This window comes from Cetorhinus maximus, chromosome 2 (genome assembly GCF_964194155.1).
Source record: "Cetorhinus maximus chromosome 2, sCetMax3.hap1.1, whole genome shotgun sequence".
NCBI lineage: Eukaryota > Metazoa > Chordata > Chondrichthyes > Lamniformes > Cetorhinidae > Cetorhinus > Cetorhinus maximus.
Window position 1 is genome coordinate 168,998,078 of NC_135880.1, and position 72,089 is coordinate 169,070,166.

Sequence of the window (72,089 nt, forward strand, 5' to 3'; positions counted from 1 at the left end):
AGAAGGCATTAACTGACTTTGAGATATTGTTCATGGAATGCTGGTAGCCCCCACAAGTTTCAGCCAGGAGCCACTTGAGGAAGTACTGCAAAATATTCAACCTCACGGACATCTCGGCCGAATGAAATACTAACTAAAAGTCCCTACTTGGTGACCTGTCAGCAAGTTATCATTGAACACTAGTCAGAATAGCATCCCCCTCCTTCCAATAAACCCGGAGAACCTGGCCAGAATTTTCCCAGGCCCATGGAGGTAGCTTTGAAGGCAGGGGCCAGTGGGTGTGGGGAGCGCTGTCTGGTGGTGGGGTCTATGGGAGAGAAACATGTCGGTTTGGCTGTCCGGCATGTTCCTGCCTCTGAGCGCCTTTCCCGGAGGTGGGAACCCATTGGCAATAGCTTCCTGTCATTAGATCACAACAGAAGAAACACTGCTGATGCAAGCAGTGTCAGGACCTGGAAATGGCCCCCGAAACATAGAAGTATGGAAAAGCCCAGCCCTTGTCAGCAGCGTCCTCACCCCCCATCCCAACTGAAATCATCTGAATGGACAAAAACAGAACCTGCAATCGTTCCTGGCTGGGACAGTTTTGCAGCACATCAGGTAGTAAACATGTTTCATAGAATTTACAGGATCAGGCTATTTGGCTCAACTGGTATGTTCTAATTTTTATGCTGTACATAAGCCTCTTTGCACCCCTTCATTTCACCCTATCAGCATGTCATTCTATTCCTTTCTCCCTCATGTGCTGTCACCCCTATAATGCATCATTTTGTATCAGTATTTTACTTCTGGTGTCCTTATACTGTTGCAGGTCCAATTCCTCAGCTGTGTGCTCCCCTCACGATTCAAACTCCCTGTACATCAGCTTCTCCTCACTGTTTTTTGCCCCCTTATTTACTATCTGTGAGCTCTGTATGTCTCTGTGCCTGTGTGATCTCCTGCTTGTTTGAATTTGTGTCTACAACACTGGGCATGTGTAACTTGTTTTCATTTCTTACAGGATTAATGAAATGTTTAATTATCTATCATTCCTACAGTGCTGTCGTATAGGTGGTAAATGTTTTAAAACACTGTTGTAATTTTAATAAAACTGAAAAGGTGTATGGTTGGTTACAACAGATGCTGCTGGACCTGCTGAGCTTTTCCAGCATTTTCTGTTTTTGTTTCAGATTTGCAACATCTGCAGTATTTTGCTTTTAGTCTAGAAATTGGTTCTGGTGGTATTAATGGATGCGTATTAATGCCATACGCCTCACCTTCCCAGCAGAACTACATTCACAATGGTCCTCCAGTATTGGCCACACTGGAGTTTGTAGGGTCAATGGGAATTGAAGAGATATCATGGTGAAGTGACATTGATGTAGATGATCAGCCATGATCTAATTAAATGGTGGAGCAGGCTCGATGGGCTGAATGGCCTACTCCTGTTCCTATGTGCCTATGAAATGAGCCCCTGGTTCCCCTTGCCAATGCAAGTGCATGTCTGATGCCCACCATAGCAAGAAAATTCAGCACCAGTTTACATTTGGCAGGAATATGCCCAGGTTGTTGTTGTAATGTGGGTTCTTTCAGAGCGGGAGGAGAGCGGCGGAGACACAGGATAAAAGAGCGCAAGGAGAGCGGCAGAGACACAGGATAAAAGAGCGCAAGGAGAGTGGAGACACAGGATAAAAGAAAGCGAGGAGAGCGGCAGAGACACAGGATAAAAGAGCACAAAGAGAGTGGAGACACAGGATAAAACAGCACGAGGAGAGAGACGGAGACACAGGATAAAAGAGCGCGAGGAGAGCGGAGACACAGGATAAAACAGCGCGAGGGGAGCGGAGATACAGGATAAAAGAGCGCAAGGAGACACAGGATAAAAGAGCATGAGGGGAGCGGCGGAGACACAGGATAAAAGAGCGCGAGGAGAGCGTAGGAGACACAGGATAAAAGAGCGCGAGGAGAGCGGAGACACAGGATAAAAGAGCACGAGGAGAGCGGAGACACAGGATAAAAGAGCGCGAGGGGAGCGGAGACACAGGATAAAAGAGCGCGAGGAGAGCGGAGACACAGGATAAAAGAGCGCGAGGAGACACAGGATAAAAGAGCGCGAGGAGAGCGGTGGAGACACAGGATAAAAGAGCGCGAGGAGAGCGGTGGAGACACAGGATAAAAGAGCGCGAGGAGAGCGGAGACACAGGATAAAAGAGCGCGAGGAGAGCGGAGACACAGGATAAAAGAGCGCGAGGAGAGCGGAGACACAGGATAAAGGAAAGCGAGGAGACACAGGATAAAAGAGCGCGAGGGGAGCGGAGACACAGGATAAAACAGCGCGAGGGGAGCGGAGATACAGGATAAAAGAGCGCAAGGAGACACAGGATAAAAGAGCGCGAGGAGAGCGTAGGAGACACAGGATAAAAGAGCGCGAGGGGAGTGGTGGAGACACAGGATAAAAGAGCGCGAGGGGAGCGGAGACACAGGATAAAAGAGCGCGAGGAGAGCGTAGGAGACACAGGATAAAAGAGCGCGAGGGGAGTGGTGGAGACACAGGATAAAAGAGCGCGAGGGGAGCGGAGACACAGGATAAAAGAGCGCGAGGGGAGCGGAGACACAGGATAAAAGAGCGCGAGGGGAGCGGAGACACAGGATAAAAGAGCGCGAGGAGAGCAGAGACACAGGATAAAAGATCACGAGGGGAGCGGAGACACAGGATAAAAGAGCGCGAGGAGACACAGGATAAAAGAGCGCGAGGAGACACAGGATAAAAGAGCGCGAGGAGAGCGGAGACACAGGATAAAAGAGCGCGAGGGGAGCGGAGACACAGGATAAAAGAGCGCGAGGAGAGTGGCGGAGACACAGGATAAAAGAGCACGAGGAGACACAGGATAAAAGAGCGCGAGGAGAGCGGTGGAGACACAGGATAAAAGAGCGCGAGGAGAGCGGAGACACAGGATAAAAGAGCGCGAGGAGAGCGGAGACACAGGATAAAAGAGCGCGAGGAGAGCGGAGACACAGGATAAAAGAGCGCGAGGGGAGCGGAGACACAGGATAAAAGAGCGCGAGGAGAGCGGAGACACAGGATAAAAGAGCGCGAGGGGAGCGGAGACACAGGATAAAAGAGCGCGAGGAGAGCGGAGACACAGGATAAAGGAAAGCGAGGAGACACAGGATAAAAGAGCGCGAGGACAGCGGCGGAGACACAGGATAAAAGAGCGCGAGGACAGCGGCGGAGACACAGGATAAAAGAGCGCGAGGACAGCGGCGGAGACACAGGATAAAAGAGCGCGAGGGGAGCGGAGACACAGGATAAAAGAGCGCGAGGACAGCGGCGGAGACACAGGATAAAAGAGCGCGAGGACAGCGGCGGAGACACAGGATAAAAGAGCGCGAGGACAGCGGCGGAGACACAGGATAAAAGAGCGCGAGGACAGCGGCGGAGACACAGGATAAAAGAGCGCGAGGAGAGCGGAGACACAGGATAAAAGAGCGCGAGGAGAGCGGCGGAGACACAGGATAAAAGAGCGCGAGGAGAGCGGCGGAGACACAGGATAAAAGAGCGCGAGGAGAGCGGAGACACAGGATAAAACTGAAAAAGTGACATCACAGGAAAGCTGTGACATGATTGGTTAGTAGGAAATCTGTACCAAATTTGAAAAAAAAATGCAAAGCTAATTAATAAATTAATTATCTAAGTGGAGATGGCTGGGCAGGTGATGTACTGTAGGTGTTTGATGTGGGAGCTGGCAGATCCCATTGCGAGCCGCAGTGACCACATCTGCAGCAAGTGTTGGTTGCTGGAGGAACTCCGGCTCAGAATTGATGAGCTGGAGTCCGAGCTCCGGACACTGCGGCACATCCGGGAGGGGGAGAGTTACCTGGACGCTTTGTATCAGGAGGCGGTTACACCCGGTTGATTAAGTACCTCAAGTCCGGACAGTGGTCAGGGTCAGCAGGGTGTGACTGCAAGTGAAGCAGGTAGCGGGATCCTGTGTTCAGGAACAGAGGAGCCTCAGCTCTTGACCTTGTCCAACAGGTACGAGGTACTTGCTCCCTGTCTGGATGAGGAACAGGGCTGTAGGGAGAATGAGCCAGCTGACCACGACAACGTGGCACAGGAGGCCATTAAAGATAGGGGAGCAAAAAGACAAGTAGTAGTTGTAGGGGATTCCATAATTAGGGGAATTGATAACATCCTTTGTAAGCAGGATTGAGAGTCCCGCATGGTATGTTGCTTGCCCGGTGCCAGGGTGAGGGACATCTCTGACCGGCTTGAAAGGATATTGGAGAGGGCGGGGGAGGATCCAGTTGTTGTGGTCCACGTCGGGACAAATAACATAAGTAAGACTAGGAAAGAGGACCTGTTTGGGGATTATCAGGAACTAGGAACTAAATGAAAGAACAGGTCCTCAAGGGTTATAATCTCCGGATTACTACCCGAGCCACGTGCAAATTGGCGTAGGGACGCGAGAATAAAGGAAGTAAACATGTGGCTAAAGGAGTGCTGCGGGAAAGAGGGGTTCCATATCATGGGGCACTGGCATCAGTATTGGAACAGGAGGGATCTGTACCGTTGGGACGGTCTCCACCTGAACCGATCTGGGGCCAATGTTCTAGCGAAAAGGGTAAATAGGGTGGTCAACAGGACTTTAAACTAGAAAGTGGGGGGAAGATAGGGGTAAAACTCCAAGAAGTATGATTAATGTGAAACAAAGCAGCAGGTTAGCATGTGGGGGGTTGGATGCAACTTCATGGAAAATTATGAAAAAACTGAAAAGAAAGGAGAGCCCAGGAGAGGCTATTAAAGTGCCCAGAACACAAAATAGGACAGAGTGTTTGAAAAGGGCTAGGAATCTAACTTCAAGCACATCAGATAAAGGGACGACAATGAGAAGGGGGACGGGAAATACAGGACTGAAGGTGTTGTATCTGAATGCACGCAGTATACGAAATAAGGTAAAGAGCTTGTAGCGCAGATTAAAATTGGCAGGTATGATGTGGTGGGCATTGCAGAGACTGCAAGGGGATCAGGACTGGAAGCTAAATATCCAAAGATATACATCCAATCGAAAAGATAGGCAGGTTGGCAGAGGGGTTGGGGTTGCTTTGTTAGTAAGAAATGAAATTAAATCGATAGCAAGAAACGAGGTAGGGTCAGATCATGTAGAATCTGTGTGGGTAGACTTGAGGAACCGCAAAGGTAAAAAAAAACAGAATGGGAGTTATGTACAGGCCTCCGAACAGTAGTCAGGATGTGGGGCACAAGATACACCAGGAGATAGAAAAGGCATGTAAGAAAGGCAAGGTTACAGTGATTATGGGGGATTTCAATATGCAGGTCGCCTGGGAAAATCAGATTGGTAGTGGATCCCAAGGAAAGGAATTTGTGGAATGTCTACGAGATGGCTTTTTGGAGCAGCTTGTGGTGGAGCCCACTAGGGAACAGGCAATTCTAAATTTAGTGATGTGTAACGAGGCAGATTTGATAAGGGAGCTTAAGGTGAAGGAACCCTTAGGAGGAAGTGACCATAATATGATAGAATTTACCCTGCAATTTGAGAGGAAAAAGCTGGAATCAGATGTAACTGTATTACAGTTGAATAAAGGTAACTACAGAGGCATGAGGGAGGAGCTGGCCAGAATTGACTGGGAGATGAGCCTAGCAGGAAAGACAGTGAAACAGCAATGGCAGGAATTTCTGGAGTAATTTGGGAGAAACAGCAAAAATTCATCCCTAGGAAGAAGAAGCATTCTAAAGGCAGGACGAGTCAACCATGGCTGACAAGGGAAGTCAGGGACAGCATAAAAGCTAAAGAGAAAGCATACAATGCGGCGAAGAGCAGTGGGAATCCAGGGGATTGGGAAGCCTACAAAGACTAACAGAGGACAACTAAAAAAGAAATAAGGAGGGAGAAGTTTAAATATGAGGGCAAACTAGCCAGTAATACAAAAGAAGATTGCAAGAGATTTTTTAGATATATAAAGGTAAGAGAGAGGCAAAAGTGGACATTGGGCCGTTGGAAAATGACGCTGGAGAAGTAATAATGGGGAACAAAGAAATGGTGGAGGAACTGAATAGGTACTTTGCATCAGTCTTCACGGAGGAAGACACAAGTAACATCCCCATAATTCAAGAGAGTTGGGGAGCAGAGGTGAGTATGGTGGCCATTACCAAGGAGAAGGTGCTAGGAAAACTGAAAAGTCTGAAGGTGGATAAATCACCTGGACCAGATGGATTACACCCCAGAGTTCTGAAGGAGATAGCTGAAGAGATAATGGAGGCGTTAATGGTGATTTTTCAGGAATCACTGGAGTCAGGGAGGGTCCCAGAGGACTGGAAAATCGCTAATGTAACCCCCCTGTTTAAGAAGGGAGTGAGGCAAAAGATGGAAAATTACAGGCTGATTAGCCTGACCTCAGTCGTTGGTAAGATTTTAGAGTCCATTATTAAGGATGAGATTTCAGAATACTTGGAAGTGCATGGTAAAATAGGGCAAAGTCAGCATGGTTTCATCAAGGGGAGGTCATGCCTGACAAATCTGTTAGAATTCTTTGAGGAGGTAACAAGCAGGTTAGACAAAGGAGAGCCAATGGATGTTATCTATTTGGACTCCCATAAGGCCTTTGACACAGGAGGCTGCTCAGTAAGATAAGAGCCCATGGTTTTAGAGGCAAGGTACTAGCATGGATAGAAGATTGGCTGACTGGCAGGAGGCAGAGCAGGGATAAGGGGGTCCTTCTCAGGATGGTGGCCGGTGACTAGTGGAGTTCCGCAAGGATCAGTGTTGGGACCACAAATTTTCACTTTATAAATTAATGATCTCGATGAAGGAACTGGGGGCATTCTGGCTAAGCTTGCAGATGGTACAAAGATAGGTGGAGGGACAGGTAGTATTGAGGAGGTGGGGAGGCTGCAGAAGGATTTAGACAGGTTAGGAGAATAGGCAAAGAAGTGGCAGATGGAATACAACGTGGGCAAGTGTGAGGTCATGCACGTTGGTAGGAAGAATAGAGGCATATACTATTTTCTAAATGGGGAGAGAATTCAGAAATCTGGAGTGCAAAGGGACTTGGGAGTCCTAGTCCAGGAATCTCTTAAGGTTAACTTGCAGGTTGAGTCGGTAGTTAGGAAGGCAAATGCAATGTTGGCATTTATTTCGAGAGGTCTAGAATATAAAAGCAGGGATGTGCTGCTGAGGCTTTATAAGGCTCTGGTCAGACCACATTTAGAATATTGTGAGCAATTTTGGCCCCTGAATCTCTGGAAGGATTTGCTGGCCCTGGAGAGGCTGCAGAGGAGGTTCATGAGAACGATCCCAGGAATGAAAGGCTTAACATATGAGGAACGTTTGAGGACTCTGGGTCTATACTCGATGGAGTTTAGAAGGATGAGGGGTGATCTGATTGAAACTTACAGAATACTGAAGGGCCTGGATAGAGTGGACGTGGAGAAGATGTTTCCATTAGTAGGAGAGACTAGGACCCGAGGGCACTTCCCCAGAGTAAAGGGAAGACCTTTTAGAACAGAGATGAAGAGAAACTTCTTTAGCCAGAGAGTGGTGAACCTATGGAATTCATTGCCACAGAGGGCTGTGGAGGCCATGTCATTGAGTGTATTTAATACTGAGATAGATAGGCTCTTGATTGGTAATTGGAACCAAGGTTACGGGGAGAAGGCGGGAGAATGGGGTTGAGAAACTTATCAGCCATGATTGAATGGCAGAGCAGATTCGATGGGCTGAATGGCCTAATTTCTGCTCCTATGTCTTATGGTCTTATGGTCTCGATGGTGTGATCTTAAGAATTCTATAGTTAAACATAAACTATTAATTGTTAGTTTTTAACTATTTACAGATCCCTGGTTACTGTCATGAATGGTGCTGCTCACCTTGCAGGTAGGCTGCTTCCAAAGTGTTTTCTCTAGGCTGTTTTCTCTAGGCTGTTCTCTCTAGACTGTTCTTTCAGTCTATTACCATGCGACTGCATACATTTTACCATGGGTGGTGCTATTCTCCACTTCCACATTAACCCTTGCTCTTCTGAGAACCTTTCCATTACATTGGCATGCTGGCACATATATCATGCATCATCCCCCTTTCTTCTCCAAAGAAAACTTTCCTTTCCAACAGATCATAATTATTTGTAATACAACCTTTACTTGCTATCCCTGCTCCTCCGCCTCAAACCTCTGACTTTAGAAACATAGAGAAACTTAGAAAATAGGAGCAGGAGTAGGTCATTTTGCCCTTTGAGCCTGCTCTGCCACTCAATATGATCATGGCTGATCCTCTGTCTCAACGCCATACTCCTGCTTCCTCCCCACACCCCTTGACACCTTTAGAATCTAGAAATCTATCTATTTCCTTCTTATATATATTTATTGACTTGGCATCCAGAGCCTTCTGTGGTAGAGAATTCGATTGGCTCACCACCATTTAAGTGAAGAAATTTTTCCTTATCTCAGTCCTAAATGACCTACCCCGTATCCTGAGACTGTGGCCCCTTGACCTAGATTTCCCAGTCAGAGAAGACATCCAATTTGTACAGCTGTGTCAGAATTTTATATTTTTCAATGAGATCCCCTCTCATTATTCTAAACTCCTGTGAATACAGAGATAAAAACAAAAAACTACTGCGGATGCTGGAAATCCAAAACAAAAACAAAATTACCTGGAAAAACTCAGCAGGTCTGGCAGCATCGCCAGAGGAGAAAAGAGTTGCCGTTTCGAGTCCTCATGACCCTTCAGCAGAACTGAGTAAAGTTAGGAGAGGGGTGAAATATAAGCTGGTTTAAGGTGGGGGGTGGGGTGGGGGGAGAGAAGTTGGGGGTCGGGGGGGTGGTAGTAGGGACAAGCAAGCAGTGGTAGGAGCAGATAATCAAAAGATGTCACAGACAAAGGAACAAAGACGTGTTAAAGGTGGTGATATTATCTAAGAGAATGTGCTAATTAAGAATGGATGGCAGGACACTCAAGGTACAGCTCTAGTGGGGGTGGGGTGGAAAAACTGACAGGGCATTACAGGTATAGATTTAAAAATAATGGAAATAGGTAGGAAAAGAAAAATCCAGATAAATTATTGGAAAAAAGCAAAAGGGAGGGGGAAGAAACAGAAAGGGGGTGGGGATGGGTGAAGGAGTTCAAGATCTAAAGTTGTTGAATTCAATATTCATGCTGGAAGGCTGTACAGTGCCTAGTCAGAAGATGAGGTGCTGTTCCTCCAGTTTGCGTTGGGCTTCACTGGAACAATATAGCAAGCTAAGGACAGACAAGTGGGCAAGAGAGCAGGGTGGTGTGTTAAAATGGCAAGCGACAGGGACCTTTGGGCTTTTCTTGCGGCCAGACCGCAGGTGTTCTGCAAAGCGGTCGCCCAGTGTACGTTTGGTCTCTCCAGTGTAGAGGAGACCGCATTGGGAGCAACGAATGCAGTAGACTAAGTTAGGGGAAGTGCAAGTGAAATGCTGCTTCACTTGAAAGGAGTGTTTGGGCCCTTGGACGGTGAGGAGAGAGGAAGTGAAGGGGCAGGTGTTGCATCTTCTGCGTGGGCATGGGGTGGTGCCATAGGTGGGGGTTGAGGAGTAAGGGGTGATGGAGGAGTGGACCAGGGTGTCCTGGAGGGAACGATCCCTATGGAATGCCGCCAGGGGGGTGAAGGGAAGATGTGTTTGGTGGTGGCATCATGCTGGAGTTGGCAGAAAAAGTTGGTTTTCCGCCAACTCCAGCATGATGCCACCACCAAACACATCTTCCCTTCACCCCGCTTGGCGGCATTCCATAGGGATCGTTCCCTCCGGGACACCCTGGTCCACTCCTCCATCACCCCTTACTCCTCAACCCCCACCTATGGCACCTCCCCATGCCCACGCAGAAGATGCAACACCTGCCCCTTCACTTCCTTTCTCCTCACCGTCCAAGGGCCCAAACACTCCTTTCAAGTGAAGCAGCATTTCACTTGCATTTCCCCTAACTTAGTCTACTGCATTCGTTGCTCCCAATGCGGTCTCCTCTACACTGGAGAGACCAAACGTACACTGGGCGACCGCTTTGCAGAACACCTGCGGTCTGGCTGCAAGAAAAGCCCAAAGGTCCCTGTCGCTTGCCATTTTAACACACCACCCTGCTCTCTTGCCCACTTGTCTGTCCTTAGCTTGCTATATTGTTCCAGTGAAGCCCAACGCAAACTGGAGGAACAGCACCTCATCTTCCGACTAGGCACTTTACAGCCTTCCGGCATGAATATTGAATTCAACAACTTTAGATCTTGAACTCCTTCACCCATCCCCACCCCCTTTCTGTTTCTTCCCCCTCCCTTTTGTTTTTTCCAATAATTTATCTGGATTTTTCTTTTCCTACCTATTTCCATTATTTTTAAATCTATACCTGTAATGCCCTGTCAGTTTTTCCACCCCACCCCCACTAGAGCTGTACCTTGAGTGTCCTGCCATCCATTCTTAATTAGCACATTCTCTTAGATAATATCACCACCTTTAACACGTCTTTGTTCCTTTGTCTGTGACATCTTTTGATTATCTGCTCCTATCACTGCTTGCTTGTCCCTACTACCACTCCCCCCACAACTTCTCTCCCCCCACCCCACCCCTCCACCTTAAACCAGCTTATATTTCACCCCTCTCCTAACTTTACTCAGTTCTGCTGAAGGGTCATGAGGACTCGAAACGTCAACTCTTTTCTTCTCTGCTGATGCTGCCAGACCTGCTGAGTTTTTCCAGGTAATTTTGTTTTTGTCCTGTGAATACAGGCCTAGCTGATCCAATCTCTCCTTATACGACAATCCTGCCATCCCAGTAACAGTCTAGAGAAAATTCGCTGCACTCCCTCTATGGCAAATATATCCTTTCTTCGGTAAGGAGACACAATACTCTAGGTGTGGTCTCACCAAGGCCCTGTACAGCTGCAGTATGACATCCTTGTCCCTGTACTCAAATCCTCTTGCAATGAAGGCCAACATTCCATTTGCCTTCCCAACTGCTTGCTGAACCTGCATGCTTGCTTTCAGTGACTGGTGTACAAGGACACCCAGGTCCCTTTGTACACTAACATTTTCCAATCTATCACCATTTAAATAATACTCTGCCATTCTGTTTTTCCTACCAAAGTGGATAACTTCACACTTATCCACGTTATACTGTATCTGCCATGTATTTGCCCACTCACTCAACTTGTCCAAATCGTCTTGAAGCCCCTTAACATCCTCCTCACCACTCACATTCCCACTTAGTTCTGTGTCGTCAGCAAACTTGGAAATATTATATTTGGCTTCCTCATCCAAATCATTGATATATATTGTGAATAGCTGGGCCTCAGTACTGATCCCTGCGGAACCCCACTAATCACTGCCTGCCACTCCGAAAAAGACCCATTTATTCCTAATCTTGGTTTCCTGTCTGTTAATTAATTCTCAATCCATGCCAATATATTAGCCCCAATCCCATGTACTTTAATTTTGCACACTAACCTCTTATGTGGGATTTTATCAAAAACTATCTGAAATTCCAAATATGCCACATCCACTGGTTCTCCCTTATCTATTCTGCTAGTTACACCCTCAAAAAACTCCAGTAAGTTTGTCAAACATGATTCCCCTTTCATAAATCCATGTTGACTTTGTCTAATCCCATTGATATTTTCTAAGTGTCCTGTCATCACACCCTTTATAATAGACTCTAGCATTTTCTCTACTACTGGCATTAGGCTAACGGTTTGTAATTCCCTGTTTTCTCCCTCCTTTTTTAAAAAATAGTTGGGTTGCATTTGCCACCCTCCAATCTGCCAAGACTGTTCCAGAATCTATAGAATTTTGGAAGATGACAACCAACGCATCCACTATTTCCATGGCCACCTCCTTTATTACCCTGGGATGTAGATTATCAGGCCCTGGGGATTTATTAGCTTTCAGTCCCATTAATTTCTCCAGCACTATTTTTTAATAATACTAATTTTCTTCAATTCCTCCTTCTCACTAGACCCTTGGTTTCCTAGCATTTCTGGGAAGTTATTAGTGTCTTCCTTTGTGAAGACATAACTAAAGTAGTTGCTTAATTGCTGTGCCATTTCCTTGTTCTCTATTATAAATTCTCCCGTTTCAGACTGTAAGGGACCTATGTTTGTATTCACTAATCTTTTTTTTTACATACTTATGGAAGCTTTTACAGTCTGCTTTTATGTTCCTTGCAAGTTTACTCTCATACTTTATTTTTCCCCTCTTAATCAATCTCTTGATCCTTCTTTGCTGAGTTCTAAACTGCTCCCAATCCTCAGGCTTGCTACTTTTTCTTGCAACTTTATATGACCCCTCTTTAAATCTAATACTAGCCTTAATTTCTTTTGTTAGTCATGGCTGGGCCGTTTTTTGTTCCTTAAATATTAGCCATTGCTTATCCACCATCATGCCTTTTAATGAAGTTCCCCAATCTATCTTAGCCACTCACCCCTCATACCTTCATAGATTTAGGACCCCAGTCTCAGGTTGAACTACTTCGCTTTCCATCCTAATAAAGAATTCTACCATATTATGATCACTGTTCCCTAAAGGACCCCACACAACAAGATTATTAATTTACCCCTTCTCTTTCCACAATACCAAATCAAGGATAACCTGTGCCCTATTTGGTTCCTCGATGTACAGGTCTAAAAAACCATCTCGTACACACACCAGGAATTCATCCACCACAGTATTATTGTTAATTTGGTCTGTCCAGTCTATATGTAGATTAAAGTTACCCATGATTACTGTAGCACCCTTATTACATGCATCTCTAATTTCCTGTTTAATGCCATCCCTTACCTTACTATTGCTATTTGGAGGCCTATGGACAACCCCCACTAATGTTTTCCATCCCATGTTGCTTCTCAGCTCCACCCAGACTGATTCTACATCAAGATTTTCTGAGCCAATATCCTTTCTCACTATTGCACTGATTTCATTCTCCATTTCCTTTGTGCCTGCCCTTCCTAAATATTGAATATCCTTGGATATTCTGTTCCCAACCTGCAGCCATGTGTCGGAATCATACTGTACCCGTCAACATCTATTTGAGCTGTTAATTCATCTACCTTATTGTGAATGCTCCCTCCATTCAGATACAGTGCCTTTAGACTTGTCTTTTTAACATGTTTTGCATTTTTTAATACTATGGCCCTATTTGCTGCTAACCTTTGTTTCCTCTGCCTTCCACGCTTGTTTTCAACTTCTCTGTCTTTCATTTCTATCTTTGTTTCCCTCTCTTGCGTCTCCCCAATCAGGTTCCAATCCCCCTGCCACTCTAGTTTAAACCCTCCCCCACAGTACTAGCCAATACCCCTGCGAGGATATTGGTCCCGGTCCTGCTGGGTTGCAACCCGTCCAGCTTGTGCAGGCCCTATCTTCTCCAGAATTGGTCCCAATTCCTCAGGAATCTAAATCCCTCCCTCCTACACCATCTCTCCAGCCATGCATTCATCTGGTCTATTCTCATATTCCTGACCTCGTTTTATAAGTTCAGCTGGGCTTGAGGCTTGACAGTCCTTCCGCATCTCAGTCTGTCATGCTTGGAGGACTGGTAGCCATACTCTGTGTTTCTGGTACTTGGCTAGCTCTATTTGATTCACCTTTTTTGTTCCTTCAAGTTGCGTTTCTCTTTGTTAACAACACATCTGCTTTTTCCGGACACTGTGGATTTGTCCCGTTCCTTCCGGGGGGGAATACACACTCCATTCGTCCCTAGAGTGGACTCAAATTTTCTTTTTCTGTGATGTCCGCCATGTTCTTGCTGGATGTATACGTTTCACAAATGGAAACTTCATGCCCGCTTGTTTCACAATCTCAGCCAAACATTTGTTTGCTGTTTTATTTTCAAATAGTTTTGAAAACTTATGAATCTTTTCGTTCAGCTCAATGGTCCTCAGTACACCTGAGGCATCCAGTGCTTTTCCTTCTCCTGGTTCCTTGCGCTTCAGTGTTGGATTTACAGTTTACGATCCTATTCCTGTATTTTCTTTCTCTGCCTGTGACAGAACTTTGTCCTCAAGTTTCATTTTGGTTTCACTGTTGGCCAGGTCTGCCTCCGGCGAAGTGTTAACCTGTTTCAGGTCTGCAATTGTGCCACTCATGGCTTCATTATCTGCTCGTAGCTTAGAAAGTTCTACAGCTTTTTTTCTTTCAGTGCCTCCTCTTTTCCATTCAACTGCTTCTTCAGCTCTTCAGTTTGATTCTTGTAGCTTTTGGCTTCCTCCTGGAATATGGAACATTGCTGTGTCTTCTCTGCCAACTAGCTATTCAGTTTGTTCAGAGCGACATTAAATTCATTTTGCTTCTCTTCATAATTTTCCAGAGGTGCAAACTTTGACCTAAGGTGTCCTTGTAGCCTGTGAAGATCCTTCAACATGTTTTCCTTTTCATCGTGAAGCTCGCTTGCTTCATCTTGAGCTTTCAAGTAATTCAGCATAATCCCCTTGTGTTTCTTCTGCTGTTCTTCCATTCTGCTGTCTAAGACAGTCTTTATTACTTCATGTTGCTGGATGGTTATGTATTCCTTTTGCATTTGATCTTGAAGGACAATCAACTGTTCTTTCAACTGTTAATTTTCTTGTTGCCTCTTGCCAACCCCTCTAGGCTTCAGTGAATTGCTTTGTTGCTACTGTTAGTTCCAATGCAACTTTTTCTGAAGTAATATTCAAGTTTTATTTTAGCTCCTTATGCTTTTCCATGGCTACATATTGGTTCTTCAAGGACTCTTTTAGGATCACAGCTTCTTTGTGTGACTTTTCTACCTGCTTTTTTGGTTGGCTGCATATCTGGTTGAGCCTTCCCAACTCCTGATTTGATTTGCCAACTGTAGAATTGAGGGTCGTTATTTCCTCCTGATACCTTTGTGTCTTCTCTGAAACTTGTTTGTTCAGATCTTGAAAAGTTTGGCTGATTGCAGACTTCAGTTTACCGTGCATTTTCAGAGGCATATACTCAGCATGAATCTTGTGCTTCAAATCTTCCAGCTCATTTCTGATGAGAACATTTTCCTGGAGAACAGCTTCATTTACTTTTTGCATTTTTTGCGTCTTTTGAGTTAGCTCAGATAGCTTTCCTTCATTCAAAGTGATCTGCGCACTCAGCACTGCCATCTGCTGTGCATTTTGGGTACTGTGTCAGCATTTTCAAGAAACTCAATTTTTGAGCCTTTTGGCTGCTTCTCAGCCAATTCTTTCTTCTGCGCTAAATTCGTTGAATCGTGCATTTCATTGCACTGGCATGGGCAGCAACCATCTTGTGGTTTACTTGAATATTGTCTCCCTCGCTCTGGGGCCTTCTGTCTCCCTTGCTCTGGAGTCTTTTGTTGCCTTCTCTCTGGGGTCTTTTGCTGCCTTTATGGAGGTGTGCCAGATCACACCTGTGTCTGGTGTAGCCATTTCCTTAACCAAAATGTGTGTGTTATTCCGATTTTCTGCCCATAGTAACTTTTTTCTGGTAATTACAGCTTCAAATGTTATTGCCCCTTTAAGACTGTTAGAACAGTAACTTTTTATTTTATTTCAGGCTGCCTGCAGCTATTGGTTTTCTTTGTTGTGAGTTTCCCACACTTTTTCAATTTTAGTGGGCTCCCCAGCAATCATGGCCGCTTTACTTTTCTTTGAACTTTTGAAACTGCAGCAATTTCTTCTCTTTTTGTATTAACTCTGCAGGTTTTCTTTTTTTTTGAATGTCCCGCATGCTGGGAGATTTCTCAATGTTACAGCGATTGGCCTTTTTAAAAATTTAAAGCTATAGCATTTCTTACTGTTAGCCCTCCTCGCTGGAAAGGATTTTTTTTTTGTTATACTCCCAGAGCCTTGTTTTTTTAATCTTCAGAACAACTCTGCCAGTGAATTTGCATTTAAATTTCTATGGTTTTTTCCTTTAAGTTCAGTATAGCATGGGCACCACTGCTGCAACCTGCTGAGCCTCTGGGACCACCACCTATTCTTTAATTTAAGTACAGCTTCTGCTTTTGTAACTTTTGCTCACTGTTTTGTGAATGAACCATGCCCTTTGACTCTGCGTCACTCAGGGTCTTGCAATTTTTGTAGTTTTGCTCACCATTTTGTGATCTAACTGTCTTAACTCAGCATCACTTAGGGTCTTGCAAGTTTTTTGCAGTGTTGCTCACCTGTCTTGCAATCTGAGTAGGCTTTTGTTCTGCGTTACTAAGGGTCTTGCAATTTTTTGTGGTTGTGCTCACCTGTCTTTGCAATCTGATCACGTTTTGTTCCATTTTTACTCTGCGTCACTTGGCACTCTTGCAATGGACTTCCACTCACTCTGGTGGGTTCTTCGACTTCTAAGTCTGTAGCAGAGCTTTTAAAGCTGTTTCTTCAACTGTTCTTCTTAGCTGCATGTCTCTCTCTAGTCTGGCTTCAACTGCTTTTATTTTTTCATAACCTTGGGATACTGTCCTGGATTCATCGTTTAAAATGTTACCTCATATTACCGCTGATATGATATCTTTGAGAAGCAACCACCACTGCCAACCATGTTGTAATATGATGCAATCTGTGGTGGCTCAACAATGAGATCTTGAGACTTGCATATTTAAACATGAAACACTTATCGGTAGTCGTTGATATTTACAGGTCCCAGGTTACTGTCATGCATCGTGCTGCTCACCATGCAGGTAGGCTACTTCCAGATTGTTCTCTCTAAACTGTTGCCTCAGCCTATCATCATGTGACTGTATACATCATACCATGTGTGGTGCTGTTCTCTAGCCCCACATTAACCCTTGCTCTGCCAAGCACCTTTACATTACAATGGCACACAGGCACATACAACATCATACAACAGTAGTCCCAGGTCCTGTGCAGCCTCCCACAAACCTCTGTCCAACTGGATTCAATCACAAATTGTTTTCCAAACTGTTTAGCAATCTAGGTGGTTTCCATCATGGAGTCCACTTCTGCCCCTTTGGAGGTGAGTTTGCCCTATCTCTTTTGGTTTACTAGCCTCTGGTCCCATTTTGGATCACACCTAAGCCAGTGAAAGCGGCATCTTCTGGCGTTGTGTGTTCCCACTCCTAACTCTCCCCTGGGGCTGCCTGCATTGCCATTTCCCTTGTATAGGGGCAGATGGAGCTTATGTCACTTAAAAGGTTGCATGGCAAAAGCCAGAAATGATGAGAGTCTGGTGCAGCTGGAGCTCTGCTTTTTTTTTCCCCCGAGGGCTTTCATCCAACTTGAGGAGAGAGTTCAGCAGAACATACCCCCAACCAAAAGGAAATTTGGTGCCTTGCCATGTCGCTGTAATATTCTTCTGTCTACATTAATGGGTTAACATCTGCACCCCAATTAAAGAAATGCCCTGTACATATTATTAGTGTGCTAATAGCTCTTTGATTCATTATTATAAGCTGTTCCATTTTATGTTTTGTAGCATGTAATTTCATGTGAATTAAAGAATTGTGTAATTTGTAAAAATCTCCACCTCTAGACTACCTCCACCTTCAAGAATCTCCTTTAAAATACATGTCTTTGATCAAACTTTTTATTACCCTTCCCTTATATATCCTTCAGCTAAATATTGATTGTTTTATCTGCTTATGTGCCTTTGAACTGCCTTGGTTAATTATTCTACATTAAAGGTACAATATAAATTCAAATCAACGTTGTATTGTATCAAAGTTGACAAGAATTGGATATATTATAATGAGATTTCCAACTTTTTGTTGTAAAATTATTATATTTTATAGATAAATTTAGATTTCAGTACCAAATTTTGTTTTCCAATATAAAGTATTAACATTATTTTTATTGATCATCATCACATTGTTTATTTTCCGATTTTATTATTGAAATTGTTGATCCTTTGATATGAACTGAATTCTATCAACCAGGGTTATTGTCAAGCTTAAACAGAAATACCTGGAAAAACTCAGCAGGTCTGGCAGCATCGGCGGAGAAGAGCAGTTGACGTTTCGAGTCCTCATGACCCTTTAACAGAACTAAGTAAAATAAAAATAGGAAAGGGTTGAAATATAAGCTGGTTTAAGGGGGTAGGGGGGTGGGGGGGAAGGGGGGGGGTTGTTGGGACAAGCAGCCAGTGATAGGAGGAGATAACCAAAATATGTTACAGACAAAAGAACAAAGAGGTATTGAAGGTGGTGATATTATCTATAGATCTTGAACTCTCTCCTCCATCCCCACCCCCTTTCCGTTTCTTCCCCCTCCTTTTTGTTTTTTCCAATAATTTTTATAGATTTTTCTTTTCCCTCCTATTTCCATTTAAATAATATCACCACCTTCAACACCTCTTTGTTCTTTTGTCTGTGACATCTTTTGGTTATCTCCACCTATCACTGGCTGCTTGTCCCAACAACCCCCCCCTTTCCCCCCCACCACCCCCCAAAACCAGCTTATATTTCACTCCTTTCCTATTTTTACTTAGTTCTGTTAAAGGATCTTGAGGATTCGAAATGTCAACTGTGCTCTTCTCCGCCGATGCTGCCAGACCTGCTGAGATTTTCCAGGTATTTCTGTTTCTGTTTTTGTTTTGGATTTCCAGCATCCGCAGTTTTTTGTTTTTATTATTATCAAGCTTGTTGAATTTGGAAATTATTTTATATGTATATACTGTATCAGTACAACGTTCTGGAAATAATAACACATTTACTTATTTTACTTCCGCAGTATGTTTAATAATGATGGTTTCTTAAGTATCTGTTTTAGATAAACAATTTATTTTCAAGATACATGTTTAACTTCGGTCTCATTGCGCAGCTGGCGTATGATAGAGATGATGGGTTGGATTTTCCTGGCTCCATGGATACAGGGTTGGAGGCAGGTGGGGGAGGGGGTTGTTGTGTTGCCAGGAAATGGGGCGTGGGGTGGGGGCCAGGGGCAGCGCCAGGTCCTGATGATGGGGGTCCTGAAGCCTGGGGAATATCCAGCCCGTAAATTCTGTTGTACAATTCTAATTATTGTCGGCACGTTAATTATGGTTTCAATTAAAACTGATAAAATGTTAATGAAATGTTGAGACACTGCCCATATTTTGATCCCTGAAGCCCATGCTTCACATGCCCTGTGCCACTCCTTGTTTCTCTCACTACCCACTGCTGATCTCAATCTGCCCACCCAGGAATTGCCAGCTACCAACCCAGATGCCCTGCTAGTTGAATGTGAACAAAGTGCAGAGTTAGCATGGAGAAAAGAATTGAGGTAAGATAGAATGTTGCTTGGTAGCACATAACTTGGATATGGATGAAAAGAGAGACATGTTGTGGGAACTTTTCACCTTGCACTCATCAGGTCAAACCCAAGAATGCCAAGTTTCAAATAATCACAACAATTTATACTACAGGAGAAAAGGGGTGCTGATTGGATGACAAGTCAAACCTGATTGGTCGAGGAATTGCCATGAAAAAAGCTGCAGGGAACTATAGGTTCCCCAAGCCTCCAGGTATTTCAAAAACCAAAAGGCTTTGGCAACATGTCTCTCTTCTTAGCAAGATAGAATGTGTGAAGGCAGGAAGGACAAGATACTCCTGGAGTGCTCTATAAATAATAGGTAATTAAGCATAAGCCAATCAGAATGCTTAGGCTAGGAATTGCCTCAGTATTGACCCTGCCCTCCCTCACCCTATCATAACTGTACTAGAATTGGGGCAAAAAACCCCATCAACAGAATAGCCAATACTGCATTCACATTTTAAGTACTATGCCTCTACTTTAAAATGATAAAACAAGCCTCCAAACTCTGCAAAATAGAGTTTTGTAGCATGCCAGCATGCAAAGTTGTTAATTCAACTTAGCCAAAAAGATTGTTGCATTCTTACAAATGTTGCGGCTTGTTACCTTATTATACAATGTATGGGAGCCATTTAAACTCAGCTGTCACATATACGACATAAATTGTTTGATTCACCCATAAAACCTGATCTTCGATATTAGCTATTCATTAAATTCTTAAAGCATATATTCGGTTCTCAGTGTTATCGTCATGTTGAGGAGTGAATAGAAAATTATATCAGGTCGGAGTTGAGTCAACAGTAAACTGTGTGTGCTGAATGACAAAGGATTTTAATCAACAGGGAACTCAGAAGTACATTTGAAGGTTCAAGTGACAGTGGGCAGTGCTATTATTTGAGAGCCAACTCCAATCAGCGATCTCAGGTCTGTGGAAAAGGACTTCCTTTCCAATAGATCTTCCTAACTGTCATGGGTTAGTTTTCTGCATGGTCCTGTGCCTTTCTCTATGTAAACTTACATTGGATTGATGGAACAGGTTGAGATAGGCTGAGAATCATTCTGTCACCTTTTGACTGGAGGACATGCAATTCACTATTAGCTTCAACAAGACTCAAAGTGAAGCAGAAATATTATTTTCTTTGCTGAACTTGCTCCAGGTTATCCTGTGCACAGAATATATTAATCTTTGCTTTTTGGATATTACAGTATTTAATTTTCAGGCAAGCATAACTTGGGGCTTGGAATCACTAGATACAATTCTCACTATATCTCTAGCACTTGTGGTTATTGTGTTAAGTTAGTTGAAGTTTTAATTGGCCATTGTTTTGCACAATACACCTCAGTTAATGGACATAATATGACTATTGTATTTAAGTGATCGTATAAGTGACAAATATATTCCAGAAACCTAATTGAAATAACATTGAAGTACAATACTGGAATATCAAAAATGTTGTCTCTTCTCTTCGAGTTTAAGATTGTCCCTTTCTCCAAAATTCTGTATGGCTTCAGATCTACAGGTCCAAACCCACAACCTCCACCACCTAGAAGGACAAAGGCAGCAGCTGCACAGGAATACCCCTACCTGGAAATTTCCTTACAAATCGCACACCATCCTGACTTGGAATTATATCGCCGTTCCTTCACTCTTGCTGGCTCAAAATCCCGGAACTTCCTCCCTGTCACCAATGTGGCTATTCCTACACCACAAGGACTACAGTGGCCCAAGAAGGCAGCTCGCTACTACTTCTTTAAGGGCAATTAGGAATGGGCAATAAATTCTGGCCTAGCCAGCAACACCTGCATCCCATGAATGAATAAAAAAACTCCTACTCTATCCTTTTGCCAAAAAAAAGGGCCTAAACAAATTGTCTTGGCCAATAGCCAATAAAATCAAATGATATGATGGATCTCCAAGATATTTAATTTTCCTTTAATCCTGCAATTCTCTTAATCTGTACAATTTACTCCAAGGCTAAATTTGGGATACAATGGGCTGCATTCTTTTCCAACACCATGGGCAGAATTTTCCTGTTGGCGTGCGGGGCGGGCCTCGCAAGTCCGTGCGTAAAATGATGTGCGGTGACGTCAGGCGAGAGTCCCAACGTCACCGTGAGCCATTGTGATATTTCATTGGGCGGGTGTGCAATGATGTCCGATGCGCGCCCGCCATTAATTGATGGGCCACTTAAGGCCCTTGACTCACCAATCGACGGCGATTTTTCGGCGCTCGTGCAATCTTCGGGTCAGCGCACAGGCGCAATGTGCAGGCGAGTAGGGCACATTTGTATAAACCTCATGCACCGGCAGGATAAGAGGGCTCAGTGGGGTCGCGAGTGTGCTCTCTAAAATATTGACTTTTCAAAGTTACTGATACTTGCCTGTGTGATCTGCAATACTTCAAAACCCACACCAGCTGCTTGGTCTGGACTCACAACCTTCAGGTCAGCACTCTGCAGTGAAGAATCTTTTTTGGGCCTGCAGGTTTCAGAAAGCCTTCCCTTAGCCTGGGAATGGGAGCTCAGCTCTCCACCGGAGGCACCTGCTCTGATGAGGCAGGGAGGGCCAGAAAGGGGAGGAGGCCAGAAGTTCACATTCAGCCTCCAGGGGAGCCACCTTTGGAAGGACAGGCGCAGACACAAGGAGTGCAGGGCCAAAAGGAAGTCTAAGGTTGAAGGGGCCATAGAAGATGCCAAAATGCTGCTGCCAGAGTATAAAGGTGGCAAAGCAACTACCTCAATGTGTCTGAGGTGCAGTGCCAAAGAAGGGTCCATCTCTCAAGGGAGACAGTCACCTCCTTCTGTCAGATAATAGGCCCTGAGATCGCCGCAAACTGTGTGGGTGGGCACCCCATACCAGTGGCGCTAAAGTTCACAGTTGCCCTCAACTTCTATGCCTCTGTTCCTTTCCAGAGGTCGGTGGGTAATCGTTGCGGTGTCTCCCAATCAGCTGTCCACACTTCTGTCAAGCAGGTCACAGACGCTCTGATCAGCCATGCTTGACCTTCATCCACTTCCATTGGGACCAGGCAAGCCAGACACAGCAGGTCAGAGGCTTCGCGGCCATTGCTGGCTTCCCCCGCGTCCAGGGTGCAATAGACTGTACACATGTGGCCATCAAGGTGCCAGCAGGTGAGCCCGGTGCCTTCGTCAACAGGAAGGGCTTCCACTCCATGAACGTGCAGATAGCGTGTGACCATAGGATGCAGATTCTGCAAGTCTGTGCAAGGTACCCAGGCAGCTCCCAAGCCGCCTACATCCTCAGACACTCCCAGGTGCCGGGGCTCTTCAGTGCTCCGGCCCAGCGGGATGGATGGCTGCTGGGTGACAAGGGCTATCTCCTTAGAAGGTGGCTCATGACGCCTCTCCGCCATCCAAGAACAGAAGCTGAGCAGCGGTACAATAGGAGCCACGGTTCCACAAGGGTGTGGTGGAGAGAGCCATTGGTCTTCTCAAGATGCGCTTCCAATGACTGGACCGCTCAGGGGATGCACTCCAGCACCCCCCAGATCGAGTGTCGGTGATAGTGGTTGCATACTGCGCTCTGCACTATCTCACGCTGGAAAGGGGGGACGCAGTGGATGATGAAGACGTCGACACAGTGTCTGCGGCTGCACACGATGAGTCCAGCAGTGAGTCCGAGGATGAGCATGCACAGGGAAATGCTGAGGGGGTAGACGCTGACCTGGGCATACTCCAGGGAGGCAAGGACACCCAGGAGGCTTTAATCTAACGAACCTTCAGCTAGCACGCCACAGATGGACCTCCCAGACAAGTCTGGGCTGTAGGCTCGATACTCGACACCTAAGTGCAAAATCTGCCAGGTTAGGAATAGTAACAAAGAGCCTTGTTAATAAAGCTGAATGTCCCACAAAGCACTCATAAAATTATTGGAAACCATCCACATGCAGAAGAAAAGAGGAACCCTCAGCCATGGTCACATGTCTGAATTTTAATATCACAAGCAAAAAAACTTAAGTCAAAAAAATGACAATGGTGTTCCAATTCAAAGCAAATCATAAAGACCTCATCTTGGGCCAACACAAAAACACCAATGATCAACCCGTGGAATGCCTAAAGTGCCTTATGTTTATGTTTCTGGGTGCTACGTCTTGGTGCTGCCCCATCGCTGGGAGTGGCATCTGAGACAGCCTGCTGACTCTGCTGTTCTGTTGGCCTCGATGACCTTGGCGGTCGTCCTCTGGCCCATGGAGCCAGTGTTGGCCCCACCTGGGAGGGAGCTGTCAGTTCCACAGCTGGCATCTCCCCAGTCGTCGCAGCCTCACCGGATGCTCCAGATACTGGGAGAGGGGCAGAGGAGCTGACGGCCTCATCCGGAGCACCCTGAGCGGAGCCCGCAGAGACAACAGGCAGCTTCTGCGCCGATGTGAGGTCACTTTGGACCTCCCTGCTCACCGTGGGTGGATGGGCGCCGAGCTGGGTAGCTTGGTGCCCACACCATCTCCCACCAGCTGAGGTCAATGCCAATGTGAGGGCTTGCTGGTCCGAGCGCATCCCCAGGAAGCCCTGAAGTGTGCCCTGGAGGAGGCTCTCCATGAGAGTCGCTACTCTCTCCATGGAGGACGCATGGCGCTTGGCCATGTGGCTCATTGCTTAGGCAATTGTCCACGTAGACTCCCCCACCACGGACACCAAGCCAAGCATAGCCTCATGTATCTCCCCCAGATGCTCCCGCACACCAGGCCGCATTTCTTGCACCTGCTGCATCGCAGATGACTCCAGAGGCACATCATCAGGCACTGACTGAGCATGTTCCTGGTCTCCTTTGCAGTCCTCCGACTGCTGGCGCAATGGGCACTCTGTCTCTGCCAGCTCCTCCAGTGACTGTAAAGTGCCCTCACTGCTGTGTCCTAGGATGCTAGCCGACATTCTAATTCCCACTGACGTGCTAGTATCTGCTCTGATGCCTGCCTGGCAGAGATGGTGTGACGCTGGTGAGACTTCAGGCCCCTCAGGTGTGAGAGGGGGCCTCTGCTGCTCCTCTTCCTGGCCCTGCTCCACTGATGCTGAAAGGAAGAACAAGGACATTGGATCAGTTAATGTGGAGACAATGGCAAAGTGCATCCCTGTCCCCCGGAGCACTATGTGCTCATCCTTCCATAAGCAATTGTCAAGCCATGTTGCAAAATTAAATCACTGAACATTCAGCACTGCCATGGTTGTTGGCAGAACAATGATGACCTCACTGCTGAGCATACATACCTGCCCATGGCACCCCAGCCTCACCAACACCAGTGGACCTGGGCATGTGCCACCTCTCCAAATCCAGGACCTCCTGCTCAAACTGGCTGAGAATGGCAATCTGCGCCTAGCCACCGCCAGTCCTCACACACTTTGCAGCGTTATGTGCATTCTTCTCCTGAAAATGAGGGAAGAGCATTGATTTGTACAAATTGTACCTGGATTCTCTTCGCGGACGGCCCACCCCAACCAGAGTGGGACATTGCAGGTCTCCAGTGCCTCCTCCCCCCGCTGCTGCCGAACACTCACACAAAGATGCTCGGCCTGTTCCCCACCCCCCAACCCCCCCTTGGCCACGTCCTGCCTACATCACATTAGGCACCACACGGTATATCCTCCCATAGCAAGAAGGCACAAGCATGTTGTGCACGGAAGGCAGCAGATGGTTCATTACCATGTCACCTTGAAGCTCCCTTCCCAGCATGTCATCACCCTGACCTGGACATCTCCTGCAGTTCAAGCATTGCGCCTAAGTACAGCTCCTCCAGGTTGCCTCCAAAACAAGTCATGTGGGTCTCAGTGTACCACATGCTGTGGGCGCAGAACCCATCTCTTCTCCACCCTCTCAGGCTGACCTCGGCATGGGCAATATCTGCTGGCCCACCTCGCGAAGGACACATGATGTCAATGTTTCAATGCAGTCACTACACTCAGACTTGGGGGGGGGCATCGGGGGGAAAGCCGACCTGCTGGGTTAAGTGACCTTACCCTTCCAGAGCGCAACAAGTTGTTGAAGCGCTTGTGGCACTGGGGAGCTCACCACCTCCGCCACCTCCTCCCAGGCACGTTTCGTCATGTGGGGAGGGGGCCTCCTCCTCCCATCCTGGGGAACCAGCACCTCCCGCCATGCTGCCACCTCCTCGAGGAGGGCAGTAAAGCAGTCATTGGATAAACGAAGGGCACAATTGCCCCCCGCCCTACCCTCTGGCATGGCCTGCCCCGATGACCTACCCTCCAACCTGGCCTGCCCCGATGACCTACCCTCCGGCCTGGCCTGCCCCGATGGCCTACGCCCTGGCCTGGCCTGCCCCAATGACCTACCCTCCGGCCTGGCCTGCCCCGATGACCTACCCTCTGGCCTGGCCTGCCCCAATGGCCTACCCTCTGGCCTGGCCTGCCCCGATGACCTACCCTCTGGCCTGGCTTGCCCCAATGACCTACCCTCTGGCCTGGCCTGCCCCAATGACCTACCCTCTGGCTTGGCCTGCCCCGATGATCTACCCTCTGGAAGGGCCTGCCCCAATGGCCTACCCTCCGGCTTGGCCTGTCCCGATGGCCTACCCTCCGGCCTGGCCTGCCCCGATGGCCTACCCTCTGGACTTGCATCACCTCCATTGCCCCTCTGCAGACCACTTCTCCCAGCCATTTTGAGCAGCCTTTCCAAGGCTGCCAAGTCTTCCTTTATACAGACCGCTGTGTCGCCATTGGACCCGGCGGGCTGAGCGCACCCACCACCACCTGCCCACTCCCGCTATGCACGGGAGTCGTGAAGTACGCTGGGCGGGCCTTAATTGGCCCACCCGTGTAAAATGGCAGTGGTGACCCAATCGCAAGCGGTGATCGTGTCCACACCCGCTGGTGCCCGCTCCCACTCTGGCCAGCCAGAAAATTCTGCCCCCTGTCTGATTTTCCAAACAGCAAACAAGGAAAGATCTGACAATGAGTCCGACTGACACAGTCCACTCCAACATCCACTTCCCTCTCCCTGCCTCCAATAGGCCAGCTGCTGGCCACCCCTTCCAGTTCCCCTCTCTAGGGCTTTGCTGCCCCTTTTAAGTTGCCTCTGACTGTTCAGGCAGTGATGGTCTAACGACAGCAGAAGCAGTCTCACTAATTGCAGTGACAGGCATGGTCTTTGTGACAGGAATCCTGTCCTATATATACATAGAATTATGTGACATTTACAGTGCAGCAACAGGCCATTCAGCCCAACAGGTTTACATTGGCGTTTATGCTTCATAGGAGCTGTGAACGAATGCAGCTATAAATACAAAGTTATACGAAAATCCTGCTTTAAATAAGGAGTTAGAATATTAAAACAGTGATTCTCATACGAAGAAAGAATTAAAAATTAAACGCAGAGTTCAAATTAAAAGCAGAGACCATATGCTGGACAAAAAGAGAAAGTGTTAAAAAATTTATAAACATGCCTAGACATAATTGTGTGCTCAAGGATAACAACCTTAGCTTCATCCCGCTCGTGGATGAGGTTTCCTAAAAAATGTAAAGGCTGCTTGGCCGTTTCGCCTGCCCACCCACCGTAAGGCTGAATGGGCAACGTAAATTTGAATTTATTTGCATTGTTAATGGCCTTAATAGGCCTTTTAATTATCGGCGGGCACGCAGCTAACTCTGGCGCACGCCCACCGAGCAAAATATCGCGAGGCTGCGCGATGGAGTCGGGACACACGCCCAATGTCATCGCGCGTCATTTTATGCTCGGGCGTGTCAGGCGCGCGCCCGCAGGCCGAGCGTATAATTCTGCCCCATGGCTCCAGAGCGTTAGCCTGGGCCCTCTGGATTACTAGCCCAGTGACATTACCACTACATCACCATCTCCCCCATGAAGGGGGCAATGAATGGATGAATATCCAACAACTCTAAGTTATTTGACGAGATGGCTTTGTTCCCTGTTGGCTTATAGGGTTTTCAACCTGTTTAGTGAACGAGAGTGATGTTTGATTGGTTCAAATATCCATTGACTAAATGCAAAACAATCAGCATGGCTAACTTAACAGATATAGTTGCCACTACTTAAGATGTCCACAGTCAAAATGGGTAATTGCTTATATCAACCAAAAGATGAAAACATTCACCATTTACACTAAGGTCTCTTTCAAACTTGTTGGTTAATTGCTTTGAATATTTCTGGCAAAAATAGTGTTTGCTCACTGGTTTGTCGTCTTCACTTGCCTTAGGCTTCTATTTTGCAATTTACGGCACATCTCTTCCTCATCATAAATTGCTGGATGATTTACACACAAATCAACAGTGTGTACAGTAAACTTGTTTATTTTTTGGGCCAATAATTCTTTTCATGAAACAAATCTTCCCTTTTGCACATTCAAATGCTGTCCAAGGACAACTAACTGGAATGATTTTTAATTTCCTTAATGCTGCTACATTACAATGATCAGCATCTATGGTGGACAAGTGTGTCCTCATGAACTTTCCCACTATAAGTGATACTGTAGTGATTGTTACAGCCAGTCACAATATTTTGCCTTATATTCACTATCAAGTGCAATGTCCTACCCATATGCACAATTTTCTTTTATTTCTATGAATAAGTTTAGGAATTTTTTGATATGATGTAATGTTAGCTATTTTTTAATATTGGATATTGGTTCCCAACAGGTTTTTTCCAGTCTTTAGTTATGATAAAGGATTATGCATCAGAAACATAATCCATCTGCCTCTTCCACATAAAATTTTAAATCAGAGCTATTCATTGCTTTTGGCTGCAGACAGCATCTCAACCTAACTTTTAGTTGTAAAAATAAATCATATGAGTAAAACATTAATTATTTGCTGTTGATAGTGAAAACAATCTCAGAAGTTTTAGGTGTGGATTTTTAAAAAAGCGACTGAAGGTTAAATTAAACATTTAGTTATGAATAGTCAAACATGTAAGGCTTATTTCTTCAATGAATATTCCCTGTGATAATACCAGCTGCCAGGGTATCTCCTCAGTCCTGGTAAACTCCAGGGAGCCAATATTTACAGAGAGCAGGGGGTGGGGAGCCAGAATGCGTGTCATCTGCTAGGGAACAACTGAAATATTGGGAAGGCTCCGTTGAATTTAACAGCTTAACCTCATTAAAAATGTTCACCATATTTTCCACCCAGCACCTGGCAATCAAGGAAATGGGACATGACAGGGCAGGAATGGAGCATGGCGAAGGGGAGGGAAGGAGGGGTGGATATCAGGTGGAGGGGTGTTGTGGTGTAGAGATCACGAGAGGGACAGGTGGAGATCTCAGGGGGAGTGATGGAGATAGCAGGGGAGTCAAGCAATTGTGGAGACAGATATTGCGGGGAGGAGAAACCATGGTGGGGGGGAGTGCGGCAGCTCAAGACTGCAGAATTGGTGGGGACAAAGATCAAATGGTGTGGGGAGAAATCAGGCAATCAATGAGAATACGGGTGGGTTAGTGGTGTGAAGAGATCGTGAGGGGTTTGCTAAAAAAACCAAAGGAATCATGCCTGCTCCTCCTGGCCCACATTTCAGTTGTGGATTAGCACTTACCCGCATGTGACAGCTCCCGCCCTCCCTTTAGCTGTCGGGTTTCCCTCCCACTGGGGAACTGATGCTGTAGGTATGAATTCCAATTTACTGAGATATTGAACCTCATTTAAATATTGTAGTCATAGACCCACCTCTCTTGAGCAGTTTTAAATCTACTACAATTTGGGTTATAGATGGGCTTCCCATTTATAGCAATGTAACCCTCATGTTCGACACAGCCCTGAACACCCTGTGGTGGCGAGGTGGTGGGGGGATGGGGAGCAGTGGTAAAACTTCCCTTCCAGGGGTCTACCCTTGTTCCTGCCAAACCCAAGGACCATCCACTAATACTGCCTAAGTCTTAGGATCAATTCAATTTCTACCCAAAACTGATGATCCCACCTCATTGCTGCTGAACCTCAGCCCCTCTCAGGCTAAATGAGAGGGTCCAAACATCAGTATGGGAAACCTGCATCCTGGGCATATAAGTGCTGGAATAAGTTTGCCCCAGATTGCCATTTTTAATCCTGCCAGAGTTCATGGCGTCAAATGAAAGTCCGTGTGTTATCAGGCCTAATGGCAGGTGCCTGCAACACGTCGGGCACGCTGGGTTGCCTGGCACGGGCATCAGGCGAGAAAGCTTGACCAAATTTGGCTTACCTGGGGTGGGTTGCACTGGATCCCCAGCAGAAGCAAGAGGTGGGGTCTTTGTGCTTCTCAGCTTCACACCCTCCCCTATTATAAAGTGACAATTCTTAAAAATGATACAGCATAATCCTATCCCAGCTGGACACTAGAACCGGTGTGAATCATTTTGTAAGTGCATTTTAGGCAATACCTGTCATTTTTTGCCTTGGACGGCCGCTTTAGTCCTGAATTTTGATCCCGTGCTCGTTAATTATGGGTTACTCGTTTATGGCTTAGAGATGTGTAAAGGAATTGATTCAGAATTGCATTGAGAGAAGTCACTCTTGACAGGAGAGTCCAACCATCTGATCCTAATCTCTTCTATCATTCACGCTAATCACAGAAAGGGTAATTGAGACCATTTATTTGTAGCTCAACTTGTACAACAGGACAACGCTCAGCAGATAAGTTATACAAATGCTTTAGTGAAGTTTTAGCAGTCAGTAAAACAGACCTTGAGTGACACGCTGTTTGGTTTCGCAAGGTTTCCTGAAATGAAACGAGAGATGAACACGCAATGACAGTGATGGCTAATGGTTGAACTCTGAAGAAAATTGGCTTTGGCAGGAGCTTGCGCCAACTCCCTAGATACTCGGGGATGAAGTCCATCCTGATCTGTGAACTCAAAGGCTGTGTTCCAGGTAAAATAATTGCCACATCAGAGTGAGGAAAATGGACACACAAATATGACAGTCCCTCGGCATCCCACTTAATTGACTCCCAAAATAAATGCGGCATTTGCTGTGTGATGTTTGAAGTCTGCCACGCTGCCCAGCTGCTCCAAAAATTAAAGGGGAATGACTGAAATGAAATAAAATGAAGAACAAGCTCTAAGAATTAGCAGTTTGATTGGGTTAACATGAACTGGCTGAAGATCCTTTACCTCTTCCTTGCGCTTAGATGTAATTTGATGCTAATTGGCATTAATTTAACAGTATTACTTCAATCTGAGAGACAAGTAGAGGAGGCAGATAATAGTAAATTGTCACAGAGGTACAAGAGTACTGTACATATGTTTGTACTGGGGCTCAGGTGTCTTGTTATGACACTGAAAAGGAAAAAAAGACTCTGGCTTGACATAAAGCAAAAAAAAAAAAAATTCTGAAAGACAAGATATCAATGGACACATAAAACAGCTATGAAAAGCCCCAAAGGTGCAGAAGACTGGATATTTTGGAGATTATTCTGTCACTTTATTCAATTGGTGTCATTTTTTGTTTGAAAAGAACTGCCACTGAACAAGGCAAAGAAGGGCTGATATGTGACACATCTGCATTCAGCTATACCCACATGTACAACACTGCACTGACCTTTAAAATGTATTAATGAACACAGGCCCATGATTACAAAATGCAGTGAGTTGCAAGACTTCATCTGCTCAAAGGATTCAGGCGTCCCACCAATGTCCTCACTGAGTTGCATGCATCTGAGACTGCACAGCAGTCTGGAAGCCACTACGTAGGCTTTGTTCCATGTCAAATACTGTGAGTGCGTAGCCACACAGAAATATTTAACAATATTGTGCATTGTAAAACTGTCTGCGCACAGCAACAACATTTTAATAGGAATAAAAACAGAATTATCTGGAAAAACTCAGCAGGTCTGGCAGCATCAGTGGAGAAGAAATCAGTTAACGTTTCGAGTCCTCACGACTCTTCGGCAGATAATAGGAATAATTTGCCACACACGTACCCAAGCAAAACTTAAGCAGTAAACAAGAGGAGATCAGATGGTCATGGGTTTAAGTCCCACTCCAGGGACTTGAGCACAAAATCCAGACTGGCATTCCAGTGCAGTACTGAAGGAGTGCAGCACTGTTGGAGGCTCCATTCACCTGGTCGGACATTAAACCGAGGCCCCATCCGCTCTTTCAGGTGGATGTAAAACCCCTATGGCACCACTTGAAGAAGAACAGGGGAGTTAGCCTTGGTATCCAGGCCAATACTTATCCCTCAATCAACATCACAAAAAAGAGATTCTCTGGTGATTATCACAATGCTGTTTATGGGAGCTGGTTCTGCAGTTGGCCGCTGTGTTTCCCACATTGACTCTGCTTCAAAAGTACTTAGTTGGCTGTAAGGTCCTTTGCGATATGAGGTTGTGAAAGGTGTTACATAATTGCAAATCTTTCTTTGAACATAGATTTATTTTTTCTTTACCAGTTATTTTTTGACGGCAGGATTCACTCTTTAAGTGTAAAAAGGAAACATAAAGGTATACTTGGCAACTGAGGGTTTTTTGGCAGGTGGAAAATTGTGCAGGGTGTAAATTGTGTATGTGACCTCCATGCCTGAATTGCTAATATGTACTCTTGCTTTACACAGCTCTGGGCAAGAATGCTAAATTGTAAAATTTACTAAGCCTCTAATTATTCCCAAGAAGTGACCTTTGCTTTTATGGCACACATGCTCAATTACATTGATCCAGGATATCATGGCCTGAATATTCTTCTCCTGTATCCTCACTTCCTAAACTGCTTTGGATCTGACACAAACCTGTCCGCTATTCTGAATTCCCTGTCCCTTTGGCAATTGTCTGCACCCAGAATCAAGGTTGGAGGAGAGTAAAAATGCAGCAGCGGCCTCAGGTCTGAGAGACCTCTCTAAAAACACCTGAAAAATGGCCTCCAGCCCCCAAATCTATTCTTCCTGATGGTGTAAAGTATATGACTTGTGTGGGGCTCCAACTGATTGCAGCCAGAGTGCAGATCAGATCTCAGATGCCCAGCTGGTGTTGAAAGAAGGAATTTCTCTGCCTACCTCTGGCCCTCAGCACCTTTCCATTGCCCATACCTTTGAATGGGCCAAGACATCATTATTCCACTTCAGAAATAGGCACAGAGTACTGGCTCAATCAGGGAGCCGGCAACTGTTTGGCATTTTCTTAGAATACACAATAATCTTTTAATATTTGCGGGCTTTGTATTATTTTGAAAGTCATTGCAGGTTGTTGTCCTAGAATAGTGGAACGTAGCGCTATTGGACAATGTGAAATTCCGTTTCATTAAAAGACTTAGGACCTGACATTACTCCATCTGATACTTAACTGAAATTATAAGGTTCTGTTCTCCATTCTACTAGAGGGAAATTATATTCCTTCTTATTTCACTGCATCAGTTTGAACACGTTTATCAGATCATCCCTCAACCTCCACCTCTGTGAAGCATACAACCCAAGTACACTCAGGGCAGAATTTTGCCATTGCCGGGCAGGCTTGGCGGGGGTGATCGGGAAGCCGACCGCTCCCTGCGATCGGGGCTGGACCGCGATTTCACGCTGGCGGACCAATTAAGGCCCACCCAGTGTGAAACGCGAGGGGCAGCGCTCAGCGCTGCTTGGGGTGTGGGGGCCTGGAGTGGGGAAGAAGGGTGAGCGTGGCGAGCAGGGAAAGTGGGGCGAGCGGGTAACTTCACACATGCGCACGAGGGAGTGCTTGATAATTTCCCTGAGGCACAGAGCTGCCTCAAGGAAATGAAGCATTTTAAAAATTAGAAATAAAGATTTTAAAAATGTGATAAAAACATGTCCCCTCATGTGATGCTGTCACATGAGTGGGACATGTTATAAATGAAATTTTTAAAATTAATTTTGTTTTCGATTTGATGTTGGAAACCTCATCCCGCCTATCGATGAGGTTTCCAACAAAATGCAAAGGCCGCATGGCCTTTCTGCCTGCCCACCAACCATAAGGTAGGACGGGCAGTGAAAAATGTAAGTTAATTAATACTTTAATGGCCTTAATAGTGTAATTGTCGGCGGGCAGGCGCGCTGCTGATTCCTGCGCATGCCCGCCGACCAAACTATCATGCGACTCTGCATTGATGCTGGGACGCTCGTCCGACGTCATCACACATTATTTCACACTTGAGCAGGTCGGGCGCGCGCCCGCCCGCTGAGGTGAAAATTCTGCCCCCCCCCCCATCTCAAAACCCATTTAACATCCTGCTAAGTTATGGTTAGAATGGGTCACCCAAATCAGAACACAGTGCCCCAGGTCGAAATTGGTCGGTGCTTTGTATAACTGCATTCAGGTTATCTTGTTTTTCTGCTCCCCTTGCTATTGATGCCCAGCGATTTACTTACCTGTTATGGTCTTATACAAGCTGTCCTTTAATGTTCTGTCTTGTGCTTTCTTCGTCACAATCCGCTACACTTCCTCGCTCAGAATAATCTGCTAAATTGGATATACTCTAATTCAAAATTCATATATGTGCAAAGTTGGGACCCCTGCACTAATCCCAAGGAATCACTACTTTTTTCAGACGGCCAACATGAGAAGATCATTTTTATGCCACCGTCTGATAACTACCTCCATGTCAATTTAGCTAACAATTTCCCGTGGAAATTCTAATCCATGCCTTCTGTGTATTGGATATTCAATGATCCTACTATATGCACCAACTGAATAATTCTGTCAATAAACCCCAATAGATTAGGTTAGACATGACCTACTTTATACAAAACCAGGCTGACTGTCCCTGATCAGCTTACATATTTCCAACTACTTACTCTCCCTGCCCCTCATTATGGGTTCAGGCAATGTTGTTACTCCTAATCTTAAATTCATCGGATGAGAGCAGGTGCTTTGCCCAGTCATCCTTTTCTGGAATAAGTAAGTAGTAATTTTTGCAACCTTCCAATCCAATGAGTTTAGAAAGATTGTAATTAATGTATTCTCAATTTTATGATCGAATTCTTTCAATGCCCTCAGGTAAACTGTACATTTGCAGAAAGATTTGTCTGGCTTCAGTTTCATTATTTATCCATACAATATTTGTCCTTAAATTAATGTATGTAAATCCCCTGCCTTCACTAATCTTTAGCCATTCCTGTATCTCTGATATTGTACCTTTCTACTTCACTGTAACAAAATAGCAACTTAGCATTTTTACCATGTCCTTAGCCTCCACTGTTGACCTACCTAAATCTCTTTTTAATACACACCTCTTCCTTTACTGTTCCTTTTTGTGTTAATGTGCATATCAAAAACAATCATTGCTATTACCTTTGACACCTTCAGTAAAGTTGCTTCACACTCACTTTTTGACTCCCTTCTAATCATCCTGAAATGTAAAGATGACGCTCGGCTTCTATTCTCTACTTCAAAGCTTCTTTTCAAACAATGTCTCTCCTCCACTCTCACCTCCAAAAATGGGCAGGATTTAATGAAGGCTCTGGGAGCAGGAAAATTGCTGGGCTGGGCGGGGGGATTATGCAGGAACCGAACTGTCAAAATTATGACGGTGGGTCCAGAATGAAATTCATTCAGTGGCGTGGCAATGGCAGGTTAGGCCTCACGCTGCCCCATAGTGGCTTCCCAGCTATCCTTGTTTAAAATTGAAGTAAATTTTTGCAAACTTCCAATCCAATAAGTTTAGCAAGATTGTAATTGATATATTCTCAATTTTCTGACCGAATTATTTCAATGCCCTCAGGTAAACTGCGCTTAGGCAGGAAGGTCTGTCTGACTTCAATTCTATTATTTATCCATGGTGATATTTGTCCTTAAATGAATGTGTGTATGCATGCTATGCATACTCATTATCTTAAAACTTTCTTAAATTAAGCCTGACCAAGATTAATGCAGCATGTTCGTGTTCATTTAAAGGTGGCATGCACTAGTTGGTTTTGTGCAGTTGTGTCTGAGGTGAGCAGTTGTCTTTGTTGAACCCTGTGGCAGAAGGGAGGGAAGCAGAAGAATGGCAGCTTGTGTGAAGGCTCTGGACTGGCAAGGGCGAGTCAGTGGTGTGGGGTGGGGTGGTGGTTTTGGGCAGGGGCATGGAGGAAATCAAGAGGGCTTTGACAGCAGATGGAGTCAGGGCATGGAGGACAGGAAGAGGGCTCCAAGGAGGACACTAGGTGGGATTGGGGCATGCAGGCATGGAAAAGGCTCTGAGGGAGGACACTAGGTGGGATTGGGGCATGGAGGCATGGCAAAGGGCTCCAAGGGAGGTCAGCGGGTGGGGTCAGGGCACGGAAGTGTGCACTGGGAAGGGTCTGGAGTCGTGGGTGTGGTGGGGGTTTGGGTGCAGTCAGTGAAGAGAAAGAAAAGAGAAGCCTCAAGGACAGTCGGCATTGTCCATATCTGGGACCAGTGGGTCAAACCCAAGGTGCTGGCTAGCAAAGGGTACATTCACAGCCACAGTTTTATTTGGTGGGGGGCCAAGTCCAGTCTGAGGAAGGAATATTCAAAGGTCTTGTAGGGAAGGTCACAGGATCTAAGGGAAACTCTAAGGATGATGTGGGGAGGGTTTAAGATCAGAAGAGGAATCTCGATGGGGATGGGATAAGCTCAGGGGGAGAGATGGCATGATCACTTCCATGATGACAGAGACCAGGGTGATGAGACAAAGTCGAGGGTGACAGGGGAAGAGTGTCGCTTGCAAATCAAGGGTCATTTGCACAGTGTAACTGGACATGCCCCAAAACTTACTTGTAGCTGCCAGGAGTGCAGATCCAAGTGGAAGGAGGCCAGTGTGAGGTGAGTGAACTTTTGGGTCTGGACAAAGGGAAGAGTGGAAAATCTCACTGCTTAGTAGCTGTATGTCTGGGACCCATTACCTTTTTCAAACAGTTCACTTGGTGGAATACCGTGGATCTCACACACTCAACGTTTCTACAACCTCAGGAGCAAAAAGAGAGGATGCGACAAAAGGGGGGGCTCTCACCGGTCAACAACTGTGGCTGCAAGACCAGCAGCAGGCAGCACCCGAGCGGGAGGATGGTCAGGAGATAAGGTCTAGGGAAGGCATAGGGGAGGAAGGCCACTGGTGCGGCAGCGCATCTTAAAGATGCGGACAAGCTATCTCCAGATGTCCAAGAGGTAATGGAAGGGATAGCTGAGGATGTTCCGGGAAGCAACATTTGTCAGATCCTGCTGCAAAACCTGCAGACACATGGATTTGGCAGCAATCCCATGCCAGTGGCCCTCAAGGTTACTGCGGTGCTCAGCCTTTCACCGCTGACCGCTGCCAGTGCTCCACGGGTGACATACGTGGCATCTTGCAGGTTGCCACATACAGATGCATCAAAAAGGTGACCAATGCCCTCTTCCATCACGCCAATGGGCTCATCCGGTTCACCACAGATGATGATAGGCAAGCAGCCAGGGTAATGGGCTTCACGGCCACCATTCATTTCCCGAGAGTGCAAAGGGTCATTGACTGGACTCAAATAAAAACAGAAAATGCTGGAAGAACTCAGCAGGTCTGGCAGCATCTGTGGAGAGAGAAACAGAGTTAACATTTCGAGTCCGTAAGACTCTTCTTCAGAGCTAAAGAGAAGTAAAAATGTGATGGATTTTATACTGTTTAAGAGGGGGTGGAGCAGGTGGGGCCAAGTAGAAGTTCAGGAATAGTTGGGAGCTAAGGAGAAATTTGACAAAGAGTTAATGGACACAGGACAAAGGGAGTGTCAATGGTTGTAGACTAAAGGAGCTGACAGTGGCACATAGGTAAGATAGCAGAATGTGTTACTGGAGATCAAGTGTCAGTGCTCTGTGAAAACAAAACATAAGAATAAGTGACAGGTGGCCCTGTGGGGCAGGGGGGGAAAAAATGAATAAAATAAAATTTTTAAAAATTGGATTTAGAAAGGATAATGATGGAGGAGAGAGTTGATGGTCTGAAGTTGTTGAACTCAAAGTTAAGTCCAGAAGGCTGTAAGGTGCCTAGTCAGAAGATGAGGTGCTGTTCCTTCAGTTTGCACTGGGCAGAGTTAATGTTTCGAGTCCGTATGACACTTCTTTAGAGCTAAAGAGAAGTAGGCATGTGATGGATTTTATACTGTTAAAGAGGGGGTGGAGGAGGCAGAGCAAAATAGAAAGTCAGCGATAGAAGGCCAGGCCTGCTGAGTTTTCCCAGCATTTTCTGGTTTTATTTCAGATTTCCAGCATCTGCAGAATTTTGCTTTTACATTAACTGAACTCATATTGCCATTAGAGCTCCCTGGGAACTGTCAACTTCATGTGTGGATTGTAAGCAATTCCACTCTCTAAATGTCCAACTGGTTTGTGACCACAGGTGAAGGATGATGCAGGCCTGTGCTCATTTCCCAGGAGGCTCTCATGGCTCATATATTTCACACCTTCCTGAGCATTTTGTGGTCCCTGCCCAGGTTGATGGCTGGATCCTGGGTGACAAGGGCTATCCCGTCTGGACCTGGTTCGTGACACCAATGAGGCATACCTACAATGCAGTGGGAGTGTGCTACAAAGAAGCTCCACACCGCCACCACAGCCATCATCGAACAGGCCATTGGCATTTCGAAGGTGCACTTCCGCTGCCTTGACAGCTCCGGAGGGGCTCTCAGTACGCATGCACCACACAGGGTTTTAAGGACAGTGGTGGTGTGTTGTGCACAGCACAACGTGACCTTGTAACGTGGTGAACCCTTGCATCAGGGTGACAGGAAGGAGCAACAATGTTCCTCAGACGAGGATGAATGTAATGAGCCTGAGGAAGAGGACATGAATATATATGAGCCTGTAATGGATGCCAGGGCCTTGGAGAAATGTACCAGGAATACCAGGGGCAATCTCATATACATGAGATTTGCCCAAGATTGAGGCACCCACATGACCTTTGTCCCATTGTTTTCCTCCTTGGGATGTCTACCACCCTCTGCCAGATTTACCACTACCCCCCTCACTGTGCCCCCAATGAGCTACCTCTGAACCTGTGTCTTCTAATACCTAGAATGTCAAGGAGAGTGGACACACACTCGCTGCAGAAGGCTTAACCAGGACAACTGATGCACCAGTGGGCACCACTGAGATCTTCAAGCCTGCTCCATTGTTACAGGTCATTGACATCACATAAGGCAGTTTAATTGTCCCTGTGGAACATAGGTCAGAATCGCCCCAGATTTGCATTAACTGCAGTATTGGGTGGGTAAAACAACATTTTACCAGCCAGCTGCAATGGAGGCTTTTCATGCTGTATTGTCCCAAACTCGCCACATTTGTTATAGATTCCCGGGAAACACACCATTTCGATGGCAGGCGGGCTCTCATTCACTCGCCACATCTTCACCTCATCATTTTATCACACCGGGCACCACATTTAACGTCCAGATGTGTGCATACATCTCAGTGCTTCCAGCCCAGGACTACTGCAGCAAAGATGTCCATGCAAGAGGAAAGTCTGTAGCCCCCAGGTTTAGTCACACATCACTGAAACACCTTTTGGACTCTGTGGAGGCCTGCCGCGATGTCCTCTACCCCCGCTCTGGCCTCAGGATGGGCAGTATTATGACCAACCAGACTTGGGGGTCTCTGGCAATGGTGATCAGTGCCAATGCTGCACAGAAGAGGTTGGCCATCCATTGCAGGTAGAGGATGAATGATCTCATCTGTGCAGCCAGCATATGGCAACCATCCCATCACTCTAAACTCACACACTCAAGTCCATCGCACATTCACAGGCATCTCACTCACTCCCAGCTCAAGGGACATCACCAGTCACTCTCTCACACATACCCTCACATGTCCATCTGACCTCATCTCCTCTGGAGACTGCCTCCTGAGCCCTCACCATTTTGAGGCCACTTGCATAGATCAACATGTGCCCCCACACACACCCTCCTTCTCCAATACAGCCCTCATCCTGCAGCCTCTTCTCTTGCCTGAGGCCACTTCTCCCCCTTCCTCAAGCAAGCCCTAGCCGTGCAGCTGTTGAAAAGCCACCCACATATGGCTGACCTGGTAGGTAGACACCTGCCCATGAGCCTCCCTAAAAGTGATGTGGTACTGTCTGTGGAGCCTGGCGCTGACGACTGCGAGTGCTGACCGATGTAAGGTAGGCAAACAGACCTTTAAGTCCCAAGAGAAGTGCAGACCGCCAGGTGCACATCGCTTATGTGCTGTTGTGAAACACGTTGACAACGTCCGATGGTGGGAAACGTGACCTGCCACTGGCGGGCTGAGCGGACGATCACAAATTGGTTTCACGCCGTCATGAGACTGATGGTGCCATATTGTTCGCTCGCACCGCCGAACACACCCAACGCTGGCGGGCACGGAAAATCTTGACCATAATCTCAGGCAATTTCCTTGACACTGCATATAATGGAGAGTCTGCAGAGCCCACAGGTTCCTCTATGTTCCACAGCCTGATGAACATCAAAATGGACACTCATGAACGTCAAATAAAGACTAATCTCACACCCACAACACTATTGTCTCCTACATAAGGGAGATGTCTAACATTCCCCCACAGTAATCATTGAGTCCAGCCATGGGGCACCAGTATAGTTCTAGTTAATCAAGTCCCAATAAAGGGCAATGATGCACACATGAATAATGTGAAAACAATATAATCGTATCCACGGTATCACATATAAATGGCTTCTCTTCCTACTCCTGCACCATTACCTCTGGTGTTACCAGGGATCGATCTTTGGCTCTTTCCTGCTTCTTATCTACACTCCAATTCTTGGCAACATCATCTGAAAACATGGTGCTCATTTCCACATATACACTGATGCCACCCAGCTCTACCTCACCACTACCTCTTGACTCCTTAATTGTTGCTAACTCATCAGGCTGCTTATCCCATATGCAGTACTAGATGAGCATAAATTTCCTCCAATTCATTAGAGGGAAGGCTGAAGCCATTGTTTTTAGTCTCTGCTCCAAACTCCATTCCCCAGCTGCCGACTCCATCCCTCTCCCTGGCAACAGTCTGAGATTAAACCACACTGTTTGCAGCCTTGATACCACATTTGATCCCAAGATGAGTACTGGCCATATGTTCGTGCCATCACTAAGACTGAGAATTTTCACCTCTGTAACATCACTGACTTCACCCCTGACAGCTTATTGGCTGCTGAAACTCTCATCCATGCTTTTGTTAACTTTGAACTTGACCACTGCAACACACTCCTCGCTGGACTCGCACAGCCTACCCTCTGTAAAGTTGAGCTCATCAAAAACTCTGCTGTCTGTGCCTTAACTCACACCAAGTCCTGTTCATCCTTGATCTCACTGACCTACATTGGCCCCTGGTCAAGCAACTTCTTGGTTTTAAAGTTCTCATCCTTGTTTTCAAATCTCTCCATGGCATTGCCCCCACCCCCATCTCCTTAATCTCTTCCAGCCGCACAACCCTTTGCAATATCTGCACTCACTTAATTCTGGCATCTTGAGCATCCCAGTTTCAATCATTCAACCATTGATGTCATTGCCTTCTGCTGCTCAGGTCCTAAGTTTGGGAATTCCTTCTGTACGCCACTCCATCTCACTTTCCATCTTTCAGACACTCTTTAAAACCCACCTCTTTGATTGCAAGCTTTTGATCATCTGATCTAATATCTCCTTAAGTGGCTCCGTGTCTTTTTTTGTTTTACGATGCTCCTGTGAACTGCCTTGGAATGTTTTATTACCTTAAATTGTTATATTATGGGGTTGTCTGTTGTGGCTCATTGATAAAAAGGTCTCAAGACTTGTGGCAGGGCTAGATAGATTCTTTATAATCAAGGAGGTGAAATTTTATCTGGTGTAGGCAGGAATGTGGAGTGGAGGCTATATCAGATCAACCATGATATTATTGAATGGCGGAGCAGGCTCGGGGGGGCTGAGTGGCCTCCTCCTGCTCCTAATATGTATGTATATATGTATGTATGCATGTATGCACTGTTTATTGATAGTCTTTAACTTTTTATAGGTCTCAGGTTACTGTCTTGCATGGTGCTGCTCACCAGGTTAGGATGCTTCCAAAGTGTTCTCTCTAGATTGTTCTCTCCATCTATTACCATGTGACTCTATACATCATACCTAGCCCCACATTAACCCTTGCTCTGCTGTGCAACTGTACATTAAATGGCAAGCAGGCACACACAATATCATACAACATCTCCTTTTCTTCTTCCATAAAGAAAACTGTCCTGCCTTCCAACAGAGTATTACAATATAATCTTTACTTGCCATCCATTTCCCCCCACTTCAAATCTCCGATTTTATAAATTTAATTGGTCTTGAGGCTTGGCAGTCCTTCCACATCTTGGTCTGTCATGTTTGGAGGAATGATAGCCACACTCTATGTTTCTGGTACTTGGTTATCTCCATTTGAGTCATATTTTGAGTTCCTTTGATTTGTGTTTCTCTTTATTGACAACTTGTCTGCTTTTTCTGGACACTATGGGTTTGTCCAGTTTCTTCCAAGGGGAATGTGCACTCCAATCTTCCCTAGAGTGGACATGATTTTTCTTTTTTCATGGTGTCTGCCAAGTTCTTGCTGGCCATTGGAGATTCATCTTGAGCTTTCCTGTAATTCAGCATAGTCTCATTGAGTTTCTTCTGCTGTTCTTCCATTCTGCTGTTTAAGGCACTCTTCATTTCTTCATGTTGCTGAATGGTTACACATTCCTTTTGCATTTGATCTTGAAGGACAATCAGTTGTTCGATCAGCTGTTTATTTTCTTGTTGACCTCTTGCCAACTCACTCTGAGATTCAGTGCATCGTTTTGTTGCTACTGATAATTCCAGTGTAGCTTTTTCTCAAGTAACATTCAACATCCTTGTTAGCTGCTGATGTTTTTTCCTTGGCTACATATTGATTCTTCAAGGAGTCTTTCAGGGTTGCAACTTCTTTGTCTGCCTTTTCCACCTGCTGTTTTGTCTGGCTGTACATCTGGTTGAGTTTCCCCAACCCCTGCTTTGATTTGCCAACTGTGCAATTGAGGGTCATTATTTCCTCCTGATACCTTTATGTCATCTCTGAAATGTGTCTGTTCAGGTTTCAAACAGCTTTGTTCATTGAAGTCTTCAGTTTGTCAAGCATTTTCAAAGGTATATACTCAGCTTGAACCTTGCGCTTCAAATCTTTCAGCTCAGCTCTGATGCAAACATTTTCCTGTAGAACACCTTCATGTACCTTTTGCACATTTTGCTTCTTTTGAGTTACCTCAGATAGCTCATCTGCTTACTCCGCACTACGATCTGCCTCCCTGGCTCTGGGGTTTTAAGCTCCATCTCTCTGGGGTCTTTTGTTGCCCTACCTCTGGGGTCCTTTGTTACCCTCTCTCTGGAGTTTCATGTTGCCCTTGCTCTGGAGTTTTTTGTAGCCCTCATGCTATGGTTTTTGTTGCCCTCACTCTGAGCCTCTTGCTGCCCTTCACACTTCATTTGGAGTTGCCCTCTCTCTGGGGACCCTTGTTGCCCTCAGAGCTTTATTGGGAGTGTGATAGGCTTTCATCTAGGGCCTGAATTCTCCCCAACTTGGAGTTTAAAATATCTGTCAAAGCCATTTAATATTTTACCAAATGCTGTTGAGCATTAGTGTATATGTTAGCTGTGGAGTACTTCACCAGCAAATAAACAAAGCATGAATAAAAACTTTTTCAGCTTGCACTTCTTCTGATTCCTTGTTTGATCTTGTACTTCTTCTGTATAATAAAAGTTGTCTTCTCCAAGGCTCCCACTCCTGGCTCTGGCATAGCCCTATCCATAGCACAAATGCATCTGGCTTTCCTAATTCTCTGTCCATGGCCAGTTTGTGTAGTTACCACTTTAAATTGCATTACCCCTTTAAGACAGTCCAGTGCAGTAATCGATTTTTTCACTCGGGCTGTCTCTGCAGCCGTTGGTTTCTATGTTGTGAGTTTCTCGTGCCGTTCTGCTTTTGGAAGGCTTGCCAGGGAGTGTGGGCCTCTTTAAAAAACTTTTTATAACTCCTTTATTGTTTTTAAGGAAAGCCAATCAGTGATTTCTTTTCTTACGCTGCAGGTAATTTTTTTGATCTCTATGAACACCCCACACTTTGTGATTTGCCGGACTCTCCAGTGATCGCCCAATTCATTATTTCTTTTAAGGCTTTTGAACTTTCAAAGAGCAACATTTCTTTTCAGGCTGATTCTTTCTTTTGTTCTTTTGCCTCTGGGGGACCTTGTTGTTTTTGAACTTTGCGTTTCGTGGGTTTCGGCAGGCATGCATTTTATTAAACTTGAGAGCTGTCAACTCTGCAGCAATGCATTTTTTTTAACACTCTGTAGCCTTTTTTATTCTTACTGTGCGCTGCAGGTTTCTCTATTTAACTCTGTCAGCCTTTTTTTCTAAAGGTTTTTTTAAACCTTTTTTTTAAACTTGCAGCTGTGTCCCAGTTTCTGCAAACTGCTGGGCCTTTGGGACCGCCAGCTATACTACAATATAAGTGTGGCTTCTTTTTGTAATTTTTGCTTACATTCTCATAAACTGTCCAGTATTCTTCACACTGCATCACTCAGGATCTTGCAATTTTTGTATTTTTGCTCACCTGTGTTTGCAATCTGGCCAGGTTGCTTTTCCTTTTCACTCTGCATCACTCCGGAGTCTTGCAATAAACTTCCACTCACTGTGGTGGATTCGTCAACTTCCAAGTCTGTAACGAAGCTTCTTCAACTGTTTCTTCAAGTCTTCTTCTTAGGTACATGTCTCTCTAGTTTGGCTTCAGCTGCTTTTAGTTTTTTGTACCTTGAGATACTGTTCTGGGTTCATTGTTTAAAATACCACCTTTCAAATCACTGCTGATGTGCTATCTTTTAGGAGGTCCCACTATTGTCAACCATGTTGTAGAATGGTGTCAGTTGTTGTGGTTCTTTGATGAGATGGTCTTTTACGTTTAAACATGAACACTTAATTGATAGTCTTTGACTATTTACAGATCCCAGGTTACTTTCATGCATGGTGCTGCTCACCAGCAGGTAGTGGCTTCCAGAGTGGTCTCTCTAGACTGTTCTCTCAGAGTACATTACCATGTGATTCTTACCTCATACCATGGATGGTGTTATTCTCCAGTCCCAGGTTAACCCTTGCTCTGCCGAGCACATTTACATTACAATGGCATGCAGGTACATATAACATCATACAACTGAAGGCATTATGTAAATATAAGTTTTTGCTGTTGCTCATAGTCTCCTATGTTGGTTTCTATGACCTTTTCCGTTTTTATTCTTGATACTATTATTCCCTCTAACAATGAATTAAAAATAAGACTTGTATTTTGCTTTTCATGACCACCAAATGTCTCAAAGCACTTTACAGCTAATGAAGACATTTTCTTTTGACGTGAAGTCACTGTTTCAATATGTGAAACCTGGCACACGGCAAACACCAACCAACATCAATGTGATAATGACCAGATAATCTGTTTTTTGTGATGGTGATTGAAGGATTAATATTGGCCAGGACACCGGGGATAACTGCCCTGCCCTTCTTTCAAATACTCTAGATGTGGCCTCCATTTAACACCTCATTTGAAAGATGGCACCCTAACAGTACGGTACTCCCTCTGTACCGCACTGGAGTGTCAACCTGGTTTCTGTGATCAAACCCTGGAGTTTTTCTCTTAGTTCAATACTGTTGCCAGCTAGTGTGAAACGCGTACTACAATGCTGAGCGCTGCTGGGGTGGGGGTGGGAGGAGGGCGAGCATGGATGTTTGTGCACGCGCATGTGTGTGCGCAATGAAAGCTCCCTGAGGCACAGAGTTGCCTCAGGGAGCTGAAGATTTTAAAAATCAACAACAAAAAACTTACAAATGTTAAAAACATGCCCCCTCACGTGACTCTGTCACATGAGCAGGGACATGTTATAAATGACATTTTAACATTTAAAAACATTTTTAATTCCTGTTGGAAACCTCGTCCCACCCATGGATGAGATTTCATAAAAAATCCAAAGGCCGCATGACCAATTCGGCTGCCCGCCAACTGTAAGTTTGGACGGGCAGTGAAAAATTGGATTCAATTAACACTTTAATGGCCTTAATAGGCCTGTTAATTGTCAGCGGGGGCGATGACATCAGGACACTCGCCCGACGTCATCGCGTGTCATTTTATGCTCGATGGGTTGGGAGCGTGCCCGCCCATTCAGCGAAAAAGACAGCCCACGGTTGCATTAGCCAGAAGCATTCATTCTGTATTTCAGGGAAAACTACTTGCTTTTTAATACATTAATTACCTTTCTGAATAACTTCTTCGAATGGTCTGAAAATTTATCAACCAATAATTTATCCTGTCCTATTCTAGCCAATTCCTTCCTGATCTAATTACAGTGACCTTTATTAACATTCATACCTTGGCTTTTCATTCAGTATTTCTCCCCTTCAAGCCTGATGGTGAATTCAATCATATTATAGTTGGTATTCCCTCGATGTTCACTTACTACCAAACAGTGAATGAGTTCTGACTTGTTACACATTACTAACTCAAATGTCATCTGATTCTTTGTTAGGTTGAGGACATGTTATAGAAAACTAAATTGAATGTGTTCAATAAATCTATATGCTTCCTTACATGTGTCGATATTTCATTCCCAATCTATTTGCTGGTACCTGTCTTCCAACCGATGCAGAAGCTAAAATCTCCTATTTATTTCCATATATATATATATTCCTCTGTTATTTTATTTTGCATCCTTTCCTGTTTCTTAGATCTACTTATAATGATTCATCATGCTGTATATTATCAATGTTCTGTATTATTACTGCTGCCACCCCTTCCACCTTTCCTGTTTTTTCTATGCTCTCTAAAAATTCTATATCCAGGTTAATTTAGCTTCTGATTTTGGCTCAGGCTATCATTTTATATCCATTGGTTTTGTGTTCCTAGTTCCTTAATTGCCCCAAAAACCGCTATCAAAACGACAGTAAGGCTAATATTGCTCACAATTATTTAAGTTCAAAAGTCACATCAAGCGCTGGTGAGGGCAGATGCACGATGAAAGATGAAAATTAAGAAGTAGCTGTTGGAGATGTGCCACTTCACCAGTAGCTTCATAAAATCAGCATCCGCTCTCTGGCTCTCCATTCAAACACATTGGGGGAGGATCTTCCGGTCGGCGAGTGGGGGCAGGGCCCGCTCGCCGACGCATAAAATGACGCGGGATGATGTCGGGTGGAACTCCCGATGTCACCCCATGTCATTTCCATTTTCAGGTCGGCGGGGGTGCAGCTGAATCAGCTGTGCGCCCACCGACCTGTCGACGGCCTATTGAGGCCATTTAAAAGTAATTAACATCATTAATGGACCTGCCCGTCTAACCTTAGTTTTGGCGGGCAGGCCGGGAGCCCTGGCGGGCTTCAGAAAAAGCATGAAACCTCATCCACAGGTGGGGTGAGGTTTCATGAGGGTTTTTACATATTTACTAAAGGTTTCAGTAAAAGTCCTGGAATGTCCCAACTCATATGACAGTGTCACATGAGGGTTCGTGTCAGGGAAATCTAGCTACCATTTGTTTAACCGTTTTTAATCTGGAGCATATCTCCCTGAGGCAGCACATTGCCTCAAGGAGTTCAGTGCGCTCTTTCATGCACATGCGCGAAAGAGCACACTCTCGGCTGAGGGAATCCCCCCTCCCGCACAGGGAGCACATAGCACTTCCTGGCGGATGTCATGCTGGGTGGGCCTTAATTAGCCCGACCACATAAAATGATGACACGCCCCCAATCAGGGGCGCCAAGCAGAGGCGTGCCTGCCCGCGCTCGCTCCTGCACCTCCCCTCCAACGGTGGGAACACTTTTCCCATTGAGAGGTGTGAAGTTCCTGTACTTGCACAGTAGATATGAAATAAACTTGCCACAGAAAGTTATGTCAAGGCATTTCATGTTACCTTTGCAATGAGGTTATGGATGTTACTGCAAGTCAATCTCTCCAGCATTGAATATTACAAGCGCAAATTCTAATTCCTTCAGATTTTAATTGTTGCTGGAGATTTTTTTTTAAATTGTTACTTTTACTTTGCTTTCTGCCTTCTTTTCTCTTTCTCTCTTAATCACATCTTTTTTTCCCTGTCTTTATTTATTTTCCTGTACCTGATTTAACAATGAATTTAAGGTTCTAACTTACACCTCATTGTTCAGACCTTGCTTTGTCCATTGCATAATCCTTAAATCTGATTGGTTAATGAGATACAGATGCTTGGCCTGCTCACTTAGGTCCCAGCTGGCCTGTAGAGGGGAATCACATCAGGCAGAATTTTGCCCTCGTTGGGCAGGCTCGGTGGGGGCGGGCGCGGGGCTTTTGGAAATCCAACTGCCGCCCGCGATCGGGTCCCGACTGCGATTTCATGGTGGTGGGCCTGTCACTGACTGGGAAGGGCCGAGCGAGCGTGGGGACCTGTTGACTGCCGGGTCCAATGGCAGCCCGGCGGCCTGTTTAAAAACGGCCCAGGCAGCTCCAGAAAGGCTGCCAGGGTAGGACATCTGTCTGTTATTACAAGGATGGAGTCCAGTGTGTCAGCAAATGCCAGACAGGAGGACAGGTTGGGGGAGCACTCGGCACCCCCCCACCCCTGCCATTTTTCCAACGAGTGCCTCGCTGCCCTCCTGGAGTCCTGGAGGTTATGGCTGCCATAAGGGACACCTTTGCCCCCAGAGAGGGGGAGATGGGAGGAGGAGGCCACCGCACCTCAGCAAAAGGGCACGGGAGGAGGTTGCAGCCCGGGTGAGCAGCTATGACATGGTGAGGCGCACCTGGGTGCAGTGCCAGAAGTGCTTCAATGACCTGCTGAGCTCAGGAAGAATGAGTACCATGTTGGCATGGGTCAGTGTGTTCAATTGTTTTGGGCTGGCCGTTCCCCCCCACCCCGTGGAGTGTGAGTGCCAACTGTGAATGATGCCGGCGCTGGCTAAGGGGCTGAGCCCTGGTTGCTTGGACTGAGAGCCTTGTGGCTCCAGCGCTATGACTCGGATGTGCCCTGCAAGGTACTCCTCAGCTGGGGTTGGCCAGGCTGCAATGGTGCTGTAGGTACAGAGTGGACTAAGTAATGCTCCTCTGTCCATTCAAGAGAAGACATCACTTAACAATATTAAGAGGTTATGGACTGGCGGAGGACACCCACACTTCCTCATCCTCTCCCGGTATGAGCAGGGGGCCTTGGAGCTCGAGAGGCGCCATGTGCTTCAGTCAAATGGCCACAGTGATGCTAAGGTGTCAGACGAAGGTAAGAGTGCAGTGCACTTAAGTGAGAATTTCGGCTTGTGTAACCATTCTAGTGCAGCTTCTTCATTGATGTGAGCCTCGAACCTGGAGTCCCCATTGATCATTGAAAAATGAAGGCACCATGATGCAGATCTCCATTGTCTCACCAGGGTGCCTGACATGCACAGTGACAGTGTGATGACTTTAACTAATGACATGTCCTTGTTCTCCCTTTTAGGTTCGCCAGCAGGCATTCACTCTTCGGACCCTGCAGGACCTGCCCAACACCGGAGAGCCACCATGCTCCCCAAGCATCTGCATCACACCCGCTCTCTGAAGCAGGCACCAGCGCAGATACCAGCACCTCGGTGGGCATTAATTCAGCGGCTAATATCTCAGTGCCCATTAATGAGGGCACTTCACACTCGCTTGAGGTGAGGCGGAGGCAGACAATGCCCAGGGCGCCGACAGTTGGAGGCCTGCTGGGGACCAGGACGATGCTCAGTCGAAGGCTGATGATGAGCCTCTGGAGTCGTCCATTAGGCAGCAGATACTGGATGTCCATCAGGGTGTGTGGGAGGATCTGGTGGAGATACATGCGGGTTTGCATGCCATGGTCTCCGTTGTGGAGGAGTCCCTGCGGAGCGTGAGCACTGCATTGACCCTCATGGCTGAAAGGATTGCCTCCTCCATGGACACAGCGGCAACTCTCATGGAGAGGCAGCTCCAGGAACAGAATCAGGTGTTCCTGGGGTTGCGCTTGGACCTGCAAGCCCTTACACAGGCACTGACCTCAGCTGGTTTGTGTCCATGTGTAAGATGGATGGGGCACTCAGTATCCCAGCCAGTTCCATCAATGGTGAGCAGGGAGGTCCAGAGCAACCTCACATCAGCGCTCGAGCTGCCTATCGCCTCTGCAGGCTCCTCTCAGGGTGCTCCAGATGATGGCAGCAGCTCCTCCACCGTTCTGCCAGTGACCGTAGCATATGATGAGGCTGTGGTGACTGGGCAGATGCCAGCCGTGGCACTGGCCGCTTCCTCCCAGGTGAGCCCAGCATGGGCTCCACTGGCCACAGGATGCCCGCCAAGGTGATCAAAGCCATTGGGGCAGTAGAGTCAGCAGGCTGTCTCCAAAGCAGATGCCAATGAGCGGGGAGCACCTAGACGTAGCACCTGAAAATGTAACTTTAAAGCACCTTAAGCACAAGAGGGACTGGTCATGGGTGATCTTTTGTTCCCCCAATTTGTTTTTCTCTTTTTTAATGGTGTGACTACCAACACCGTTTTTTTTCTGTTCAAGACTATGTGAGTTCCAACATAAAATTAAATTTGCTTTTGTGTCATTGGCTTGAGTATGCTTCATTTGTTTTGTAGGTGCAGCGTAGGCCATCCGTAATGTTGGAACCTTTATTGCACAGGCACTGAGTCTGTCTTGGGGGAAAGGAAAGGGTTATTTCTGTGACCCAGGATGCAGGCGGCAGCCCTGCCATGATTTGGTAGTTCTTATTTGGCAGCCTAACTGAAGGAGCGTTGGAACAAGGAATCCCTGGCTCCCTGGAGGTTACCGAAGCCTGGCTCCACACCCTCAGTGTTCTCCTCACTGTGCTCCTCTTCTGACTCACTACTGGATTCATCATCTTTGGCCTGTGCAGCTAGATCCTCCAGTGGCTCCCTCCTTGCCAGTGCCAGATTGTGGAGAGTAGGGCAGGCAACCACGATCAGTGACACCCGCGCTGGAGGGTATTGTTGTGCACCCTCTGAACAGTCCAGGCATCGGAAGATCATCTTGAGAAGACCTATGGTTCTCCCTTTCACCACCCTTGTGGAGGCGTGGCTCCTGTTGTAATGCTGCTCCGCCTCTGTTCTTGGGTGGCGGAGAGGCGTCATGAGCCACCTTTTGAGGTGATAGCCCTTCTCACTCAAAAGCCATCCATCCAGTCGGGCTGAAACACTGAGTAGCCTCAGCACCTGGGCGTGTCTGAGGATGTAAGCGTCATGAGAGCTGCCTGGGTACCTTGCACAGACTTGCAGAATCTGCATCTTGTGATCACACACTATCTGCACGTTCATGGAGTGGAAGCCCTTCCTGTTGATGAAGGCACCCGGCTGACCCGCTGGTGCCTTGATGGCCACATGTGTACAGTCAATTGCACCCTGGATGTGGGGTAAGTCAGAAATCACTGCAAAGCCTCTGGCTCGCTCAGTCTGGCTGGCTTAATCCATACAGAAATGAAGAAAAGTCAATACCCTCCTGACCAGGGCTCCTGTCACCAGCTTGATGCAACTGTGGACAGCTGATTGGGAGACTCCACAAAGATCCCTCACTGACCCCTGGAAAGAGCCGGAGTCATAGAAGTTGAGGGCCACTGTGACCTTCAGAGCCACTGGCATGGGGTGTCCACCCATACAGTCAGAGCTGATCTCAGGCCCAATCATCTGACAATGGAGGTCACTGTCTCCCTTAAGAGGTGGAGCTTCCTTCAGCATTGCGCCTCGGACATATTGAGGTAGCTGCATTGCTGCCTGTAAACCCTGGCAGCAGGATAGTGGCATCTTCTGTGGTCTTTTCCACCTTGGACTACCTGCTGACTCTGCACCTCTTGTGCCTGCAACTCTGCTCCCACAGGTCCCTCCTCTGGAAGCTGAATATGGACACCTGGCCTCCTCTCCCTTCTATCCCTCACTTCCTCAGAGGACGATGTGCCTTCAGCAGAGACCACAATCGCCATTACCTGGGTAGGGGAAGGCTGCTGATACTTGGAAGGGTTCACATGGTCCAAATCCTCAGGGGGCCTGGAAGACACCAAAGAGTCCAGAAATTAAGCCTGGAAATGCTAAGAATGAAGCCCCGATCAGAGAATAAGCTGCCAAGTCTCAGTAAGCCACCAGCAGCAAGTTATCTCCAAAACTCCTCACTACTCACATTGACAATGCTGCTGACCCTTCTTATCCCGCCCGTGGATGAGTTTTTGCAAATTGTGGCCTACCCGCCTGCCCGTTTTGCCCGTACAACGAGCAAAAACTCGCACGGGTAACGTTAAATCACCGACATTTGGGCTGCCAAAGGCTTTACCTGGCCTGTTAATTAATGGCGGGTGTGGCGCCGACTCCCACGCACGTCCGCCGAGTGAAATATTGTGCAAGTGCGCAACGATGTCACGCCGCTCACCCCGTCATCGCACGTCATTTTACGCTCGAGCGGGTCAGGCACGCACCCACCCGCTCAGTGGGAAATTTTGCCCATCATTTCCATCTCACACTTCCAGAGCTTTCCACACAAGATCAAGGAGATTAAACGGACAAGGGTAACTAAGTCTAACTAATGGCGGGTGCTAGTCATTGACCGGTTACCAGAATTTTTGGGGCCATTATATTTCTAACATTAATCTTTTGGTTTGAGGACAACTGATCAGGTCATTAATTTTACAGTTCCTCCCCTCTTAGCTTTTGGATGCCATTTAACTTAATTTACCAGCTTTTTTATCTTCTGTAAAATTTGTTCTTCCATTACTACATCTTTTTTCTTTCCTCCATATTCTTACTAGAGAACATTTTGTTTGTCTCCAGACATGGATCCCAACTAATAATACTTACAAAGATTTTCACATGACAACATGCAAGTATACCTTATAAAGCTGCTTTGAGTCCAGGGTAGTCACGGTTTCAATCCCCAGTCTTTATTGTCTTGTTTCTTGTTTCTTTTTTTTAATGACGCACACAGGCCGTCGACATAGGAGCTGAGCTAACTTTATTGGTGCTGCATTTTCCTAACAGGAACACATGTCTGCAATGCCTGAACTCTATCAAGACAGGCTGCAACATGTGCTACCTGACCTTCAACCCCCAGGTCAGGTGACCCCATATATAGTACCATATAGTATCTAATGCTAGAGTCCACAACCACAATCTGATAATATCATGACATTTATTGGACTAGATAGGGGGAGTGGTAAGGCCACTGGACTAGTAACCCAGAGGCCCAGACCAAGGGTCGAGTGACATGGGTTCAAATCCACCATGGCAACCGGTGGAATTTAAATTCAATTAATAAAATCAGAATTAAAAGCTAGTCTCACTAATGGTGAACATGAAACCATTGTTGATTGTTGTAAGAACCCATCTAGTTCACTAATGCCCTTTAGGGAAGGAAATTTGCCATCCTTACCTGGTCCGGCCTACATGTGACTCCAGACCCACAGCAATGTGGTTGACTCTTAACCCCGCTCAGAAATGGCCTAACAAGCCATTTAGTTCAAGGACAATTAGGGGTGGGCAATAAATGCTGGTCTTGCCAGTCACACCCACATCCCACGAAAGAACAAATAAAAAATAAATTAAGAAGTGTCTGCCAGACAGGGTGGGGCCTCCACAACTGGCTTTACACTCCACAGCTAGGAGACGAAAAATAACCTGAACCTTCATGAAACATAAGGACAAGTATTCAACTATTTTAGTGGGCCTTTTTCCTTGGGTCATGCATGAATAATAAAGGAGGACAGGGTCGGGATTGGCTATGACAAGTCCCATTCCTACTGCCTCAGCTGATGTCAGAAGGTAGTGAGGGATACCATCACCTCAAGAACCGCAACTCTAGAAGGAGCCCATTTCTTCGTAACAAGAAGGGAGAAAATGGCCACTACTGTCAAATGTCATTTAGGACAAATTAATTATTTTGGGGGCCACGGGGGAAGTGATAGCATCTTATGAATTTGAATCTTATGGTTGCTGGGACCACAAAAAAGGACATGAAGACATTATTGCTGAGGTATCAAAGAGCAGAGAAGAAATATCTGCAGCCTGGAAATTGATGTGATGTGTCTTTGGTCCTTATTTTAACTCGACCATGGTCTGAACGCCATGAATTGGACTGGGACCTCAGGGAGCACCAACCTTTTTGCTATCCCAGTAGATGTGAGACCAATGATCATTAAAATAAACCAAAGCTACAAACTCCCTGAGTCTTCCGCCTACTTTGGTGATCGCGTGCATTATACCTGCTCCCCCATTTTAATACCAGGGTGATCGTTGGTGAATGCCTCATTTTGCAGCAATGTTAGCACGTGGAGGTAGATGGCTGAATTGAGCGATAACATTAAAAACAGAAGTAAGTTGTAGACTTGAAGCAGTCAGTTGAAATTTCTGAGAATTCTAGACAGAACTAAAAACAGGAATAAGATGGAAACCTAATTCATCAAATATAATCCCACTTCACACACAGATAATTCTCTTGCATGAGATATATTAATTAATGACTAACAATGCACTACGAAGCAATACAAAATATCCCTAAATGCTATTATTTAAAACTTGCCTTTCAACTACATTGTCACATTCTGTTAGCATTAATGCTGCTTATTTTTTTTTAAGAAGGACATTATAGCACTGATATAATTTAGGAGTAAATGATTCTCTCACGGACTTGTCAACAGTCGGAATCAAACTGTCATCCAGTGCAGTGAAATAATGAAGAATCTCTATAATATATAAGGATCTTGACAGGTTTCTGAAGCAATGACAAATTAAGTGGTGCATATTAAGATCATGGTAGAGGAGTCCTAAATATCATTGAAAACATTCAGATTACATGTGAAGGATAAGAATAATAATGACTGCAGAATGGATCCAAATGCCCAGGGACAGGGTAGGCAAAAGCTTATTATTTGGTGCATCTCATTGACTTTGTCATAGGATAAATTAGCTGTGAGAGTAAATGATTCACTTCGCTGTGCATCCCAGACTGCAAATGGTGCAGTCTGAAGTGAAGCAGGTCTTTGTGTAAACATCTTGGTTCAATGGTCTGAACACCATGATTTGGATTCGGACCTCAGGTACCACTAACCCTTTTGGCTACCCCAATACATATGAGACCAATGATCATCAAAATAGACCAAAACTACAAACTTTCTCAAGGAGAATTATGCTCTAATTCCAAAGGCCGACCTGAAGCCATCCAAGTGGGGTAAAATGGTCAAGGTTCACAACTTAGTGCAACTCAGTGTTCTTTTAACAGTTTACTGCATCACCTCTAACTTACAAACACCAATACCCTGTTCCCTTCAATTAAATCAATACCCTCAAACGCTGTTATCTTTTATAAAAGCAAACCACTGCGGATGCTGGAAATCTGAAACAGAAACAGAAAATGCTGGAAAAACTCAGCAGACCCGGCAGCACCTGTGGAGAGAGAAACAGGGTTAAGGTTTAAAGTCCATATGACTCTTCTTCAGCTCTGACTCGAAACGTGGGCTGGAATTTTCCAGCATACCCCACGGCGGATTCCCACATGGTGGGGCCGTTGAGCCATTGAAATCGCCATTCATATTGGTGGGATTGGGAGGTCCCGCTAGCATGAGGGGCTGAGAAATTCTGGCCGTTAACTCTGTTTCTCCCTCCACAGATGCTGTTACCTTTTACTCTTAATGTTGAACAGTATTCACCCTGACAATCACTCAAGGAAATGTGTTCCCATCTGTGCGGATGACCAATCCCCCACCATACATATCCTGTCCCTAAGTGCACGCTTCTCACAGTACAAAACTCACACCCATGACAATAATATTGATGTTAACCCCTTCGCGTTTATGACTGTAATATCTTAAATCTTGTATCAATTCCACATCCTGGGTCCATGAATAGTCCATTAACATCTAAAGATGTTTCGATGGGGAATATTCTGGGCTTACCAGCATCAGCAGATTGCTCAATGAGTTTTATCCTCTGGAGCACTTTTGCAATTCGTGTTCCCAAGGGATGTGAGTGCCAACCCAGGTGTAATGGAACCATAACCATTAGCTTGTAAGTGCAGTTTACAGCTTGGCCACAGGAATTCATTGGTCAAGACATGCACTTGAATATGGACAAAGACATACCATTGTGCGATCTGATTGCACCAGCTATCTCTTGGTGAACATGTTCATCACTTCATCACGCCTGTAACTCCGTTTGAATAATTTCATTTCAGTTCCCAGCTTGTTTTTTAAATGTTCATTTAAAAGTCTGATTGGGTGCTGGGATATGAAACCTGATCCATTTCTTACAATTGCTATGAACTGCCTTTGCAGTACAATCACTTGCCCTTTAATGTTGGCATTCTTTCAGTTAAGTACATTCTTGCTGAAGGACTAGCTACAGTGTTTTATAATATTGTTCTACCCATCCTCAGACTCTACTTGTCTGCTGATTACACCCAACTCTACTTCACCACCACCTCTCTCGACCCCTCTGCTGTCTCTGATTTGATGGCTTGTCTGACATCCAGTATTGGATGAGCAGAAATTTCCTCCAACTTAATATTGACAAGACCACGAATGAATTAAAAAACCCAAAGCCATTAGGCTGAATTTTAACTGGGGACAGGGTCCCCACACTACGGCATAAAGGTTGGAGATGAGCCGACTCCGCTTGGTTATCTCACCCTTCATCCCTTTAACAGCATTTGTTGCCCATCCCTAATTGCCCATGAGAAGGTGGTGGTGAGCTGCTTTCTTGAACCACTGCAGCCCATGTGGTGTAGGTACACTCACAGTGCTGTTAGAGAGGGAGTTCCAGGATTTTGACCCAGCAACAGTGAAGGAACGGCCGATATATTTCCAAGTCAGGATTGTGTGTGGCTTGAAAAGGAATTTCCAGGTGGTGGTGTTCCCATGTGTCTGCAGCCCTTTTCCTTCTAGATGGTAGCAGTCGTGCGTTTGGACGGTGTTGTCTAAAGAACCTTGGTGAGTTCCTGCAGTGCCTCTTGTGGACAGTACACAGTACTGTCACCATACATCGGTGGTGGAGAGAGTGAATGTTTGTGGATGGGCTGCTTTGTCTTAGATGGTGTCAAGTTTCTTGAGTGTTGTTACATTTGGCTGTATGCGTGCAGCTCCAACACTACCCAAAACGCTTGACACCATCCAGGACAAAGCAGCCCGCTTGATTGGCACCCCTTCCACAAACATTCACTCCTTCCATCACCAACGCACAGTAGCAGCAGTGTGTACCATTTACAAGATGCACTGCAGGAACTCACCAAGGCTCCTCCGACAGCACCTTCCAAACCCACAACCGCTACCATCTAGAAGGACAAGGGCAGCAAATACATGAAACACCACCATCTGGACGTTCCCCTCTAAACCATTCACAATCTTGATTGAAAATATATCGCTGTTCCTTCACTGTCGCTAGGTCAAAATCCTGGAAGTCTCTCCCTAACATCACTGTGGGTGTACCTACACCACATGGACTGCAGCACTTCAAGAAGGCAGCTCACCATTGTGAACTGACAATAACCCGCCGTGATAATGACAGTTTGTGAAATCGGTCATTCAGCATGAATCCTATAATGATAGGCCTCAGACTTATGTCAACAGGCAGAGTGAAATAGCAAGCACTGATTTTTTTTAAACTGCAGAACTTTTTGTTTAACATTTAAAGGCCATGAGGTTTAAATGCCTTGACAGTTGACAGTTCCAATAAGTTTGATGATTCCAATGTGAATTAAATGCCTTGACATCTTGACAATTCAAATCAGCTTGACAGTTCCAATGAGTTTATCAATTTTTTGTGTACATATCAACAATTCAGGTCAACAATCCCAAAGGGCACCTGACCTCTCCCAAAGGTGTAAATGGATCTGTCCAAAACAGTACCCTTCCTCTCCAAAAGGGTACACTACCTCTCCAAAGAGATCAGGCAGCTTTAGTCCTTTTCCTGAAAAGTGCAAGTCGTGTTTTGGACATCCCGCCAGTGAAAATTGGATCTGTTTGAAGGCAGCTGCACTTCTACATGTGCAAACTACAACATGCCTCTGCACCCCCACCCCCCCCTCTCTTTGGCGAAAATGGTGGGTGCTGGGTTTAGGGACGGGACTTCTGGAATCAGGTCTCTGGCACCATTTTGGCTGCCTGTTTCTGAAAATTTAGGCTATAGAGTTATCACGGCTCAGAAGGAAGCCATTCAGCCCATTAAGTCTATGCAGGTATGAAAATGAGAAGCAACACAAAATTTATATGCTGCAAACCTTCAGCAGGGCTGATACAGCAGGTTACAAATTGTGAGGCCCCTCACAGTCCTAAAAATGGAGCAGTTGAATTTTTTAGCTGCAGACTCTTAAGTTTTCATCCTTCTCCCAACCCAATGTAGAAACATTCTTTACGGCTGAAGAGCTTTTTTTTTGTTGTATCCCAGTGTTTTCTGTTTTTGTGTCACTTGTAAAGCATTTAACATAAAAAAAGGGACAAATCAACAACAACACAAGGCAGGCAGCATGGGACTCATTAGGCTTTTTGAGATAAGCCATTAATGAGCTGTTTTCACAATTGACTTTCCCCTCAGTATGAAAATAGTGCTGCATGCCTACACAAGCTGGAGGAGAACAAAAAAATGACCTGACACACAAAAAACCTTCGAATTTGTGCTTAATTCCCTTATCATCTGCCCTTCTCTCTTGAAAGTACTTATCGTCACTGCTGTACTTTTCCAAATTACTAGCAATCTTCCAATGCCTCACCAGGCATGCTATTTTTCACATGAAAGTCCCCTCGGTGAGTTTGACCATTTGATATTGGTGGGAATCACAGGCCAAGACTGATTATTTTTTATTCGGCCCATCACGTCTCTATCTATCTGTCTCTCTCTCTTACCCTCAGTGCCTATCTGTCTGTCTGTCCCTTCTTAACTTGTGTCCACCTGCCTGTCTTTCTTGATCTCTGTGTCTATCTCTCTGTCCTTTGTGTCCACTTGCCTGTCTCTCTTGTCCTTCTTCTCTGTCTCTCATGCCCTCTGCACCTGTTGCGTTTATTTTCCTCTATGGGTGGAATTCTGCACTTGGCGGGAGTGCTCTTGGCGGGGACGGGAGGGGTCAGTCGGGAAGCCGACCGACACCCGCGCTTGGCACTGCACCGCGATTTTATGCGAGCGGGCCAATTAAGGCCCGCCCAGCGTGGAACGCGAGCGGCAGCACTAAGCATTGCCTGTGTGGGCAAGGAAGGAGGACGAGTGGGCCTAGCGCGAACTTGGCATATAAGCGTGAAAGAGAGCTCCAATCTCCCTGAGGCACGGAGCTGCCTCAGGGAGGTGAAGCACTGTTTAAAAAAACTAATGAGCACAATAAAATGTCATAAAACATGCCTCCTCATGTGGCTCTATCAGGGACATGTTTTTAATTAAAGTGTAAAACTTTTACTTTATTTTTGTTTGCTTTAGCAAACCTCATCCCGCCCAGGGATGAGGTTTCCTAAAAAACGCAAAGGCTGCTTGGCCCTTTTTGCCTGCCCATCAACTGTTAGGTTGAACGGCAGTGAAAAATTCAGCACAATTGTTAACTTAATGGACTTAATAGGCCTTTCAATTGTTAGCAAGCGCACTGCTACTCCAGCATGCGCCCGCCGACCCAGCTATCGCTAGAGTGTGCATTGACGCCGGGGCACACTCGGCCGACATCAACATGCTTTATTTCACGCTCGGGCGTGTTGGGTGCGCGCCCGCACGCCGAGCGAAAGATCCTGCCCTATGCCCTATGTCTTCATCTGCCTCTCTTGCCCTCTGCGTTATCTGCCCCTCATGTCCATTGTGCCTGTTGTGCCATCTCCCCTCCGAGCATCTAACAGTCTCTCACAGCCGTCACAAATTGTGACATATACAATTCCCAGTGACCAACAAACACAGGTAATGCTAATCATTCTCTTTTGAAAACGAGCATTCAAAAATGTAAATTATCTGCTCAAAAAACAAATTAGGATGAAGAATGATGCTGCCAATTTTATATGCCTTATGAGGTATAAGATATATAGCTTTTATTTGATAATTTAGCTGAAAATATAGTCAAATTAATCATCCAGTTTTCAAAAGCACACAACTATTAAGTCCAGAGACGCAAATTGACTTTCCACTAAGAAAAATAAATGTTTGTCATTCAAACTAAACAAACTCCACAACCCGGTATGATGTCAGTTTGAATGTAATGTTTGCAATCAAGCTGTGTCTTTAATCCCTCTTGCTCGAACAGGTGCCCTTACAAAAAACATTCAATGCAAACATTACCTGCTTAAATCTTTTGATATTTGTCCTGATGCTTTCCTTTAAATTAAGTTTTTACACACAACCAAACAATTATTGTGTAAGCTGAAGAAAAACATACTAGCTCTGGAGCTGAGTAAATGTTGTTGATGTGCCTTAGGTATAGTGCAGACTGGACATGGTTAGACATCAGGATCTCCCTTCACTTTGCTGAGTCACAGCTGTGGAAGTTCAACAACAGCTGCGTATAGTGACACTGCGAGTGCCAACCAGAATTGAAACAATTGAACAATTCACTCATCAATCATGACTGGAGACCACACTACAGTGAGTGCTGAATATTGATTTTATGCACAGGATTTGTATGACCTAACTAAGCTACGGCCACTGCATTTTTCTGGAGAAATGACACTGCTTTTGCTGGGAGTAGTTGCTGTCATTTCAGGAATCAGTTCTATTTGCTGTAGCTGTAGTGAGTCTTAAGTAGATTCTGTTTTCTGTTTGCTGAGTAAGTAGAGGCTGTCTGCTAAAGTGCATAGAGACAATTCAAATAGACCTTGTTTACTATAGTGCATAAAATCTCAGTTTAAATAGTTTTGTTTTGCTGATGAAATAGACTTTTGGTGTTTACTATTGCTGGACATCGCACCCCACCTTCAGTTCAATCATTGGCTGACATATCGTTGTGTCAATATGGACTCTGAAAAAAATCAAGTCCAAGTTGAGGCCTTAAACTAAAAATTTTATTGAAAGTATTAAAAGATAAGGACACCCTAATGCATACATTTTAAAATATCATTGTGGAGGATTTGTAATTATTTGATCTTTTTATTTTGTGTAAAGCTTTATTTCAGGCATTTAAAATTTCAGCTATTGATTAAAAATGCAGTATTTTTTTTAGGTAGAAAGTATTTTGAAGAAATTCAATACACGGTGATGCCAGAAAGCTGACAATGTGTCCTTTGTTCCTATAAATTTGACTTGTTCCTATGGGGTTTTCCAAATAGTAACATTTGCCTAAAAAGCTGACAGAAAATCATGACATAAGAAGCTTTCAAATAGGAAGTGTGTGTAATATTTATAGCACTGTTCATGGTGAATCCTGTCCTCTCATTCCCTCCTGATTACTGGTGGATATTACCACAGACAAAAATAGGAGCAGTGAAATCAGATTTTTTTTTTGCATACTTAAAAGAATGACATTAACTTTCCCTGAAGTAATATTGAAAACAAAAATAGCTGCTGCTATTTCCAGCCTATCTAATCTTGTACAAGCTAATCTCGACATGACTAAAAATATTTTCTGCAATTATAGTAAGGACATTGACCAAGCACAGAGCGTATGGAGCCAGGGAACAAGTAGCAGAATGGATAGCATGCTGGTTTTGAAACATAAAAGAGGTTGGGAGTTAATGATAATTACTCAGACTGGTGGAAGCTGTGAAGTTCTGTTCTACAGAGAGTGATGCTGGGACTGGTGTTGTTCACCATTTAGATAAACAATTTGGACTTAGGAATAAGTCCAATTTCAAAACTTTGTGGAAAACACCAAATTGCGGCTACCTTTCCGAAAGATGTGAAGGCATCAGCGAGAGTGTAGAAAAACTCACGAAAATGCTCCCAGGGATGAACAGCTTCAGCTATGTAGATAGATTGGAGAAGTTGGAAGTGTTTTCCACAGAGAAAAGAAGGCTGAGAGGAGATTTGATAGAGGTATTCAAAATCATGAGGGGTCTGGACAGAGTAGATAGGGAGAAATTGTTCCCACTGGTGGAAGGACTGGAAACAAGAGGGCACAGATTTAAAGTAATTATCAAAAGAAATAATAGAGACATGAGGAGAAACTTTTTCATGCAGCGAGTGGTTAGGATCTGGAATGCGCTACTTGAGCGTTTAGTGGCGGTTGGATCAATCAAAGCATTCAAGAGTGAATGGATTATTATCTGAAAAGGAAGAATGCGCAGGGTTGTGAGGTGAAGGCTGGGGGAAATGGCACTAGGTGAATTGCTCATTTGGAGAGCCAAGGCAGACACAATGGACTGAATGGCCTCCTGTGCTGTAACAATTCTGTGATTCTGTATGGTAATTATTATGAAGAGATGATAATAAACCTGCAGAATGGGCATGTAAATGGCAAATGAATGCCAATAAGCATGAAGTGGTGCATTTTGGTAGGAGGAACAAAGGTCACATGCCCCTTGGAAATTGGAGTCTACATGAGTTAGAGGAGCAAAAGGATCTAGAGATGTATGTATATATATATATATACGTATATTCACAAATCATTAAAAGTAACAACACAGATTAAGGCCATAAAAATGCAAACAAAGCACTGGAGTTCATTTCTGGAAGAATAGAATTAACAAGCAGAATAGTTATGTTAAACTTTGTGAATAGGCTTTGATCAGAGCACACTTGGAGCACTCTGCACAGTGCTGACATCCATATTGTGAGAAAGACATAAAGGCACTGTAGAAGATGCAGAAACAACTTTCAAGGATGATTCCAGAACTGAGAGGAAAGATTGATCAGGGTAAAATGAAGCAAACTAGGAGGATGTTTGTGTGGAGCATTAACACTGTCAATATGTTGTAAATTGTACGTAATCACTGTAAGAGTGCTGAACACAGATGTTAAAGAGAAAACAGAAAAATAGGAAAGAACTGGGCAGGAATAGCTTGCAACAAGCCCTTACATTTTAGAGTGCATTGTCATTAAATTAGCTGCATTTGTTATGGTGCAAGACTCAACTAGAATTCATGTTAAAAATAATAAATTCCAGAATTATTTTTCTATTATGTCTGTTTTTTGGAAGACTCTGGATAAAAATCTTGAATTGAAATACATTTTATTCAAGCAAAAACCCTCTGGTAGCAGTAAGTTCTATTGTCGAATTATTTGTTGAAAAAGAAAAATTCCAATTATTTTACCAGCGCCTTACATTTGTTATGTATTTTGGTCTTCAATATTTGGTCTTCACATCCAAAACAAATAGACAAGAAAGTTATACAGAGATTTTATTTTAATATCAGCATTATAGTTATTTATTTACCTATAGCTGGTAAGGAAAATTGTGTTAATTTAATTAAGTAGCAGGAACCAATTAAAATAAATCATCTAATACAATCTCTAAAAGCTGCTTTCCAAATTCTCAGTTCAAATGTGCAACACCTACTATTACATCTGACCTAGGGCAGAATTCCCCCCCCCCCTGTTGGGGGGGGTTTGCGGGGGAAGTCTGGAGCGGGCGCAAACCCAATCGGCGCTCCCGATCGGGGCTGCGCCACCATTTTACGTGGGCGGGCCAATTAAGGCCCACCCAGCATGGCACACACCCGGAAGCGCTGAGCGCTCCCTGTGCGGGCAGCAGGGAGCGGGGAGGGGAATTCCCTGAGTCGATGCCTGCGCTTTTTCGCACATGCGCACGAAGGAGCGCAGAAATCTCCTTGAGGCACCTCTGTTAAAGTTTTTAAAAGCTAAATAAATGAAAGAAAACATTTTAAGGCATGTCCCCTCATGTGACAGCCATGTCAAGGGACATTAATAAAAAACTTTAATATATAAAAACTTCATTAAACCCTTTCCCGCCCGTGGATGAGGTTCCATGATAAATGCGAAGGCCACCTGGGCTCTTCGCCTGCCCGCCAACCTTAAGGCTGCTCATTTAATTGATTTAATTAGTTTTAAACAGGCCTTAATAGGCCTTTGACAGTTCGGTGGGTGCACAGCCGACTTGGCTGCGGGTCCGCCGAACTGGAAATCTAAATGACGCGCGGTGATGCCGGGGCGCATGCCTGATATCACTGCGCATCATTTTACGCAATGGCGAGTGGGCCCTGCCCCCACCTGCCAACCCAAAAATTCTGCCCCTAGTAAAATTGGGATTTCGAATTCACGTGAACATTGCCACCACAGGTCTATTCATGTATTTGAGCCTTTAGAGACACACACAACAGATTCCATTTGTCAAATGGTTGCATGTGCATGTTTCTGTGTCACATTTGAAAATAAATACATGGAAGCCAGGTATTCCTTGTACATGATCTTCATGAAAATAATATGGGGGCAAATTAGTCCTGTGCAGTGCCTGTTATTTTAGGCACCACATGGCCACCTAATGCTTGAAAATAGGGCTGAAGATGCACGTGCATACTTTCGATAAGAAGTTCTCAGAAGTCCAGCTTGGAAAAGGTGGGGGGGTGGTTCACATGCGTAGTGTCCAGTTGTTCAATTGTTTGATTATATGCGTCTGTTGACTGCAAAATGTGTGTAATTAGTTAAGCCTGGATGTGGTCAATTAGAAAAAAGAAGCTTTAAACTGTGGGCAAGCAGCTGTAAGCATGAGAGAGCAGACATTTTGAAACATTGAATAAAAATCCTGTGACATACATAGAGGCTGGGGTGTCATCTCTACATAACTCCGAGGCATAAAACACAACAGCGTGTGCAACAAACATGAATGTTTGCAGCATTCAGAGCAGATCATGGTATGAATCGGTGTGCTATGTGATGTGATGCCAGCACTGCCATTTTCCAAATATCATCTCTAGCCTATGCCCTGTTTTAACCTTACACAGCTGACCATGATGTTAAACAGAATGTAGGACCCCTCTCCAGTGAATTTAGTATGAATGCATTTAAAAGGAAACTAAACAAGCATTTGAGAATGAAGGGAGTAGAGGGTTATGATAATAGATTTAGATGAGGAAAGATGGGAGGATTCTCGAGTGGAACATAAATACTGACATGGGTTGGTTGGGTCAAATGGCTGTTTCTGTGCTGCATAACCTATGTAACCCTTTTTAACTTTAAGGGATCACATACTGCTTACAGGTTAGCTGCTGGATTATTCCTTCTGGCTGCAGAGATAACTGTATGTTTTTGGAGCTTTCCTATACTTGACTAAAGTTTGAATAGTTTACAGGGAGTGGCCTGGCTGATACCAACATGCTTTTCCTTTTATTTAAAAGCTGTGCTGAAGCAATTTGCTTCCAGACATGGATGACCTGGTAAGACTCTGCTCGGAATGGAGCATGACTGAATAACTATCTTGCAGAGATGATCAAGCTATTAGAAGAAGGGGGATGGAGCTGAGGTGGTGAAGGGCTCAGCAGGGGGCCTTACCCACCCCAATACATTAGGGAGTAATTCCTCATATGAACTTCAACAAGGTCTAATGCCTGAGGCATCTTTGCTTCACAAAAATGGTTGTGATTGAAATCAACCAACTGCTTTCTTTTCTTTCACGGGATTATGGGTGTCACTGGCTAGGCCAGCATTTGTTCCCCAACGTTAATCGCCCTCAAAAAAGGTGAGCCACCTTCTTGAACCACTGCATCCATCTGGTGAGGCTGCTGCCACAGTGCTGTTAGAAAGGAAGTTCCAAGATTTTGATACAGCAACAGTGAAGGAACAGTGATATAATTCCAAGTCAGGATGCTGTGTGGCCTGGAGATGACTTGCAGGTGGTGGTGTTCCCATGAGCCCGCTGCTCTTATCTTTCTGGTAGAGGTTGTAGGCTTGGAAGGTACTGTTGAGTTGTTGCAGTGCATGTTGTATTTGCCTCTGTGAGTCGGTGATGGAGGGATTGAATGCTTAAGTTGCTGAATGGGGTGCTGATCAAGTGGGCTGCTTTGTCCTGGGTAGCGTTGAGCTTCTTGAGTGTTGTTGGCGCGATGCTCATCCAGGCAAGTGGAAAGTATTCCATCACATTACTGACTTGTATTTTGTAAATGGTGGACAGGCTTTGGGGAGTCAGGAGGTGGGTTACTCACCTCAGAAATCCCAGCCTCTGATCTGCTCTTGTAGCCACAGTATTTATATGGCTGGTCCAGTTAATTTCTGGTCAATGGTAACCCCCATGGTGTTGATAGTGGGGGATTCAGCAATAGTAATGCCATTGAATGTCAAGGGGCAATGGTTAGATTCTCTCTTGTTGGGGATGTTCATTGCCTGGCACTTGTGTGGCGCGAATGTCCAGCCCAAGCCTGGATATTGCCCAGGTCTTGCTGCATTTGGACATGGACTGCTTCAGTATTTGAGGAGTCGCGAATGGTGCTGAACATCGTGCAATCATCACCAAACATCCCCATGTCATTATGATGGAAGGAAGGTCATTCATGAAGCACCTGAAGATCACTGGGCCTAGGATTAACAATTGCAGTGATGTCCTGGAGCTGAGATGATTTTATTATTTTTGTAATCCATGCAAGGGACATGGGTGTTGCTGGCTAGGCTAGCATTTATTGCCCATTCCTAATTGCCCTTGAGAAGATGGTGGTGAGCCACTGCAATCCATGTGGTGTAGGTACATCTGCAGTGCAGTTAAGGAGGGAGTTCCTGGATTTTGACCCAGCTACAATGAAGGAATAGCAATATATTTCCAAGTCAGGATGGTGAGTCACTTGGAGGGGAAATTCCAGCTGTGGCTGTTCTCATGTACCTGCTGTCCATGTCCTTCTAGATGGTAGTGGTCATGGGTTTGGGTGGTGCTGTCTAAGGAGGCTTGGTGAATTCGTGCAGTGCATCTTGTAGATGGTACATACTGCTGCTACTGTGCGTCAGTGGTGCAGGGAGTGAATGTTTGTGGATTGGGTGCCAATCAAGCAGGCTGCTTTGTCCTGGACGGTATCAAGCTTCTTGAGCGTTGCGGGAGCTGCACTCATCCAGGCAAGTGGGGAGTATTCGATCACACTCCTGAATTGTGCCTTGCAGATGGTAGACAGGTTTTGGGGAATCAGGAGGTGAGTTACTCATCACAGGATCCCTAGCCTCTGGCCTGCTCTTGTAGCCGCAGTATTTATATGGCTGGTCTAGTTCAGTTTCTGGTCAATGGTAACCCCCAGGATGTTGATAGTGGGTGATTCAGTGATGGTAATGCCATTGAATGTCAAGGGATGATGGTTAGATTCTCTCTTGTTGGAGATGGTCATTGCTTGGCACTTATGTGGCACGAGTGTTACTTGCCACTTGTCTGCCCAAGGCCGGATATTGTCCAGGTCTTGCTGCATTTCGATATAGATTGCTTCAGTATCTGAGGAGTCATGAATGGTGCTGAACATTGTGCAATCATCAGCAAACATCACCACTTCTGATCTATGATGAAGGGAAGGTCATTGATGAAGCAGCTGAAGATGGTGGGCTGAGGACACTACCCTGAGGAACTCCTGCAGTGATGTGCTGGAACTGAGATGATTGACTTCCAACAACCACTGCTGTAAAAAGAGCTTTTTGTCTTGCACAGAATGCTAATATAAGGGGAAAACAATATTTTATACTATATGAGAAGAGAGTGCTGATTGGTTAGCTAGTGGGCTTTGATAGCTAGAGGGGTTGCCATGGAGAATGCACCAATTGATGGTGAGTGACAGTTAACTGCCAAATATTGTTTGAAATTTAAACCAGGCAGCTCGACCCTGATTGGTCAAGGCATTGCCCTGAGGAATCAGCCAGCAAATGACTGTCACCTATTTTGTTTAGCTGAAACAGGTACAATGTACGTACATGTTCTTTCTGTCTGTAAAGAACAGAGCCCTGTTTATTAATACATGTAGCTTCCAGTACACACAAATGTGCCACACTGCAAGCCCAAATGCCAATCTTAAATTGGTTATCAGCGTTATTAGCTCACTGAGGGTTATTTTGCAAATGTTGTCCAATCGCAGAATAAAGTTGGACACTGTGTTTTGAGTTTTGCAAGCGCCCGCTGGTTGGGTACTGTCTGTACCCTGCCCATTGCGAACAGTGGCTGGGACATGCTGTTTGATATGATCCACCAGTCTTTGGGGCATACAGCCTACATACCTAGCATCACACTGGCATTGAAATCCATATACCCACATTACTCATTTAACTTCAGAAGGACTTTACAGTGGTCACTCCAACCAATACTGTCATTGACAGATGCATCTTCAACAGTTAGATTGGCGTAGACAAGGTCAAGTAGTTTTTTTTTCCTCTTGTTGGTTCTCTCAGCACCCGCCACAGGTCCAGTCTGGCAGATATGTCTTTCAAGGCTCTGCCAACTCAGGCAGTAATGGTGCTACCGAACCTCTATTGGCGATGGACATTGAATTCACCCAACCAGAGTACAAACTGTTCCCTTGTCACCCTCAGTGCTTCTTCCAAGTTATGCTCAACATTGTGCTGATTCATCAGCTGACGGGGAGGGTACCAGTAAGTGATAATCAATTTGAGGTATCCTTGTCCATGTTTGACCTGATGACTTTGTTGGGTCTGGAGTCAATGTTGAAGACTCCCAGGTCAACTTCCTCCTGATTATATGCCACTGTGCCAACATCTCTGTTGGATCTTACCTGCCATTGGGACAGGACATACCCAGGTATGGTGATGGTGGCGTCTGGAACATTTTCTTAAGGTATGATTCTGTGAGTATGACTATGTCAATCTTTTGCTTGACTGGTTTGTGGGGAAGTTCTCCCAATATTGGCACAAGCCCCAGATATTAGTAAGGTGGACTTTGCAGAATCGATAGGGCTGGGTGTGCCATTGTGGTTCCGATGCCTAAGTCGATGCCCAGTAGTCCTTCTGGTTTTATTCTTTTTTGACTTTCCTGTAGCAGTCTGTTACAACTGAGTAGCTTGCTAGGCTAGCTTGCTAGGCCATTTCAGAGGGCATTTAAGTTCCAGCCACATTGCTGTGGGCCTGGAGTCACATGTTGACCAGGCTGGGGAAGTATGACGGGTTTCCTCCTCTAATGGACAGCAGTGTCACAGCTACAACTGCAACCCCAGAGCAAGGCAAAGACTTCATTGTCTGTCAAAGTGGCAGTGGCCCTCAATATTGAAGCATCTGGCTCCTTATTCTGCTTCAGTTTTGTTGGCATTATGGACTAAAATCTGCATTCCGCCAACATTTATATGGGTGTACGTGGTTCGCTAAACTAGGCATTACCTGCTGAGATGGTAGCCCTGACAATGAAATCTATTATATGAAAGTAATTTAAAGATGGATCTTGAAGATTTCAAGTGTATGGGGCTGTGGCTATTTCCTTTGGCAGCTTGTTCCATTGTTGGATTGTCCTAAGAGCCTACCCAGTGTGTGCCTTTGCCTATCTGAATAACAAGACAGTAGGACAAAGTGGCCAGATGCTTGGCTCAAGAGATAGGTTAAAGGAGCCTCTTAAAGGAGAAGAGGAAGGTCTAGAAGTTAAGGGAAATTTTCTTGAGTTTGTGACCTAGGCAGCTGAAGGCGTGGTCAACAATGAATAGAGTGAAGGAAATCAAGGAGGCAGAATAGCCAACAATTGAAAGAATGCAGATTTTGTGAACGGTTGAAAGGCACAAAGAGGCTATAGAGACAGGGAAGGCCATCGGCCTTAATGTGCACTTGAGTCACCTGAACAGGTGGGCAGGCCCCAGATTTACTGCCTCTTCCGGACTGGGAGAGTTATTGGGAGTGCAGAGTTTGCAAAACTAAAGACTTCCTAAAAAGCCAACATTGTGTTTGAAATATGGCCCTTGTATTTCTTCAGGGGCTAGAAGAAACTTTCAGTGTTTGTAAATGCAGGCAAACACAGGCAAGGTAGAGACATAGGGTACATCTTCCCAATGCTAGCACTTATCTCCGCAGAAATATAAAGAGAGACTTCCATTGGGAGCAGCATTGGGAAATAGCATTGGTTAGCATCTTGCAATTTGACCTATGGGAAGGAGGCTGTCCTGGTGGGCTGGAGGTCATCTGCCTGAATTCCAGCTGTTCCTCCCTTCTAAGTGCCCCATCGATTTGCCCATCAACAAAAATCAGTCATACAGTATGTTGGGATGGAACAAGTGTGATCCAGGCTGAATTCATGACTGGAATAATCAGAAAAGAACAGACAGCCCTGCCACCTCTGAACTTCCCGACAAAAGGCCAACAATAAAAAATGTATTATGCTTCTCCTTTGCACCTGGTCATCATTGCACTTCCCTTCACCCATCATCCAACAAGAGGATGTCCAAGACTCACAAATACTTGTATTGACACCCATTGGCATTATGTAACTTGCTTGACCCTGGAAACTATGGCGGGGTCAGGCCCTTGGACCTATGTTCGGGGAAGGATTCCCTCTTCGCCTTAGTTGGGATGGTAGAGTAAGAATGTGAGCCTTCAGGCCTGTGGTTTCAGTGAATTCCACAACTTCAAGCTGTTGGGTTCCTTACATCTGATTTCCACCTTTTCTACAGTGCTGAGGGTCTCTGGGTGGCCATTTTACATGGACAGGGTCATGGGGCAACTTTTCTGGCCATTGAAAATGAGGTTGAAAAGTGAAGCACGTTAAAAGCCTCTCGATTTTTGCCAGTTAAATGGATTGCTCCAGTTAGAAAATCCAGGCTACAATGTCAACACATATCATTGGCATACAGCTGTACAGAACAAAAGTACAACTGCAATGTCAGTTATCTTCTGTTCTCCTCAGTTCTTGCCTCACAGAACAAAAGTAAGCATTGGCTCGTGCAGACAAAAGCTATCATGGATTAGTTTGTAAAGCATTTAGGATAACTTGGGATCGTAGAATGTTAATCATTTTTCAGTATTCATACCATACCAGCACCATTTACATATGAAGAATAAGTCAATTATTTTTACATCTTGTTATCTTGCAAGTGTATGTCCCTTAATTAAAAATTCGATGCGATTGACTCGTGCACCATGTAAGATAAATTTGCAGCACTCGGTGAGGTTTTCAATCATGGTTTAGGGCACATGTACTGTCTTATTTTTCTTTGGAGCTAAACCTGTCCCTGGAGAAATTATTGCCAAGGTTAATGTCTTACTGAAGTGGCAGCTGTGTAGCGGTTTGTGAAGGGAGTGAGAGTGCTAAGGACGTGGGGCTAATGGAGTGTGAAGAAGTAACAGCAGTGGTAGCTGGTAGCCTGTGAAATCAACATATGTACTCTCATAAACAAGAGAGGCAAAGCTCATTTTGAATACCAGCTAAGAGATGCGAGTACTGAAAAATAAAACACGACAGGCCAACCTACCGTTTTATATGAGATTCATCCCGACTTTTTCTCCAGAAATATCTTTGAGATTATGAGAGATTGCAGGGTTCTCCGAAAGAGAAATGGATAACTGTGTGTTGCACAGTGTGAGCTTGGTGCTGACAATCTGCTCTGGCCTAACAGTTACTAGAGTTCTGGCAAAATTTCATAACATACAGTGTCATCTCTACACTTACTTCGACTGACAAATTGTCAAAAACGTTAACATGGTTTCAGTCACAGGCTGCAAATAAATATCATATAGAGGAGGTCCTCGCTCAACGTTGTTAATTGGTTCCTGGGGAACGCAAAGTTATGCAAACAATCTGTCCGAGGTTCATAAACACATCCCAAGGTTGCCTACTCCTCACCTTACCCAAGACCCGAGACCCTGCTCTCGCTAGCTCAACATAGGAGTTACATGGGAACTTTCAGGAGTATGGTGACATTAACATGAAGTAGCAGAAGGTGCAATACAAATGCATGGTTCTCATTGGAGAGCGACATTAACATGAAATGACTTGTGGGGACTACATTAAACAAGGACTTCTTGTATAAAAAAATTGAAAGCATATGGGGAAAGTAATTTCCCAAGCTTACTATATTCTCTACATTAATTCTCAAATTTAGCACAGTCTCTGTGAATTACTGGGAGTCTCACTGGGAGTGTAGACATTAGACAATGTAAATAGTATTAATGCAGTACATTATCACTAAGTGCGAAGTACTAAAGTGAATCAGTGAACACCAATGAGACTGGTACATTAGAATTCCAGAGATCATCCTTTCAGGCAGTACATTCCAGATCACAACAACTGACTGCATTAAAAAAGATTCCTCACATTGCCTCTCATTCTTTCGTCAATCATCTTAAATTTGTGTTGTCCAGTTACCAACTCTTCTACGAGTGGAAACAGTTTCTCTTTATTTACCCTGTCAAAAAACGTTCATGATTTTGAACATTTAAATCTGCTCATAAACTTCTGTGTTCTAAGGAAAGCAACCCCAGCTTCTCCTCCCTCCACTTACATCCTTGGTGTCATTCTAATAAATCACTTCTGTATCCTCCTCAAGGCCTTGACATCATTCCTAAAGTGTAGTGCCAAGAACTAAACACAATACTCCAGCTGATATCTAACCAGCGTTTTATAAAGGTTCAGCATAACTTCCTTGCCATTGTTCTCTACAGGCTGGATTTAATAATGGAGACAGAGGTCTCGCCAGCTGGTTGGAGAGCTGGTGAGAGCCCCATGTTGCCTTTTTTGGGGAAGACTGGGCAAATTAAGTGTCATTCAGGTACTTAACTGGACAGCAGCAGACCTTCCCCTGGATCAAGGACCCGGGGGTGGAAGTCTCGCTCGCCAAGATCCGCTAGCCAAGCAAAGGTCGGCAGCTGTATTGAATGGCAGTGCGCCACTGGGGAGGCGGTGGCTGCTGCCGGCATGACACCCAACTGAGGCTGAGGAGTCAGTGGAGCGCAGGCTACAGGTGAGTGATGGTGGGAGAAGTGTTGCCGGGTGAGTGTTATGGAGCAGGGGTGAATGGGGAGCCGGGAGCAAGAGCAGGAGGGTGGCTCTCAGTGAGCACCCGTTTTCGCAATATTGGGTCTCTTAGTCAGGCACAGAGTGCCTTTGAATGAGGGATCTGCCCTGGGGGTCCGCAAGCCCATATTGCCTCTCTTCTTTCTTCCTATAATAAATTGTGTTACTTCACACTTTTCTGCATTAAATTTAATTTGCCATGTGCCTGCCCGTATCGCCAGTCCATGTCACCCTGAGGTCTGTTACAATTCTCCTCATTATTCAACACACATCTGAGCTTCAGGCCATCTGCAAATTTTGAAATTAC